At 33.5% G+C, this 72,089-nt stretch overlaps 2 protein-coding genes and 2 pseudogenes across 3 annotated transcripts; all 4 read right to left on the bottom strand.

Annotated features, from left to right (window-relative positions):
- Positions 1-6,033: 6,033 nt before the first annotated feature.
- Positions 6,034-9,790, bottom strand: LOC102621036 (probable LRR receptor-like serine/threonine-protein kinase At3g47570). Of its 2 annotated transcripts, XM_006485541.4 has the most exons (3): positions 7,027-9,790; positions 6,447-6,848; positions 6,034-6,338 (listed from the first exon to the last, which is right to left on the bottom strand). In XM_006485541.4, the coding sequence occupies exons 1-3, from the start codon at positions 9,725-9,727 to the stop codon at positions 6,334-6,336; spliced, it is 3,108 nt and encodes a 1,035-aa protein (XP_006485604.1). In that variant the 5' UTR covers positions 9,728-9,790; the 3' UTR covers positions 6,034-6,333. The 2 variants fall into 2 exon arrangements, with proteins under 2 accessions (XP_006485604.1, XP_015387977.1); XM_015532491.3 differs by having other exon boundaries at positions 6,034-6,848.
- A 3,877-nt stretch (positions 9,791-13,667) lies between these two features.
- On the bottom strand, positions 13,668-15,056 carry LOC127901820 (uncharacterized). Its single transcript, XM_052439820.1, has 2 exons — positions 14,326-15,056; positions 13,668-14,256 (listed from the first exon to the last, which is right to left on the bottom strand). The coding sequence occupies exons 1-2, from the start codon at positions 15,054-15,056 to the stop codon at positions 13,668-13,670; spliced, it is 1,320 nt and encodes a 439-aa protein (XP_052295780.1).
- Positions 15,057-17,423: 2,367 nt separating this feature from the next.
- Positions 17,424-38,717, bottom strand: LOC102610614 (probable LRR receptor-like serine/threonine-protein kinase At3g47570; annotated as a pseudogene).
- A 6,643-nt stretch (positions 38,718-45,360) lies between these two features.
- On the bottom strand, positions 45,361-49,287 carry LOC102621505 (putative receptor-like protein kinase At3g47110; annotated as a pseudogene).
- Positions 49,288-72,089: the final 22,802 nt, after the last annotated feature.

The raw sequence follows: 72,089 nt of genomic DNA, 5'->3' as shown, positions 1-72,089 counted from the left end.
TAGTGATGCTTGAACAACTTCTAATAAATGTCTTTTTTTTTGTTCAACAACGCCATTTTGTTGGGGTGTCCCCACACAAGTAGTTTGGTGGACAGTTCTTTGTGATTTTAGAAATTGTTGAATTTTTGTGCTCATATACTCGCCTCCACTATCAGTTTGTAGAACTCGAATTTGTATCTGAAATTGAGTCGTCACCATCTTATCGAATCTTTGAAATAAAGAGTTTACTTCGTCTTTTGATTTCATAAGAAAAAAAACCCCATGTCATTCTACTACAATCATCAATAAATGTAACAAACCAATGAGCTCCTCTAATTGTAGAAATTTTATATAGTCCCCATACATCAGAATATAGTACCATGAAAGCAACTGGATTCTTATTTAAGGACATTGGAAAAGTAATTCGATGGCTTTTTGAAAGTTCACAAACATCACATTTAAAGTTACAAACATCATATTTCAAAAACAAACTAGGAAATATTTTTTTTAAGTAACCAAATGACATATGCCCTAAACGTCTATGCCATAACCAAATTTCTGATTTTCTTTTTTTAATGGAACTGTCTGCTACTAATGCAGGGCTTAACTTTTCAGTGTCTGTTAATGTCATCTCCAGGTATCGAGGCATGACCCTTAGGGTATGTGAAGGGCTATGGATAAGCTTTATCTTAAATGATTTAGGCTATCCATCACAACAATTAATACAACTATACTGCGACAACAAAGTTGCACGAGATATTGCTCATAACCCAGTTAAGCACAATCGAACAAAACACGTTGAGGTAGATAGATTTTTTATCAAGGAAAAATTAGATGAAAAAGTCTTAAAATTGCTGAAAGTTCGGTCAGAAGATCAACTTGCAGATATTTTATCGAAGGCCATTTCTAGCAGACCATTTAGAAAATTCCTAAACAAGCTGGGTATGCATGACATTTATGCACCAACTTGAGGGGGAGTGTTGAGAATGTCAAATAAAATGGCATTGAACAGAAGTTTTTAAAGACACGATCCGCACCGAACAGTAACGACACATTTCCTTCCATAATACGCATATCTAATCTTTGAAAAAATGTAACCTCTGCATCTATAAATACGCTCAATGTATAACGTTTTACTTAAGAAATTAAAAAAAAAAACTTGTTTCTTCAATAAGTAGTGACTATATTTAAAGTATTTGCATTTGTGAACTTTGCATGTTTCATCTTCTACTTTATTGGTTAGCAACAGGCAAGTTTATTCCACAAAACCCTCAGCTAGGGTTGGCAAAATCCCAATTATTTGTTTACTTTGTCCTGGATTAGGAGTAAATTATTTTAAATTACAGTTTTATCCTTATGTAAAGAATTTATAGTTTTTATTAAAAAATAAATAAATAATATATTTGTAAAATAACCTATTTATTTTATTATTAATTTTAATTATATAAAATAATAATTATTAATATTTTTAATGATGTAAAATAAAAATTTTTATGAATTTTATTTTAATTTTTTAAAACTAAAAATTATTGGTAATATTTATCTGTATAAACAAAAGACAATTTAAAATGTTGGATTATATTATTACATTGTGCCATCGTCAAGGAAATTATTTTTCACAACTTTGATTTCTCCATCCTGTTAATTTTTTTTTTTTCAAATTTTATGTGCATACACAGCTTGTTCTAAATATTAACATATCAAGGCATAGGGCAACCATCAATTTTGATGCCTGGAGCTATAGGCCATTTTGCCAATAGGCAATACTTGGTGGAATCAAGTCCCCACCACTGTGGTCCAAAAATATCATTAGACTGCAACATAAAGTAAATCAATATAGCAATGAAAACAAAATTAAATATAGTTCATTAGTTCAATATAATTTCTAAGGCCAAAATATATTACATAGCACCTCAAGTCCAAGGTTTCAAAATAATATTATATAAGAACACATCTCTAAAGTTTCAAAATAGTGTGTTCATTTGACAAAACACAATCCAAATTTCCAAAGTAATAGAAGGACTGCATCTCACGAACCAGGACCAATCTTTCAAAGGATATACCCAATTTTCAGCTTATTGGGCAAGTTGAAGAACACACGTAGCATATCATGTTTGGTTGCCAAAATATCAATTGCATCTAATATTTGTTACTCACCTAAGCCTTCAATCTTACATATTTCACCATACAACTTAGCTTGTAAATCATATAATTCTTTGTCAGCAGTAGAAAGTACGCTAATCAACCCATCAAGCTTGGGTACCATGGCTGAAATGGACTCTGGCATTGCGCCCATATTTGAAGACATATTACAGTTTTACTTTGTCTTGAATTGAGAGTAAATTTTTTCAAATTACAGTTTTATCCTTATGTAAAGAATTTATAGATTTTTATTAAAAAATAAATAAAAAATATATTTGTACAATAACCTATTTCTAGTTGGTCAATATTTCTCAAGTCTTTAGAATGAAATTTAATTGCTTCAGGAATCTCCTACAATAATGCAAAAGGATTATATGTAAAAAATATGTCTAAGTTGCTCCTAAAATCATTTCCTATTACACTGTAAAATAAAAAGGTTAGAAATTTGCATCTTCAATTTTCTCTCTCACCATTCATCGCTAGTAGTAATTGTCTGTTTAACAAGATCCCATCCTAAGACAATTTCATTTCTCATCAAGTTTGTGCAAAGTTGCCAATCTTTTTTTAGGATGTCCCACTTGTTTTTCAATTGTTTTTGTTCATATTCTCTATTGGTCATTGAATAAAACTTAGAAATAAGATTTTTCCACCCAGTCTTATTAAACTGACCATTTGGTCAATTCGCAGCTAATGTTTCATTCACGCAAATCTTAATAAAAGCATCAGTGGTACCATCATCCCAATCAGCCTTTGATTTTTTTTTCTTTTCTTTTATAGCAGTTGCCATTATAGACAAAGGATATCTAATATTATTAAAAAAAATAATGCACAAATAAAACAAAGATTAAATGAATTTCAAATATAAAATAATAATTGACATGTATTGTTGAATAATAAAATAAAAAGAAAGATGAAACAATAGCAAGTGGTGCTGATAATTTTTAATGAATAATATAATAAAAAGAAAGATAAAACAACAGCAAGTGTTGCAATAATTTATATTGAATAATATAATAAAAGAAAGATGAGTGGCGGCAATAAACATATTTAATATTATAACAAAAAGATTGATCATGGGTTTTAAATACATTTGAAGTGCATGATCAATTAATTGTGTACAAAGAAATCATAACTAAAAGGAAAAAGGACATCAGCGAAATGGTCACCAACACCACCAACTTTTTAAAAAGGGAACTTTAGACCATTATACCCTTTAAAAATTGAATTTAAATTTTTAATAAATAGAAATATTATATAAATACTGTAATCTATGCAATAGACTAAGAATATTAAAATAATTTAATAATTTAAATAAATGTAAATATGAAAATTGTTATATTTATTTAATAATATATATATATTTATTTAGATATTTTAAATAAATATTTGCATTAAATATTTTACAATAAAAAAATCTCACATACTAATGTTATTATTATTTTACATAATATTCAAAATAATTTAAATTTTAATACACTTTTTTTAATATTATGATTCTATTTATTATAAAATTTAATTTTATATAATAAAATATATCCAACAGATTATAAAATATTAAAATATTTTTTAAGTATTGCAATTATTTTACAATGTATAGATTATTACATTTATTTTAATATTATATTTCTATTTATTATAAAACGTTAGAGTTGATTTTTTTGGATAATAGAGGTCAAGGCTATTATAGTTACAAAGGGGTCTTAATTTCATTTTTTGAAAACTTGGGGTATTGATGACCATTTCCTTAAACTTTGGGGGTGTGAATGTCCTTTTCCCTAACTAAAATCATATTACAGGTGAGGTGATATATAGGCATGTGGTGACCAAAAATATGACATTGTTCTATGATTTGTTTTCATGCAACGACTCACATGGAGAACGTTTATAGAAGGTAATGGTCAACTAATTATAAAATCCATTGCAAAACTACACCGACACATGAACTGATTGAAGTATTAACCAATTATTGTTTAGGAGTTCATTTGGAAACAAAGACCACATTAAAAAGAAACATGAAACAGTACCAAGTGGAGACAATAAACATATTGAATAATATAATAAAGACAAAGATGAAAAAGTAGTAGGAAGCATTACTTGGTACGCTCCTCACCAAAAGCGTTGGCTATGACAATGAGTTTTCTCTCAAGTGTTGGGTATATGTAGGGTGTTGCATAATTAAAGTGCCAACTATTTTATTAAAAAAAGAAAGAAAAAAAGTGAAGTGGTGGCAATACATTTATATGATAGCAATAATTTTTATTATGTAGGTTTTGTATATAATAAGGTATTATGCAATTAATGAAATATTTTAAGGGTATTTTTTATATTACATATTTTTTAAAAAAGCTCTCTAACATTTACTCCTAAAAACTCAAATTTTGAGCTTTTGCTAGTAGAGGTAAATTAGCTTATTTAATCCTAAAGAACCCCACTTAAAAAATAACTAAACATTAAAAAAAGGAAAAAAAATAAAAAAGTGCTTCTGGCTACTCGATAAACTATATCAGATAAGTGCTTAGTAAAGAGCTTGATTTATAGTTGGTTATTATCAGATGACATATCAGCTGAGCGAGATAAGACTAAAAGCTTATTTGTTAAATATCTAAAGTCTAAATTTTTTTTAAATTTCATATCTTTTTTTAAAATTTGTTTGTTTCTTTTTTTATAACTTATGTTTGATTTTTAGACATTTACATCTGAATAGAAAAAATAAACTTTTGCGACTTTTATCTGAATGAGAAAAGGTCTAAATGAGAAATAAATGTTATATTTCAGAAATATCTCTATAAAATATATTGATTTTTTGAAGTATAAAACATAATCTTTTATGTTTTGATTTACAAAAACATAAATATCAAATAACTATGTTTAAGATGTTTTTTATTTGTAAAACAAACAAGATGCTGCTTATATTCAAATATTAATATAAGAAAAATAAATACATTCAGGTATTTATATTTAGACCTATTCATTTTTCTGAAAAATTCAAACTCATAGCATAGCTCATACAGATTTCTATAAAAAAATATTGATTTTTTGAAGTATAAAACCTAATCTTTTATGTTTTAATTTATAAAAATATAAATATCAAATAACTATATTTAAGATGTTTCTTATTTATAAAAACAAATAAGATGCCGCTTATATTCAAATATTAATATAAGAAAAATAAATATATTCAGGTATTTATATTTAAACCTATTCATTTTTCTGAAAAAGAAAAATTCAGACTCATAGCACACAGCTCATACAGATTTCAAATAAAAGAACATACACTACCTAAATATACATAGCACAGCTACATAGTCAGTTTAATAAAGTTATTGATACACGTGATTGGTACGTGCTATCGCTTAAATCAGAAGCTTGGAACGACATGGGACAAACGCCGTTTTAATCACCTAGGATACTCACATGTCAAACACGTGATCAACTAGAGCTAAAAGGCCATTAAGGCAGTTATATGAGGTGGGAAAGTGAGCCTTGTCATTTGTCAATTTTTATTTTTTGGAGGAATTGTCGTTTGTCAACTTGACTTCAGCTCTTCGAGAGTTTTAAACTGATACTACCCTGTGTATTCTCTCTGATTTTGTTGTTTCTTTTTGTTCATTGTTCTAAACACATCGTTGTTTCAATTGTTTATATATTGTACTGATTCTTCGCTTGAACAAATCACCTTCATTCATCCCCAAATATAAAAAATGCGCAAGATATGTTTGCCCGAAACTTTAACGATCATCTGGGAAGCTCATATCGGCCACCTTTAAGTACCTTTTAAGTACCAAATATCAATTTTACATTTGACATTAGCGTACTTATTTTATATTTAGACCGAATCGAAAGACAGTGAAGAAAAATCGATCAGTCATATCAGATAAACATTCCGAAAGATGAGCTAATTATAACAGAATATTCGGAAAATAATTCATTTGAATATAATTCCAAACTAGTTGGAGATGAACAAGGAAACTAACTGACAATATTCATTCTTAAGCTAATTGATTGACCACACACAATTTGATTAAATGTACCTCAGGCATGCAGCCCCTAGAAAATATTCTTCTGATCACTCGACCGTCTTCCTTTATTTAAGATCAAATTCTGCTTTCTTCTGCTGATGAATGTAAGATCAAATTCTGCTTTCTTCTGCTGATGAATTTAAGATCCAATTCTGCTTTCTTCTGCTGATGAAATATTTATTTAACTGTACTGTTACCCTGCGATTAATAAAAATGTAAAATCATGAAAGAAAAAAGCAAAAAGAGAAAAAAAAAATTTACATCAAGTTGGTAAAAGCTAGAGGAGAAGCTGTATCATTTGATTACCTCTTTGCGTGGTGGACACAGTTCTATGTCCAAGAAGACTGTTCTTGACGGATTTTAATTCATGGACAACATTGGTCAAGTTCATTCGATCTTGCGGCAAGTCCATTGAACAAGCAACTCCAATTCTTACCATAGAAATGAGACATTGTATAATGTTGTTGATTTTTGCCTCCCTCTGCCTTTGGTTACTAGTAATAATCAAATCTTGATCATCATTTAGAAGTGTTGAATCCACAATATCAATCACGTGATTAGGCAAGGCCGTTCTCGCAAAGTTATGTAGATTCATATCACCCTCAAACGTAATGTCTGATGGTTTTTTCCTTATCACCAACTCTAGTAGCAATATCCCATAACTATAAATATCTCCATTTGTTGACACCTCACTTCCTAGGCCATACTCTACCAATCAAAAAGTTTATAAGAAATAGAATAAGATTTTATGGAAGAAATTAAGAGTACTTACAAATGTACCAATGTTCAATATTTTATTCAAAAAGGCGCTATAAAACCTTTATCGAAGGAGACCATTTTTCTATTAAATTAGATTTAAAACTGTAACAAATATAAAATATAATACCTGGAGCAATATAGCCAATAGATCCCTTGATGCCGATGGAACTCGTTTGGGTCTGAGTGTGGGGAAGGAATCTTGCTAATCCAAAGTCACCTAAACGCGCAGTCATGTCATCATCAAGAAGAACATTGCTGGGTTTAAGGTCACAATGAGCAAGTATAGGTTGACAATCATGGTGCAAATAGTTCAGTGCAGATGCTACATCAATGGCAATGTTCAGTCTCTGAAGCAAATTTAAGTTCCTTGGTGGCTCATCTGCTTCATCTTGACTAGTGACGGGATGCAACCACTCCTGTAGGCTTCCATTGTGCATTAACTCATATACAAGAGCCTTGAAGTCATTGCCTTGATAATCTACTCCCGAACATACAGTGAGAACCTTGACAAGATTTCGATGTCTGATATTCCTCAATGCCTTGCACTCACCTATGAAACTCCTGGAAGCTCCACATTGATGAAGATTAAAAACCTTCACTGCAATAGTTGTTTTACCCTCATCAAAAATTCCTTTATAAACAGACCCAAAGCTACCTGCTCCTATAAGATTTGCTGAAGAAAACCCATTCGTAGCGTTGTAAAGATTTTTGTATGACAAGTTTTGGAGTGAATTTATCAAACTGCTTGGATTTGGCTTCTCTTTTCTCTTCCTTACCCAAAAAAGAAGCAAAGCAGATAGAGCTAAAGCTAGTCCTACTAGCCCAGAAACAATGGCAATGACTAATTTCTGTGCAAGGGTCAATCTTCTTTCTTTAGATCTCTTTGAACCACATGTTGACAGCTGAAATTTTGGTATGCCACCACAGAGCTTACTATTTCCTAAAACCACAGCAGCACTTGCATTCTTAAAAATGCCTTCTGTTGGTACCATGCCCTCAAGGTTATTGTAAGATAGATTTAAAAACTGTAACAATTTAAGTCCTGCCAAAAATTTAGGAATTTCACCTGTAAGGTTGTTTTGGGACAAATCCAAGACTCTAAGACCTCTCAAAGAACTCAAAGACGAAGGAATAAAACTTTGGAATAAATTGCCTCCCATTTCTAACTGTTCCAATCTTATACAACTACCAAGAGTACTAGGAATCTCACCTTCTAACATGTTCCAAGTGACATCTAAGATTTCAAGATTTATAAGTTTTCCCACTTCAATAGGGAGGGAACCAGTAAGTTGGTTTCCAAACAAGTAAAGCCCAATCGATAAGGATGTGAGTCTCATCAATTGAGGGGGTATGGTACCACTAAGATTATTATAAGAAAGATCAATTACTAGTAAATTCTTGCACTGGCCTAAGCTAGAAGGGATGGTACCCTGAAGAAAATTACCACTTAAAAATAACTGTAATAGCTTTTTCAATTTTCCAATGGAAGGTGGAATATTTCCTGATAATCTGTTATTGCTTAAGCCGAATGACTTCAAATTTTGGAGTTCTCCTATGGCAGGGGGGATGGTACCTGATAATTGGTTGTCCCACATCTCTAGTCTTTGCAAGTTGACGTAATTTCCAATCCCAGCTGGAATGCTTCCAACAATTTTGTTGCCATCAAGGAGCAACATTTCAAGAGTTGTTGAGAAGTTGCAAATGCATGTAGGTAGTATTCCTCCAAAATTGTTGGCGTTTATAGTCATCCGCATTAACCTTGTTGCATTAATCAAAGAGCAGAGGAAGTTTAAATCACGCTGTCCCCCACTCCCAAGACTGTTGTTTGTAATTACGAAATACTGAAGCCTTTGTAGATTTCCCAAAGAAGGCACTTCCCCTGTTAGTTTATTTTCCGTGACATAAAATGCTTCTAGCTTCGTGGCATTGGATAGAGAGTGTGGAATGGATCCAGTAATTTGGTTTATAGCAACGCTGAAATATCGGAGATTTGGGAGAGTAAAACCAAAGTTCGGGGAAAGACCCCCTTGAATTTGGTTCATTCCCACATCAATATCTGTGATCGAAGAGATATTGAAGATTGAGGAAGGAATAGCACCAGACAACTTATTTGCACCAAGATAAAGAGACGCAAGATTATTCAGTTCGCTTAAAGAATGAGGAATACTCCCAGAGAAATTGTTATAGATTAAAGAAATTATAAGAATGGATGATAAGTTTCCCAAAGTAGAAGGTATACTTCCAGACAGATAGTTAGAATTTAAAGCAAGAATTTCAAGCTTTGACAAGGAGCTAATTTCTAATGGAATTTTTCCCATCAACTGGTTACCAGATAGATCGATTTGAATAAGGTTTGAGCAACTGGATATATTGGCAGGAATTTCCCCACCAATGGAGTTGTTATGAAGAAACAATACTTCCAGTCTTTGCAAACGACCAACTTCCGAAGGGATTTGATTGGTGAAGCTATTGTTTTCGAGATATAGCTTTTTTAGAAAGCTCAAATTTCCAATGTGGGGTGATATAGAGCCTGAAAGTTTAAGCGACCGTAAGTCCAAGATTGTGACTCTCTGCTGGTGCCTACGACTACATGTAACACCATGCCAACTGCAAAAGTGGATGGATGCATTCCATGAGCCTAAAGCACCAAGAGGGTCTTGAATGACCTTGGACTTGAAGTCCAGCAAGGCTAGCCGGTCTGTCTCATTCCGGGAAACTGTAGAAGCCCGTACACCGAGGAATCGATGAGGAACGAGGTGTAAGGTAAAGTAGAATACAAGGACGGCATACAGAGCAAAAAACGAGCGATTAGACATTCTCATGCCCATGGCAAATTTTTCTCTCTCAGTATAGCTGGTATTTTGGTGAAGTATGGGTTTGATCAAAGTTAATTTGAGGTTCAAGATTATATGTATATTCACTTAGCATGCCTCTGACATTTATATTATCTCTTTAGTCTCCTATCGTGAAGTTCGGGTCACGACCCTACCAGCATTTAATTAGTGGTCATAGACTTGAAATTATTTTCCATTTATTCTTGGTGGATCTTTGATAGTGATAGGAGTGATTTTATGAAATTTAATCTACACAAAAAATAGATAAATAAATAAATCGTCTGTCATCAGTGAGAAAAATTTTGGGAAATTTACAGTAATAACAAAAAATGTTTTGCTTTTTTTCATCTTAACCCCCCAAAAATATTTCTATCAACATTAGCCATAAAACAACCTTTGAGACCAAAATACCCCTCCCTCATCTCTCCCCCAACACTCCCTTTCACTCATCTCTCCCAAACCGATCCAACTCCCATCATCGGCGGCGACATCAACCCTCGTCGGCGGCGGCTCCATCTCTCACCGGCATCCGATCTACGATCTACAACCTTCAACAAAACCTAGGTTAGTCATTTTTCTTATTTTCATTAATTTAAAATGAGATTTTAGAATAATAATAGTTATAGCTTGAGAATAATAGTGGTGGTGGTGATGTTTGTGGTGGTTGGTGGTGATGATGTTTGTGGTGGTTGGTGGTGTTTGGGAGTATTGTTTTCGATTTTGGAGTGATTGCGCTTAATTTTGGGGGTGGGGAGGGAGGGGGGTAGGGCGCGCGCGCGCGGCCATGTGCGGCCCGCTGTCGCACCAGATTTGGTGCGACAGGGCGTGTCGCACAAAAAATTAGAGTGTATTTTTTTTTAACAAGTCAATTTTTTTTTCTGTAAATGTAATGTAATAATTTTATAAATATTACAGATACATGGCGAAATCAGAATCACCGGATATCGAAGTAGGCAAGATGTATTTTTGTTATGCCGATCACTTTCCTGGTCGAATTTCGAGCATGTGTATGTTATCTTCGGTCGTAAAAGCCATCGAGGAAAAATTAACAAAGCGGCAGTTTAGTATGTTCAAAAAGGATATATTTGGGCATTTCTTGGAGTGTCGAAGTTTTCCATTTAGTATGTTCAAGTGGCCCATGAAGAAGATAGTCGTGAGGATCAGTTATGGTTTCAAATTGGTAAGCATTTGATTCGCTTGTCAATTGTCGAATGGTGCTTGGTTACTGGACTTTCATTTGGTGTTGATACCAATCAAAAAAATGATGAAATGGAGTAGAGGCTACGGAATACGTATTTTGGTGGTGTGCATCATAAGATTAATGTGAAGCAATTCGATGCAGTATTTAAGGAGTTGAAATTCTAGGAAATGGACGATATGGACGCATTAAAGATTGCGCTGTTTTATTTTGCGGACAGAGTACTAAATGCAAGAAAAAATCACTGTCAAATCAATTTCGATTGGCTTGACCAAGTTGATGATATACAGTACTTCCGAAAGCGTCCATAGGGTCTATTGTCGTGGGAAATGATTTACGAGAGTCTTGACAATGCACTGTTCGAGAAAGATGAGAAATTTAAGAAGACTCGGTTGAAAAATCCAGATCATAATATTGGAAAATACAATCTTTACGGCTTTACGTCTGGGGTTCAGGTGCGTTTTTTTTTGTTTATTAATAAGTTTTATAGTATTAAATATTTGATAGTCGTTTTATTTGATTTTTCACTTTGGTTGTTGTAGGCTTGGATTTACGAAGCAATCGGAGGGTTGCCATCAACATGGGTCGTCAAAACGAAGAATAAGATTCCCAGCATTCTGCAATGGAAGCCCATGGCGTCTTCGAGAATCAACTTTGCGGAGGTTTATTCGTTCTTCAACGACGAATCTCGTCTTGTAAGTAATATGTATTACTTATTTTTTTAACTTTACTAAATTTAAGTTATGTATACTTACTTAAAATTTTCAATTGAATTTATGGCAGGGGGACGTTTTACAAACTCTTGAGCCAAATTCAAAGGAGAGTAGCAGAAAATATTGTCTCTCTGTGAAGGATTACTTGCCAAGTATTCCTGACTGGGTTCATAAGGTCGGTATACTCTAAGTACTAAAAAATTTTTTAATCGAAATTTTTGACTTTTCATTTATTAATTTTAAATGATACTTTATACAGTACCAACCCTCAATCAACGCGATGCCGTCGGTTACAAGGCAATCAGACGAGCATGACGATCATGACGACATACCAAACCCAATACCAGAGCAGCGTCATGACACTTCTGAGGATGAGGTGGCTGTTAATGACCACCAGCAGCAAACAGACAACTCTGATGACGCACGGGATTCTGAGGTTATAAATAATATACGATATTTTTTCTTTGTAAATTATTAATTTTTTTTTTGTTATTCTAAAGTTTTATGTTTTTCTTTTGTAATAGTCGAGGACAAAGCAGTTTAATGATTACATACAACGACGGCTGGATAAGATTGATCGTAACGTGTATGAAATAAAGTCATAATTAAAAGATTTTAAAGAAACCGTAGTTGGCTTCATCGACACATTTTCTAAACGTCCAAATAAGGATTCTCCCACTGCACGCTCGTATGCGGTGAGCAAATTTAAATTTAATAATTATGTTCGTTTAACTTTTAATTTGATAGTTGTTTAATATGTTCGTCTTGGCGAATGGACAGGCCCCAGATGACTATGAAGTGTATACTGACGTGGGCAATGAAAATTTGTCTACGCCCACGTCATTGTATAGTTTCTACGGGGATGTTAGTGGGGAGAGCGTGCAGGTGTTCACTGAGGTGCCTCCGGGCGTTAGTAAGTTCGGCCGCGCGTACATACCGTCGTATGTTTATAACAGTCCTTAAATGATTCCTCCGGTCAAGCGAGGACAGAACGTCCGGCCTTTACCTCGACCCCAAATCATGGACCATGCGATTGACATGAGTACGAGTGTGGATATAAATCCACTGAGAGGATTGGAGGACTCTAGTCTGTTTGCTGAGTTTGATCGATGGTTCACTGGTGATAACAGAGTCCGCCGGAGAGTCCAGCACCCGCGGTCATTCTTTCAAATAATTTTAGGTACAGCTTCGATGGGATGGCTAGGCGATGAGGTATTCGGTATTTTTGAAGTTATGTATACTGTTGTGGATTTGTTTCACCAAAATTTTTCTTTTAAATCGTAATATATCTGTTTCTTTACAGCATATTCACGAGTATCTCCACTTGATTAGCGAGAAACAACGGCAGTATCCAAATGCCTTACTCCAACGTGTCACACATACTGACACATTTTTTTGGGTAACGTGCCGACAAAACTTATAAATACTATTTAATTTGATTTTTAATTATTGCCTTTAAGTTTTGTTCATTTATGCATTTCTTGGTTATCTATGTACTATGTTTTCTCCTCTCAGTGACTATTTCATCCGCCCATGTTGTTAGCCGAGTTGTCATTGATTCAGCCACAATTTTTCTATCATAAAACCATTGCTGCATTATTTTCCTAAAATGATCAACAAGATGAGTAACAGGAAATTTTCGAGGTTCCCGCATGAAAGAATTAACACTCTTCGTGATGTTGGTGGTAAGTATGTTGTACCTCCTACCTTCAAACTGAGACCTTGCCCAATTACACGTACCCACATTATTTTCTAGGTAATCAGCCGCACCCGAGTGAATCATCCACAACCCTTCAAGTTGTCTCTTAAATTCCTCGTGGCCATATGCTTTTGCTGCATTAATAAAGGCAGGCTCAAATTGATCCCAAAGAGCTTTGGACATTCTAAACTGAGACTTAATGTTACCTTTGACGTGGTAAAAACAAACGCCATCAGTTGCATTATGAAATACTGTAAGAACGGCTCTCCTTATGGCAGTGCATCGATCAGAGATAATTACCAACTCAGGTCTATCGCCAATCACTCAGTGTAACTTCATCATAAACCATTCCCAAGCATCATTGTTTTCTGAATCCATGATCCCAATGGCTAACGGATACAATTGATTATTACCATCAAGACATGTTGCCACGAACATGCTTCCACGATATAGTCCCTTCAGATGAGTACCATCTACAGCAATGACAGGCCGAATGTACTGCATAAAACCCTTGATGGAAGATCCGAGTGCTACAAAATAGTATAAGAAATTACCATCTCCATCCTGCTCAAGGTGAGTGACTGTACCCTCATTCCCTGTAGTTAGTACGTGAGAGTATTTAGGGAGCAAGTTGTATGACTCTGCAGGGTTGCCTCGAACTATTTCAAAACCAACTTCTCTCACCCGATATGCCTGCCGGTATGTTAACTGAACACCGTATTCCTGTTGCATATATGCTCTTATGTCATTCGGAGTATAAATCCTCTTGTCTTGAATATATTTTTCTGCGATAATATGACCGACAACCCGGCTCCTTACTTGCTGACGTCCATCAACCAATACCTCATTATGACAAGTGTGTACATTGTCAATTCTCTTCACCACCCAAGGAACATTTTGCTCGTTCGAACATCTAGTTGCTCGAATATGTCATTTACATGATTCTGAACAACAGTGAGCCTCGAAACGCGTCGTAGTAGACCGTGCAATCTTGAAATCAAACTTATCTCTAAAGGCAACCTTGCGTAGTTGTAATATAAACTCATTTTTCTCAGCAAATAGCTTACCCACACTGATATCATCTGAATCACAACTGCTAACAAAGCTTGGAGCAACCATGTTCGAAGGCAAAGTTGGAGCAAGACTTGTAAGGGGGTCAATTCGCCTTCTCGATCGAACCATAGAAGGACTAGGTCTATTGCCTCTGTTATTCACAGGAGTATTGTCTTCACACTCATCGTCGTGCTGAAACGACAGAACATTCGAAGGATCGGCTCCTTCATCATCACCATCATTATTGAAATGAGTGCCCCTCGTATTATTTGAAGGTTCTGCACAAACATTATCCCCCTCTGTCTCATGATGAAAATCATCATTGTCCCAAAAATCATTGTTGTGGTACAGAGAATACCGTTGCTCCAACGACGTCGTTATTGGAAATACCGTTGCTCCAACATCCTCTAACGTAACGTCGTTATCATCAATGTTGTCATAATTTTCGTGGATTGGAGAGTAATATTGCTGCAGCGATATTGTCCTTGGCAACACCTCTTCATCATTATCGGGGCCAGACATATTTGCTCTAAACGAAATTTCTGTATCGACATGTGGCTCAATACCTTCGCTCGGAACTCGAGGTGATGTGGTCACGAATATAGGAATGCATCCAAAATTGGCTACGTCGGATGCCATATGCAACACAACCCTCACCATTTCATCATCAAATATATCCATGGGCAGTGCACATATACGATATAATGTGTTACTAGACCTCAAAGTTGTCTTCATTGTGATACTATATTCATTAGGGTTTATTTGTAACACATCGTATACTCTTGCCAATAACTGATCAAACAGACAATTTTTTCCAACTAAAAAAGCTCGATTTTTACCATTCACACACTCCATACGGCCATCCTCTAATGTCTCCCACCAACCATCGTAACACAATTCAAGTACAACTGAATCCATTAAGCCTGAAATTATAAAAAAAAAATTATTTAGATCCGGATCAAATTAATACAGTTTTAATGAATCTCCAAGCCTTGGTGCGACAGGCTTGAAAACAAGTATGCAACCCAAGAGGGGGGGTGAATTGGGATTCTAAAAAATTATTCAATTTATTAAAGAAAATCTTAATGCAATTATAAATCAAATTCAAAGCAATAACAATTAAGATGATCACAATATAAAAAGATAAAGGAAGAGGGATTCAAACTTTGAGATTTTTACGTGGTTCGGCCAACCTCGCCTACGTCCACTCCTCCAAGCTTTCCGGGCTTGAGGATTCCACTAAGCAAGCCTCCAAGGCTTCAAATGCTTACACTTGACTTCCAAGGTGTCAATGGACCTTTACAACAAGAGATTATCCCCAATCTCTTAACCCAAGTGTATCCCAACACTTACAATCACTCAAAATAAAAGATTACAAATTGTTTTGCCTCTCACAATATATAAGATTACACAATGATGCTTAATATGTGAATAGATGAAGCAAGAATGTGTTCTAAGCTCTATGAAGATTGTATTCTCGAATATTAGCTCAAATGGTCGTGTTGTGATCAATCTTCTTTGAATTTGAATGAGCTTATTTATATCTGGAGCTGAAAATCTAGCCGTTACAAACTGTCGGACAGAAAATGGTTCGCCGTTAACTCTAAACGGTTAACCGTTTAGGTTGGTCAAAGTTACCGTTGGGCCAGATTTCAAATAAACGGTTTGCCGTTTAGGATTGCCCTTTCGCCGTTAATGTCCAGAGACTTGCAAGATGAATATCAGCTATCCGTTTACACTAAACGGTTAGGGATTTGTAAGTAGTGACTTCTCTGGATGTTATCGGTTAACCGTTTACAATAAACGGTTTGCCGTTTGTCTTCAGTGACCTGCAAAACAATTAAGCCTTAACCGATTTTGTTAATCAGTGATTCTGGACGTTATCGGTTAACTGTTTAAAATAAACGGTTCACCGTTAGGTTCCAGTAGCCTTCCCATCTTGGGTGTTTTCCGTTAAATATAAACGACTAGAGCTTAGGCAATATGTTGCTCTCTGGTGCTAATCGGTTAACCGTTTAAAAGAAAACGGTTTACCGTTAATTTCCAGTAACCTTCCCATCTTTTGTGTTTTCCGTTTTTCATAAACGGTTAGAGGTTTAGGAAATGTGTTGCTCTCTGCCTTTAATCGGTTAACCGTTTTAAATAAACGGTTCACCGTTTATAACCAGAATTGCAATTTTAAACAAGTTTTTGCAGAGAATCTCTTTCTAATTTGAAAATCCATCTTTTATGAAGAGAGAAGGCAATGATTATAAAGGCTTTCGTTTATTAAGAAATAGCTCCAATATTTTTGTCAAAAACCATATAAAATTTGTTATCATCAAAATCAATATTATTAACATATTCATGTTAACAATCTCCCCCTTTTTGATGATGACAAATTTCATTCAATGTTTAGCTCCCCCTTAATATGTGCTCCCCCTCAATGTATGGCCAAATTGAGAAAAGTTCAATAAAAAGATTTTTGCTAAAAAAAAATTTTAAATCATCCCATTTTAAATCCATCTTAAAAACCATAGTTATCTCCCCCTTCATCATCAAAAAGAAAAGAGGAAATAAGAAATACGCAAATCCAGTAAAGAAGTTGCCCGGCTTTGGCGAGCGAAAATTTTGGCAGAGTTTCCCCTTAAAAATGATCAAAACCACTTATACAAAATGAGATAGAACACTTCCAAAAAATAGATTGACACCAACTTCTTTTTTCAACAAGCCAACAACTCCATGATCAAAACAAAATAACACTTCAATATCCACAAACATACCAACACTCCAATATCCACAAATAAACCAATTTTACAATATCCAACAATTAGTCAATCACAAAGCATCAATCATCTAATCATCAAGAACATCACACACATATGCATCAAAATCCATATACGAAGTATGAAAATGCTAACAACCAAAATGGAAAAATGTATGTGCGAAAACAGAACTCAGAAACTATGGAGGTGGAGAAGATGTGCTCCCCGGATCATAGCCGAAATAGTTGAGAATAGTGCGCTGTCCAGCGATAAGCTCAAGCTGCTAATCAAGGCTCTGCCGCTGGAAGATCTGAAAGTCAGAACGCAGCTGCTGGTGGTCACGGGAAATAGTGTCCAACCGATCAAGAATCAGCTGCTGGCGCTCCGAAATCCGCTGAACACCAGTGATCAGCTGCTGCACTGCGTCTAAAGCAGGGGGCTGAACTGGAGCTGAAGGCGGCATAGAGGCAGATGGCTGGTCGGGAACAGCAGAAGGCTCAGGAGCAGGAGGCAGCTCGGAAGAGGAGGGAATGCCAGTATCTATTGCATGCGCCTCAGGGTCAGAATCAGCAGGAAGCCGAGGTACAAAATGGCGACACGGAGGATGAGGAAGAGCTCATAATCTAAAGTCAGGAAGCTGATCGGGAGGATAGATATCATTGAGCATCCGATCGTCCTCTGCAGCAATCAAGGTATCCCGGTTTTTGGAGTTGCTTGTCTTTATCCACACTCCATTCTTCCTAGAGAATCCGATACTGGTCATGGCCTCGGGACCAATCCGTCGAGTCTCCATATGTCCAGTATCAAGAAGTGGCACCTCAAAGCGTCGCAGTATTTTAGTGATGATACTGCCATAAGGAAGCAAGCGGTGGTTGACCGCTGGAGTACTCAGCATATGTCGCACAATAATATACCCAAGGTTAATGGGACGGTCTGTAAGAAGGCTATCCAATAGGGCAACGTCCAACCTCGTAACCTCATCCGAGTGACCCTTCCTAGGAGTCACTATGTGCTGTAAAATAGAGTGAAGAATACGAACTTGGAGAGGTAAAAGTTGAGACCGAAACGGAAGCATACAAATCTCATCCGATAAGTCTCTACGACGACATATAAAGGAGAAGAAAACCTTTGAACAGTTTTTATACTTCGCGAAAACGGTTAACCGTTTATTTAAACGGTTAAAGGGTAACTCTCAGGGGCTGAAGAAAGAGAAACGGTGAAAGCCTAAGCGCTTAACGGCTAAGGAGTAACTGTTAGAAGACTCTCTGTTGAAAAACGGTTCACCGATTGTGGCAAACGGTGAAAGGGTAAACGGACAGACACATAATCACGTTTCTGGAATTAAACAGTGATCCGTTTATAGGAAACGGCTAACCGTTTATTTTATCTGTAATTTCGCACATTTGATTTAATTTTTGGCCAGCAAATAATATATTCCAAGATCATTTAATTGATCTGAAAATATTTTATGAGCCAATTTAATGCATGATTCATGGACATGTTTTCAACCAATCAATTCATATAATCAAGAGTTATCAATGCAAATTCATCATTTGTCTACCAAGCTCAAGCATTTCATAAATAGTAATCAATCAATCCAGTACACTCAATAGCATGAATAGAGATGTTAATGCAAAAATTTCATCATCCCAAGTTCATGCCGAATTTTTGAAAAATGTTCTTCGCAAAGCGGTTTTGTGAAAATATCGGCAAGTTGTTTTTCCGTGGAAATAAACTCTAATGCAATATCTCCCTTTTGAACATGATCTCTCAAGAAATGATGTCTTATTTCTATATGCTTGGTTCGAGAATGTTGAATGGGATTCTTTGAAAGGTTTATAGCACTAGTATTATCACACTTAATAAGAATTTGTTCAAGATTAATGCCATAATCTCTAAGTATTTGTTTCATCCAAAAGTGCTTGTGCACAACAACTTCCGGCAGCTATATATTTAGCCTCGGTAGTTGAAAGTGCGACAGAATTTTGTTTCTTGCTAAACCATAAAACAAGAGAGTGTCCTAGAATATAGCAAGTTCCACTAGTGCTCTTCCTATCCACTTTATAACCAGCAAAATCCGCATCCGAAAAACATGTTAAATCTATATGAGTTCCCCTAGGATACCAAAGGCTAATATCTATGGTTCCACTTAAATAACGGAAAATTCTTTTAACAGCGAGCAAATGAGATTCCTTGGGACAAGACTGAAATCTTGCACACAAACATACACTAAACATGATATCGGGTCTACTTGCAGTCAAATAAAGTAGGGATCCGATCATACCTCGATACATTTTGATATCCACTTCTTTACCTTTTTCATCTTTGTCCAGCTTGGTTGTTGTGCTCATTGGTGTATTCTTGGTCTTTGAATCATCAATGCCGAATCGTTTGAGTAGATCCTTTACGTACTTGGCTTGATTTATGAAAATTCCTTCCTCGTTTTGTTTGATTTGAAGTCCAAGGAAGTATTTCAACTCTCTCATCATACTCATCTCAAATTCTTTGCTCATACACAATGAAAATTCTTTACACAACAACTCATTAGTAGAACCAAAAATAATATCATCAACATAAATTTGAACAATAAGTATGTCTTGGTTCTTATGCTTAACAAATAGAGTAGTATCCGCTTTACCCATAGAGAAGTCATTTTCTAGCAAGAAATTTTTAAGTCTATCATACCATGCCCTAGGTGCTTGTTTTAATCCATACAAGGCTTTGAGCAACTTATACACATGATTTAGAAATTTTTTATTTTCAAAACCAGGAGGTTGTTTCACATAAACTTCCTCCAAAATATATCCATTTAAGAAAGCACTCTTGACATCCATTTGATATAAAATAAAATCCTTATGACATGCATATGCTAACAACATCCTAATGGATTCTAACCTTGCTACAAGTGCAAAGGTTTCATCAAAATCAATTCCTTCCTCTTGGTTGTAACCTTGAGCCACTAATCTAGCTTTGTTTCTTACAACCACACCAGATTCATCCATCTTATTTCTAAACACCCATTTAGTACCTATTATAGATTGATGCTCAGGTTTAGGAACTAATTCCCACACATTGTTTCTTTCAAATTGATTTAACTCCTCTTGTATTGCCATAATCTAAGATTCATCATTTTCTGCATCCTCAAAGGATTTTGGTTCAATTTGAGAGATGAATGCATTATGCTCACAAGTATTTCTAAGTGATGATCTAGTTGTAATACCTCGTGAGGGATCTCCTAAAATTACGTCTTTAGGGTGAGAAAAGACATACCTCCACTCCTTGGGGAGTGTTTGAGAAGTACCTTCATTTTGCTCCACATTTGGTTCTTCATGATGTTCCTCTTGAATTCCATGTGGTGCATCTTCTTGATTGTCATTTGATGCTTCTTCTTCTTGTTCTTCTTCTCCTGCATCATCATCAACAACGACTTTCTCCGTAGAGGAGGGGTTAGACTCATCAAATGTGACATGCATAGATTCCTCCACAACTAAAGTTCTTTTGTTATAGACTCTATAAGCTTTGCTTGAATTTGAATAACCAAGAAAAATACCAACATCAGATTTTGGATCAAATTTACCAAGATTATCTTTTGTGTTCAAAACAAAACATTTGCATCCAAAAACTTTAAAATAGCCAATATTGGGTTTTCTATCTTTCCAAAACTCATATGGAGTTTTATTAAAATTAGGTCTAATCAACACCCGATTTAAAACATAACAAGCGGTGTTGACGGCTTCGGCCCAAAAATATTTTGGTAATGCATTTTCGTTTAACATGGTCCTAGCCATTTCTTGAATAGATCTATTGTTTCTCTCAACAACTCCATTTTGTTGTGGGGTTCTAGGTGATGAAAATTGATGCTCAATGCCTAGATTATTACAAAAACTCTCAAATGCATGATTTTCAAATTCTCCTCCATGATCACTCCTAATGCATACAATACCATGCCCTTTTTCATTTTGTAATTTCTTACAAAGCACTTTAAAAGCATCAAGAGCATCATCCTTATTGGCTAAGAATAATACCCATGTATATCTAGAATAATCATCCACTATCACAAATGCATAATATTTGCCATTTAGACTTGCATATCTAGATGGCCTAAAAAGATCTATGTGAAGAAGTTCAAGTGGTTTTGAAGTAGAAATATGGTTTTTATTCTTGAAAGAAGTTTTAATTTGTTTTCCAAATTGACAAGCTTCACAAATCTTATCCTTTTGAAAACCAATTTTTGGAAGACCTTTAACTAAATCATCTTTCGAAATTTTTGAAATCAAATCCATACTTGCATGTCCTAACCTTCTATGCCATAACCAACAATCATCATGTAATGCCGAAAAACATTTATCAAGAGTAGATACACATTCTATGTCAATGATATAAACATTACCACATCTATTTCCAACAAATAAGGTTTTGCCATCACATGAGTTTTCAATAACACAACTAAGTTTATCAAAGATAACTTTATAACCTTTGTCACATAATTGACTAATGCTAATTAAGTTGTGTTTCAAGTTTTTAACCAAACATACATTCTCAATTAGAGTTGAAGAGACTTTACCAACATTTCCAATTCCAAGAATTTTTCCTTTTGAGTTGTCTCCAAAAGATACGTCTCCACCATTTTCAATTTTGGTGAAGCTTGAGAACCATGCATAGTTTCCGGTCATGTGCCTTGAACAACCGTTGTCCAAGTACTATTTATTTTTCTTCTTCTTCAAGCCCTACAAGAAAAAGTCTCAAGTTTTAGGTACCCAAAGCTTTTTGGGTCCTTGAGAGTTAGCAACGGTTCCTTTTGGAACCCAAATGCATTTGACACCATAATATGCATTCCTTTTCACGGGACATCTAAATTTCATGTGACCATTTTGATTACAATAATGACATGCAATCTTATGATCATTTGTGGAGGTAGCTTTAACAAAATAATTTTTATAATACTTTTGCTTCAAGTTAGGCTTATATCCAAGTCCTCCTTTATCAAAACACATTTTTGTGAGTTAAGCATATTATCCAACATCTTTTGCCCATTTGTAAATTTCAAAACAATTTCATTCAATTCATTATTCTTTTTCTTGAGCAATTCGTTCTCATTTTTCAACTCATCTATGTGTGATTTCAAATGCTCATGTAAGATGCTAGGTTTCTCATTTGATAATGCAATTTCATAATGCAATGTTTTGTTTCCTACTTCTAGGCATACAATTCTTGCATTTAGAGATTCATTTTATTTTTAAGCTTTGCCATTTCCTTTTTAAGACATACATTCTTTTTACCAATTTTCATCAACTCATTATGCAAATCTTGAAAAGCATCATATAATTCATCATAGGTAGGATCACTTACCTTATTGAGATCATCATCCCCTCCTATTGCCATGAGTGCTAGGTTTGATACTTCTTGCGATCCTTCTTCATCATTTGATTCTTCCTCACTATCATCCCAAGTTGCAACAATTGCTTTCTTCTTGAGTTTGTTGATAAGTGGGCACTCCGATCTTATATGTCCAGGCTTCTTGCATTCATAGCAAGTGATTGCCTCCTTATTCTCCCTATAGTTCTTGAAGTTTCTGAAATTTCTTCGCTCTCTAGTTTTCTTGAAGAATTTTCTGAACCTCCTTGCTAGCATGGCTAGCTCTTCATCATCTGGTTCACTCTCCCCATCACTCTCATATTTTGAAGCTTTGAGAGCAATGCTTTTCTTCTTCTCCTCATGTCCTTTTTCTGCAGCTAAATCCTCTTCATACGAAATAAGAGAACCAATTAAATCATCAAGAGGTAAAGTATTTAAATCTTTGGCTTCTTCAATAGCGGTTCTTTTAGGTCTCCATTCTTTTGGAAGTGGCCTAATGATTTTCTTAACTTTCTCACTATTTGAGAAGGTTTTCCCTAAGGCACCTAGGGTGTTCACTATGTCCGTGAATCTAGTGTACATAGAATACACATTTTCATTTTGTTCCATTTAGAACAACTCATATTGACGAGTGTATCTACTGATTTTAGACTCTTTCACTTGATTTGTCCCTTCATAGACAACTTCAAGTTTGTTCCATATCTCTTGTGCACTTTCACAACTAGATACTCTATGGAATTCTTTCTTATCAAGGGCACAAAACAAAGCATTCATAGCCTTGGAGTTTAGAGACATCTTTCTCTTTTCTAACTCACTCCACTGACTCGATGGTTTAGGAATATCATCTCCTACTTCATCTTTGAACGTAGGCATGAATGGACCATCACAAACAACTTCCCAAATTTCATAATCTAAGGCTTGCAAATAGCTTCTCATTCTAGTTTTCGAATAAGCATAGTCATTACCATCGAAAAATGGTGGTCTAGTTGTGGATTGCCCTTCTCTAAAGGTTGAGTCATTTAGGGTTGCCATGGATCTTTTACTCTAGACGATTAAGTCTTAACAAGAGAACGAGGCTCTGATACCAATTGAAAACAAGTATGCAACCCAAGAGGGGGGGTGAATTGGGATTCTAAAAAATTATTCAATTTATTAAAGAAAATCTTAATGCAATTATAAATCAAATTCAAAGCAATAACAATTAAGATGATCACAATATAAAAAGATAAGGGAAGAGGGATTCAAACACTGAGATTTTTACGTGGTTCGGCCAACCTCGCCTACGTCCACGCCTCCAAGCTTTCTGGGCTTGAGGATTCCACTAAGCAAGCCTCCAAGGCTTCAAATGCTTACACTTGACTTCCAAGGTGTCAATGGACCTTTACAACAAGAGATTATCCCCAATCTCTTAACCCAAGTGTATCCCAACACTTACAATCACTCAAAATAAAAGATTACAAACTGTTTTGCCTCTCACAATATATAAGATTACACAATGATGCTTAATATGTGAATAGATGAAGCAAGAATGTGTTCTAAGCTCTATGAAGATTGTATTCTCGAATATTAGCTCAAATGGTCGTGTTGTGATCAATCTTCTTTGAATTTGAATGAGCTTATTTATATCTGGAGCTGAAAATCTAGCCGTTACAAACTGTCGGACAGAAAACGGTTCGCCGTTAACTCTAAACGGTTAACCGTTTAGGTTGGTCAAAGTTACCGTTGGGCCAGATTTCAAATAAACGGTTTGCCGTTTAGGATTGCCCTTTCGCCGTTAATGTCCAGAGACTTGCAAGATGAATATCAGCTATCCGTTTACACTAAACGGTTAGGGATTTGTAAGTAGTGACTTCTCTGGATGTTATCGGTTAACCGTTTACAATAAACGGTTTGCCGTTTGTCTTCAGTGACCTGCAAAACAATTAAGCCTTAACCGGTTTTGTTAATCAGTGATTCTGGACGTTATCGGTTAACCGTTTAAAATAAACGGTTCACCGTTAGGTTCCAGTAGCCTTCCCATCTTGGGTGTTTTCCGTTAAATATAAACGGCTAGAGCTTAGGCAATATGTTGCTCTCTGGTGCTAATCGGTTAACCGTTTAAAAGAAAACGGTTTACCGTTAATTTCCAGTAACCTTTCCATCTTTTGTGTTTTCCGTTTTTCATAAACAGTTAGAGGTTTAGGAAATGTGTTGCTCTCTGCCTTTAATCGGTTAACCGTTTTAAATAAACGGTTCACCGTTTATAACCAGAATTGTAATTTTAAACAAGTTTTTGCAGAGAATCTCTTTCTAATTTGAAAATCCATCTTTTATGAAGAGAGAAGGCAATGATTATAAAGGCTTTCGTTTATTAAGAAATAGCTCCAATATTTTTGTCAAAAACCATATAAAATTTGTTATCATCAAAATCAATATTATTAACATATTCATGTTAACAAGGCTGCCTGTCACCCGAAGCTTGGTGCGACAGGCAGCCTGTCGCCAAATTCACCCACGACTAAGTTCAGCAAATTCAGAAAATAACTCATACCACTAAGTGATGCTGATTAGTGTTGGATTCGGATAGATTATGATCGGATTTCACTTTTACCGTTGTCTTTTGCCGTCGCCGTTGGTTGATGATTAAGCTGCGTTTGGTTTGACGATATGGGAGAAAGATTGTTGCTTTTGGTCTGTAAAGAAGGGTAATTTGGGGAGAAAGGCTTGTGTTTGGCTAATATTGATACAAAAAAGTTGAGAGGGTTAGTTGTGAAAATAACAAAATATTTATGGTTATTTTCGTAAATTTCCCAAAAATTTTTATGAATAAAAGATAATGTGTTAATAATAATTAAAAAAAAAGGTGGGTCAATTTGTACTCTAAAAATTACTCGGAGAATTTTTATTTTAATAAAATTATTTATCATAAAAATACCCATGTATTATTAACTACTATAAGTAAATATAACATAATTACTTTGAGTACTCCTTCAGTATGCAATTCTCCTTTGTTAAATCCTAAAACTTTTATTTTTAACATCTTACCAATGAAATAGGTTGGGCAAACATTTACATAGGATCAAATGAATATTGTGATAGATTTTGACTACAACACTTCTAATTTTATTATTAATATTTCAAGCAGCTCATTCACTCATGTCATGAATATATACCTCAAAGTTTCAATAACAGATAGATTCTTTACAAATTTATTTACTTTCTTTTCTAAGAAATCAGAGAATAAAGTAGCAGTCCTGTTAAAATATAATTGATGTTGAAGAGAGATTCTTTATCATGCAGTAGCGGTGTTTGTTGATTCATCAATCAAAGTTCTCCTAGAAATCTCCAACTTTTATTGAGCCAAGAGTTTTATCAATGGTGATTTATTTGCTTTGTTTTTCCAAGAATGCGTTTACAAGTGGATTGGGGGCATCTAAGTGTGCTCTTGTTATGTATTAATTTGATTGTATTGAAAATTATTTACAATCTACAAATAAGTAATGTGAATCAATGCAAAGTCATTGAAGCTTCCGAAATTCAATGAACAATTGAAAACGTCTACTTTTTCATGTTCTTTTGTTTTTTTTATCATTTTAGGTGAGTTGAGTATTTTGTCGGTCTTGCAGGGTAAGCGGAGACAATTGATTTACATGGTTTAATTTTTTTGGTATTTGAAAGAGTGTATAGAGTAAATATTAAATTTTTTTAATTTAATAATAAAGGGTCTAAAGTAATTGAGTGTTTAAAATAATTCTTAGAGTGCAAATAATCTTACTCTAAAAAAAAATTGATCTCATCATACATAGTTATTATTATAAATAGATGGGTGGAGTCATTTTAACTTTACTTTTAACACTTATTTTGAGCCCTGGATTTCAACAATTTGAAATTATCTTAAATAAGTTGATATGTTTTAAATTAAAATATTCAAATTGAAAATCAGAAAATATCACTTGATTTTATTGACTTACATGCCATAACCATTAAAATATTAATTCAGTTTTTTAATTCTAAGAATATATTGATATTATAATAATATTTTGGTGGACTCCACTAAAATTCGTTATTATTTTTTGAGAAAAGGACAACTATACCCTAAGGTTTGGGGAAATGGTTACAAAAAGCCCCAACTTTAAAAAAAGGGGTTTTTTTCTCATAATACACTTTGACTATAATAATTAAAAAATTGACGTTAAAGATTTTTAATTAACACAAATTTAATATAAATAATATAATCCACATAGTAGACTAATAATATTAAATTATTTTTGACATTTTAAATAATATTAAATTTTAAATTATTATATTTATTTTAATAATATATTTGTAATATTATAAAGATTTTAAATAAATCTTTGGGTTAAATAGATTTTACCATTAAAAAAATCTCCCTATCAACAATATTAAAATTAACTTTTACATAATATTCAAAATAATTTTTATTTTTATTTATTTATTTTAATATTATGTTTCTATCTATTATTAAAAATTATTTTAATATAATAAAATAGGTCTAATAGATTTAAAAATATTAAAATATTTTTAAATATTAAAATTATTTTGAAATGTATATATTATTATATTTTAATGCCATATTTCCATTTATTTTAAAATTTTGGAATTATTTTTTCGAGATTTATAGAGTCAAAAGACATTATGGTCAAAAAAAAGTTTTGGTGTCTCTTATTATGAACCAAGTGGCTTATAAGTAGTTTTATTTAGTTGGTCATCTGAATTGGAAAAATAAGAAAAGATCAAGAATTAGTTTAAACTTTACCTACTCCTATATCTTTAAAAAAAAAAATTATAACAGAAAAGTAAAAAAATGATAATTTTACCGAACATTAATGGCATTTGATCAATTTCCCTAAAAATTATAGTGAAGAAAGCAAACGTTCTCATATAATGTCTCATGACCAAACAAAATGGGCGATGAGAAAATGTACTGGTGGTAGTGGAAGACTAAACCCATTTCCACATATATACAAGTCATGACGTGACTAAAGAAATGTGAACACCGACTTATAAGTTTGGTATTTGATTGACTCTTGGCTGATAATTAAGTAGCGACTTTATTTAAAGTACTTGCATTTGTGAACCTTCCATGTTGTTTCTTCTTCTACTTTATATGTAAGCAACGTGCAAGTCTATTCCACAAAACCCTCAGCCTGACCAAATGTTTCCTACTAGCTTAACGAGTGGGTCACGGTCTGTGAAAAATAAACATTACTGTGAAATCTTTTATATCTTTCAAAACAGCTACAATAATGCTGAGAGAACAAATAATTACTTATGGGAAAATATCAACTATCATAACTTGAGGTTATTTTTTTTATATATTTGTATGTATGTAAATATGTATTGCTCACGATTCTTAGTTCTTACTAAATATATGTCTGTTACATAATAATTTTGATTCTTGCGTAACATAAATAAATATCACATGCTTTCTTTATTTTTTTTCTTTTCATAATATACTCAGAGCATATTCCATGTTGCAATCATATATACCTTTGTTCCATTAAAATGTTAATCAGCGCCTAAAATACCGACGTCCCCTTTTTTCTTCTGTTTTGTTTTTGGAATTGTGACAGATCAAGAGTGAGTAAAAAATATTACACAGGCTGCTTAACGGAGATCCAATTATTACCAGTTAATTTATTATAGCAAGAAAATCTAAGCAAATTAAAATTAACATGGATAAAAATTCATGTTCAAAAAATTTTCAGGAATGGAAGGGCTTGTTCTAAATCAGTTTTCTATGCGCATGCGTTATTTATTATAATGTTACAATCTACAGGGAGAATCCTAATATTTTATTAATTAAAATAATTATTTAAAATATTCCATATCTCTCGTAAAATAGTATGGCCATTTACAGTGGTGGACCTAGTCAATTCAATTAGTGGTGCTTAGTTGAAAAAAATTAATTCAATTTCGGGAAGAGTAATGATACAGCCACAAATTCTTATACAAATTTATTTTGTACAAACTGACGTGGCATTAATTTATTGATCGAATGAAAATATAAAATAAATAAAAATTATGTGGGCCAAGTGATATTTAATTCAACCAATCTTATCATGCCACATCAGTTTGTACAAAATAAGTTTGTACAAGAGTTTGTGGCTATATCATTACTCTTTCGGGAAACTTGATTTTTTTTTTTTGGGTTCACTTAACTCAAGTTTATTCTCTCTCTTCTTTTTTAATTAAAAAGTAGTAGTAATAAATTAAAATAAATCTACATAAATATTTAGATTTTTTTAATATTAAAAATTATAATAACGAATCAAGAAAATATGCATAAATATATTTAAAAAATTATGTGGTTGTCGAGATTTAAATCATGGTCTCAAAAATCATAAAATAAAACTCCTACCACTAAACTATAAACATCCTGTTGAATTTAAAAATAATCAAATTCTTTTTATTGTCTTTTTAAGAAAGGATTTGAGCTGTATTTAAAAATAATAATAATGGTTCAGAAGGGGCTAAAGCCACTCATTTAATGTTCTCTTGATCCACCTTGTGACTTTACTAAACTTCTCCTAATGTGATCATGCCAATCACATAATGATCGCATATCATCTCATCTGATTTAGCCACAGATCTACTATCACTTACACATACCAATTGTGCGCACCACTTCATTGTTATTTATGTAAAAGTGTTAGATTTTCATCGCTTAACATTTTCAATCAATAAGCATGTAATAGTGGCAGACCCATACAATCAAATTAGGAGAAGTTTAGTTCAAAAAAATTTAATTTAATTAGGAGTGTTTATTTTTTTAATATTCACAATGAGGTCCAACATTTAAAATAAAAAATTTGTTATTATTATTTTTTAAAATTTAAGAGAAAATAATAGAATTTGAGTTTTTGAGAACCAAATATCTAAAGAAACAAAATTATATGGCCATTAGAATTTGAGCCAAAATCTCCAAAACTACTTGAAAAAACACTCTTACCATTAAATTACAAATATTTTATTACATAAAAATGTGTCCAAAATATTTTTATTTAATCCTTTCATAAGAGACTTGGGTGTATTTAAAAGAAAAGGGGTCCCCTAATTGCATAATTTTACAGCTTTTTAAATAATAACTAATCATGTGTTTAATTAGTTTTATATATATGGCATAAGTTTTATTTAATATTAGTAAACATAACTAAATTAGAGAATAAAGTTGTCAATAAATTAATGGAACTCATAAAATGTTAGAAATGAATAGTATAATTATTTGACTCTCTTGTAACCCTCATCTTATAAGTCATAACCCATACTATTAATTAAAATTAAATATCAATATGGTTAAACACTTGTAGTATATCTTGAAATTTGTAATAAAATTATCAAAGTCAAAATCCCGTGCTGTTGAAAAAAAAATTGTTAATCTGTGATCTTTTATATCTTCTACTATTTTACCTCTAGATATTTTGTTAGTCAATGCTCAGTTTTATCATATCATGTGCGGAAAACAGTGGTCGACACAAAACAAAGTCAAGGTTAATTAGCAGAATCATTTTAATTGTAGAGGGTTTTGAAACATAAGTGGAAAAATGATTAATTTACTGAAACAATAATTGAATTGGATCATCATTTTCCCTATAAGTTACAGTGAAGAAAGTGAGTATCCCCTTTGGCCGGCATCACCAAATTCCACATTAATAGACAGAGTGAAGATTATTCAAATTAACGTATACGAAATGGGCGTAAAGAGCACGTACTGACTTAAATCATTTCCACATACAATGTTTCATGACGTGACTAAAAAAATGTGAACATGCATACAGCTATAATTTTGATTATGTTGTCTTGGTTGAACTTTGATATTGACAGGAGTGACTTCATTCGAAGTTTTTGTGGGACCCACAACTTAACCAATAAGTTAAGTACTTTATGTGGAAAATAAATAACAATATTCTGAAAACTTTTATACCTTTGACAATAGCTAGACAGCTCTATTTATACAAGACAACAAATAATTAATTAAAGAAAAACATCAACTACTATAAATTGAATCATTTCCATATTTGTATATTGTAATTATCATGGTTCTTGCATTTTTTAACTTGAGTAATATATGTTTACTTAGTTGGAATATTTAATTTATATTTCAATTGATATAATATTTTATCTGTCATTTATTAATTGAGTTTATACATACAATTAAAAAAATCAATTAATACTATTATTGGAGAATTTAAAGGATAAAATACAAATTTTATTAAAGAAAGCTCAAGAGCATTACAAGATCAATTCACACGCTCTCACGAATGACTCTTAGAAGTTTTGTTTTGCTTCTTATGTGTTCTTCTTCTTAGACTTGATGCATACAACACAAATGATAAAGGTACTTTTATAATACCTAAAACTTAATTATAACCAGACACATAAACTAAAAAAATTTAATGACAATCACTTTTTTATTCTCAATCACCACAATAATTATCAACCAAACTCATTTCACTTCACCTCTTTCACTAACCACACCAACCTTACCTAACACCTAATTTCTCTTAAATTAGAAAGTTCTATGAGATGGGCTAGGTTATGTGTTTTTTTAGGACATGGATCGAAAACAAGTTTACAATCCTACACCCCCCTTAAACTTGTTTCATAACACCCAATAAAGTTCTCAATCTAAAGAAATCTTTTTGCTTTAGTGGCTTGATAAGGATGTTGTTGCGTAAATTAGTAAGTGTATTAGTCGACACAAGTAGTATAATAAAGATTAGAGTATCGTGCCGTAAAGATTATATGTCTTATTAGCTGCCGAAATTATTCTAACCTTAATTTATTTGAACAATTGAATAGACGGATTTAGATTAAAAATTAAGATAAAAATAATAACTAAAAATTAAATAAAGATGAAAGCACTAATGAAACCTTTAATCTTTGCATACAACTAATTAATATGAATAAACCAACTTGACATTGTATTAATTTTATTTGCTTTTTATGTGCAGGATTCTTGTTGAACAAAATGAAGAGAATTAAAGAAATCACTTTGCTTTTGTAATTGCAATTCTAATTATTGTTATTTGTATTATTAAGAATTTGTAATTTAGTATTTGGACGACCGTGTATTTTAGGGTTAGCATATGGTTTGATTATTTGTGTTTTGTAAGATGTTAAATATGTGGTATTTTTATATTTTATTTTACTTCATTTTTATTTATTAATTATATTTTTGTAATAATAAATGAATGTAAACGAATCTAAATTCGTTATGGACTCGTTATAGGTTAAACGAATAATAAACGAATTCATATTCGTTTTGATTCGTTTATTAATTTTACTAAACGAATCAAATTGAATATTCGTTTAATAAACGAATCAAATTGAATATTCGTTTAATAAACGAATCAAATCCTAATGCTGAGATTTCAATTCGTTTAATCTTAACCCATTCGTTTACGATTCAATTTGAATTCAATTCGTTTATTCATTTTGCCACCCCTATTTGTAATAAGTTAGACAAGGAATTACTTTTGGAACAGATTGACGTTTTAGAGAGTAGAATAGAGAAGCAAAAGCTGATAATGGGTGTAATAAAAAAATATAAAAAGAACAATATTTTAGTAGTTTTTTTTGGGAGATTTTATAGGGTGCATAGTGAAAAACTAATATGTGAATTTGGTTTATTAAGAAAATGAGTTTAACAAGTAAAATTATGGGTTCAAAGGAGCTATTCTAGTGCGCAAGGTCATGCACCTTACTTCACACGTGGTGAGCTCCCATTGGGGGCTATAGGCACCACAACTGAGCTCCCCAATGAGAGCTTGCCAGGCGCGAAGTCGAGCACTTGAACATGCTTCATGGGTTCAAATAGCCTCATCTATTTTATATTATTAAATTACTCTTTATGTAATTTATCATTGCAGGCAATTGGACTTTTAATTTGCTCAAAGAAGAAAACCTGATTCTATCTCTCTTTTTTTTTTTTTTTTTTCTTTTCTAACCTCTTCTCATCCTCGATTTCAAAGGTGAATATTTATTCTAATAAACGTGGTGGCTGTTATTCTTTAAAAAAAAGAGACAAATAAATAAATAATTAGGTGGCTGTTTGTCTTAAAAAACAAATAACAAGAATTGGGACTCCATGTCCTAAAGCAAATTCAGCGACTTAAACACTTTTGAATAATTTAGCGCAAACAAAGTTTAAGCCATGACTATGAATGTAATCACAAATGTTATTATTTATCGGTGCTGTACGGTGTTGACTTCTGAAGAAAGAGAGCTTTAACCAAAGAAGCTAATTTCAGTGTAATCTGGAATTTTGATGAGTATGCTGAGTAAAAAGTTTATTCTTCAAATTTAAGAGTGTACTGAGTAAATGAACGTGCAAAAATATTATTTGGAGTGTAAATAGCCTCAGCCTTAAATAAGTTCCAGGCTACATTAGGTTCATAATTTTGAATTGCACTAATTATTAGGATTAAATTATTATATTGATTAGGCAGGATTATTACATGTAAAATTTTCTTCCATATATGTTTGCACAGTATTAGACTGGAGGATGAAACTGGAGACTTGAGTTTTATAATTAACTCGATCTTGTAACCACCGTGCATTTCTTATTAGAGAATGTTGATTTTGTAACGAGATTGATGAACAGATACTATTGATTTCTTTTAGTTATAGAATAAGAATTATCTGACGCTGGTTGATGTTACGGCACAACATAAACATGACACTGGTAATTGGCTACATAAAATACCTACTTTCTACTGACCCTTCCACATTTTTAATATCTGAAATTCTCCTATTAATCTCATCATCTTGCATAATTTTTTTCTGTACATATATAGATTAGACAAGTCCATTTGAGACAGTGAAGTATATAACACTAGAATACACAAATTTCTTAACAGTTTCCTGAAATTTAGATACATTCATTAGTGCGATTTTTTCCAATGCAGCGCCAAAAGAATTCCAGGAACTAAAGCTTGGAAAGCCTTTGAAGGAGCTCTAAGCGCAAATTTAATGCAGATGAAATCGATCAGGGAGAACGTTAAAATCAGTGTTTGATTAATTGTGTAAAACAACAAGTTCAACAGTAACACCAGAATCCAACAGCCCTCATGTGAAGAAGACCTTACTTGGCACATGGTTCAGATTTACATGATGACCTCAAAGGAACAACAAGTCAAATGTATTTCTGTCACTTATATAATACAATCATTTAGGGCCATTTGATAAATTCAAGCATAGACATCAGATCTTAATTTGTTACAGCTGTGTAGTTGTAATGAGATTTCTTGGCCAAAAAGTTAGATAACTTGTATTTAAACATTAATAATGATGAATGAAATAGCATGCTGTGAAGAAGCATTTCATATTTCTTTAGTTAGCAACTTTATATCTCTCTGTTTTCAACTTGGTACCTGTCAGCATATGTAAAGAAACAAAAAAGTAGATAGCAGACCATGGTGTACTTGCTGTGCACTCAAGTAGCAGATACACTCTCAGCTGGTGACTTGGAGATTTCGGTTATTATCTGCATTTGCTACTCTTAAGTTAGTTTGCATTAGCTACTATTAAGTTAGTTAGCTGATTCCAGCAGCTTCAATGATTAGTTTGTTATTAGCAAATTGATTCTAGGAGCCTCCATGATCAGTCTATTGTAAATCAAAGACTACTATATAAAAAAATTTGTACCCATTCACAATTAACATACAAAGAATATTCAGCTAAAGAATTTCCAGAATATTCTCTTTAATTTTCTCTCTTGCTTTCTATTACTTTCTTGTTTGCCAAACACTCTCATAACAAATTCGAATAGTACCAGAGCAAGTTTTTTAGCTTTCCAAAACACATCATACCTTAAACATTTTAAACTTCTCGGTTCCTATCGAACTTTACATCATTAGGAAGACCCACCAGCTCAAAACATGCATTTTAAGTTATATGGATACTCTGCTAGTACTAATATCTTGTCTCATTTCAACAAGATTGGTTCCCAGCTGTCCATCATTTGACATGTCGCAGGGGCTGTCAACCTCTATACACAAGTAAACCATTTTCATTTTAGTAAAAAGTCTGGGATCCTACTTAAACTATGTTATTTGTTCTTGTTTATAGGAAAGTAGGAATGTAGAGCATTTGATTTGTATCGGCCACCTTTTAAGTGCCGTGCTGCTAATACTTAAGCTAGATTTTTGGCATTAGCAATATGTCTTTTGTATTTTGACCAATATCGTACCTCAAGCAATTTGGATACTGCTAGAAATTAATACAGTGAAGAAAATTTAACCATATCTTGGCACAAAGAACAGAATATTTTTAAATAAGTTTAATTTTGTTTACCTCTCTTGAAATGAAAATCTTCAAAATATTCTCCAAACTACTGTAAAAACCAACTTATCCCCCATTTTTATATAGAAAGGAAAAAGTTTTCATTAACCTAGTCCTATTTTTACCTTATAGTTTGAATAAAAATAGAGTAAGTTGAAATTTACAATAATTCAGGAGATATTTTGAAGATTGCCATTTTCTAAAAGGATAATTTAAAATTTACCCCTAAATAATAGGCCGTATTCATTTCAATTTGACTCCAAACTAGTTGGAGTTTGCAACATGATCCTTTTTCCACCCATTTGGCTTTAACCATTAGCACTTCAAAAGATAACTTAAGGAAGCTAGATAATCGTTGTCATTCTTACAACTCAAATACCGCAAACTACATTACAAAAATTCTAAATTTTTTTCTTTGAAATGGATTCAATACAAACAGCTCGAATATACAAAATTAAACACTAATTGGTAAAATGTCGTTGCCTCCGGCAGCCCCTAGAAAACATAGTCTTCCTATCACGTTTTAACTCTCTTTCCCTGTGATAAATAAAAGTGTTTAATCATAAAAAAGGAAAGTAATAATATACAAGATAATTTTACATCACTTGGTAAAAGAAATAAAGGATAACTGGTATCATTCAATTACCACTTTGCACGGTGGACATAGTTCTACGCCGAGAAGAATGTTCTTGATTGATTGTAATTCGTGGACAACATTGGTCATGTTCGTTCGATCTTGAGGCAACTCCATTGAACAAGCAACTCCGATTCTTACCATGGAAATGAGACATTCTATGATGCTGTTGATTCTTGCTTGCTTCTGCCTTTGATTACCGGTAAGAATCAAATCTTCATCATCAGGTAGAAGTGACGAATCCACAATATCCATTACATCATCAGGCAATGCTTTTCTCCCAAAGTTATGTAGATTAATATCACCTTCAAACATTATGTCTATAGGTTTTTTCCCTATCACCAATTCTAATAGCAATATCCCATAACTATAAACATCTCCATTTGTTGACACCTCACATCCTACGCCATATTCTGCAATTAAAAAAGGGTTACAAGAAATAGTACAAGATTTTATAGTAGAAATTAAGAGTATTTGCAAATGCAAAAATATTGAAATTTTTTTTTGAAAGTTACAGTAAAATCTTCACTGGATGAGAGCACTTTTTTTATAATTATTATTATTTAGAGGCCAGATGCTATGTTAAATGTAAAAGATAATACCTGGAGCAATATAGCCAAGAGATCCTTTGACACTGAAGGAGCTTGTTTGCGTATGATCAGGTGAAAGGATTCTTGCTAATCCAAAGTCACCTACACGTGCAGTCATGTAATCATCAAGAAGAACATTGCTGGGTTTGAGGTCACAATGAGCAGTCACAGGTTGACAATCGTGGTGTAAATAGTTCAATGCATATGCTATATCAATGGCGATGTTCAGTCTCTGAAGCAAATTTAAATTCCTCGGTGCCTCGTCTATTTCATCTTCTCCAGTGAAGGGATGCAACCACTCCTCTAAACTTCCATAATGCATGAACTCATACACGGAAGCCTTGAAGTCATTGCCTCTATAATCTGCTCCTAAACATGCAGTGAGAACCTTTACAAGATTTCGATGTCTAATGCTCTTCAACGCCTTGCACTCAGCTATGAAACTCCTGGAAGCTCCATGATGTTGAAGATTGAAGACCTTCACTGCAATAGTTGTTCTACCCTCATCAATAATTCCTTTATAAACAGACCCAAAGCTACCTACACCAACAAGGTTTGCTGAGGAGAATCCACTGGTAGCATTGTAAAGATCTTGGTACGACAAGTATAGAAGTGAATAGATCGAACTGCTAGGATTTTCTTTCTCTTTTATCTTCCTTACCAAACAAAGAACCAAACCAAATAGAGCTAATGCAAGTCCTAAAAGCCTAAAAACAATGGCAATGACTAATGTCGGGACAAAGGTCAATCTCCTTCTTTTAGATTTCTTTGAAACACAAGTCGGCAGTTTAAATTCAGATATGCCACCACAGAGCTTACTGTTCCCTAAAATCCGAGTAGCACTTGCATTCTTAAAGACTCCTTCTGTTGTTACCATCCCCTCAAGGTCATTGTAAGATAGATTTAAATTATTCAAGGATAATCCAGCCAAAAATTTAGGAATTTCACCTGAAAGATTGTTTTGAGACAAATCCAAAACTCTAAGACCTCTTAAAGATCCTAAAGATGAAGAAATAGGACCTTGGAATAAGTTGCCTCCCATCCCTAATTGTTCCAGTCTTATGCAGTTACCAAAAGTACTAGGAATCTCACCTTCTAACCTATTCTCATAAACATATAAAAATTCCAAAATTTTCAATTTTCCAACTTCAATGGGTAGGGAACCAGTGAGTTTGTTTCTGGACCAATCAAGAGAAATTGATAAGGATGAGAGACTGAAGAATTGGGGAGGTATGGTGCCACTAAGATTGTTATTAGAAAGGTTAATTTCTATCAAGCTCTCACATTGCCCTAGGCTTGAAGGGATGCTAACCTCAAGAAAATTATCATTCAAAAATAGGTTCAGTAACATTTTCAAATTTCCAATGGAAGGTGGAATATTTCCTGATAATTTGTTTCTATTTAAACCCAATATCTTTAAATTTTGGAGCTCTCCTATAGCAGGGGGAATGGTACCTGATAATTGGTTGTTCCACATATCCAGTCTCTGCAAGTTGACAAAATTTCCAATCCCAGCTGGAATGCTTCCATATATTTTGTTGTTGTTGAGGAACAACGTTTTAATAGTTTTTGACAAGTTACTAATGCATCCAGGTAGTAACCCTCCGAAATTGTTACTGTTTATATGCATCCATGTTAGCCTCGTTGCATTGGTCAATGAGCAAAGGAAGCTTAAATCATCGTTTCCCCCACTCCCAAGACTGTTGGATGTAATTGTGAAATGCTGAAGCCTTTGTAGCTTTTCCAAAGAAGGAACTTCCCCAGTTAGTTTATTTTCGACGACTTGAAATGATTCCAATTTCGAGGCATTAGATATTGATGGTGGAATAACTCCAGTAATTTGGTTAAAAGCAATGCCAAAATTTTAGATATTTGGGAGAGTAGAACCAAAGTCTAGGGGAATAATGCCTTGAATTTGGTTCAATCCCACATCAAAAGTTACGATGGAAGAGATATTAAAGATTGAGGAAGGAATAATACCGGACAAGTTATTGGCTGCCAATGACAGGAACACAAGATTCTCGAACCACCCAAAAGAATTAGGAATAGTCCCATCCAAATTATTATAGGCCAAAGAAATTGTATGAATGGACGATAAGTTTCCCAACGAAGAAGGTATACTTCCTGTCAGATGGTTTGAACCTAAGTTGAGAATTTCCGTCTTCGACAAGGAGCTAAATCGTGATAGAATTTTCCCCACCAACTGATTATTTTGTGGATGGATGGGAATAAGAGTTGAGCATCGGGATATATTGGTAGGAATTTCCCCACAAATTGAGTTATTGTTAAGAGCAAGTACTTTCAATCTTCGCAAACCACCAATTTCTGAAGGGATTTCATGGGTGAAGCTGTTCACCTGGAGATATAGTTGTTTGAGAAAGCTCAAATTCCCAATGAAATGTGATACGGAGCCTGCAAGTTTCAGGGACCGTAAGTCCAAGAGTGTGACTCTCTGGTGCCTACGACTACATGTAACACCATACCATTTGCAAAAGTGGATGGATTCATTCCATGTGCCTAAAACACCAACAGGGTCATAAGTGCTCTTGGATTTGAATTCAAGTAAGGCTACTCGGTCTGTCTCATTCCCAGTCCCGGCAACAAGAGAAGCCCTTACCCAAAGGAATTCATCGGAAACGATGGGCAAGCTAAATACGAGGACAGCAGCATACAGAGCAGAAAAAGAGCAGAGGCAAGGCCATCTTATGCCCATATTGAACGGCAAATTTTTCTCTTTCAGTAGCTGGTTTGCTGGAATGTGTTTGTCAGAATTTGATGTTCAAGAATCGAGAATATATATATATTTGCTTAGCAGGGACTGCCATCTTATATTATCACGTACCTCTCCTATCATGAAGTGCCGGCCATTAGACCCTTCGCACATCCTTAGGTAATTTGGGAAATTTACAAAAATGGTCATAAAATTTTAGCCTTTTTTTTAATTTTAACTCCCTAAAATTTTTTCTATCATAACTAGCCAAAAACCCTATTTTTGGACTACATTACCCTCATCACTTTCATCAAATTTACAAAGGCATGCCACTTTTCCCTTTTCAATTCCAGCACTACTAAACCTTAGCTCAATAACTTAACAAACTCCATCACTCTCAATAAATTAATAAATTCCATCAAACAAGCATTGCATAATTGAAGATATGATTATCAATTGGAGAGCTTCTTAAGGTTAGTTTATACTCTTACCATAACCTAAACTTTTAATCTATTGATTTTATCATTTGAATTCGAAATTAAAGTGGGTTTTTGTTGCAAACGTTGTTATTTTTCATTAATAAAACAATGTGACTTATTAAAGTAGTTAGTTTGAGTTAAGAAATGAAGATAAATCATTGAAACTCCTAAAAAATCAAGTAAAATAGAAGCCCAGAACAAGTGAGACAGGCGTCTGTCTCACTTAAAACCAGCGGGTTTATGTGAGACAGGCATCTGTCCCATTTGCCTGTCTCACCAAAATATGTGCGACAGGCAGTGGGACAGGCGCATGTCGCACATAAACCCACTGGTTTTATGTGAGACAGGCGCCTATCCCACTGCCTGTCTCACTTGTTCCCACTGGTTTTATATGAGATAGGCATCTGTCCCACTGCATGTCTTACTAAATTTCAGCTATTTTCCGAAAGTCATAACTTGCGCTACATGTGTTCGTTTTAGGCGTATAATATATCGTTTCGAAGCTTACGATGAGACGAATCAAATCCAAAATCATATACTTCATTTCATACATATAAATGTACTACATATTCACTTTACTATGTTTTATAGCGTGTAATCTTATATCTTTTGTTTTTTTTGTAATTTTTAGGTTTAATGGATTCTGTTGTACTTCAATTATGTTACGACGGTTGGTGGGAGACGTTAGCAGATGGCCATACGGAGTACGTGAATGCAAAAAATACAGCATTTTTAGTATAGAAAGATTGTACATTTGAGCAATTTCTGGCAAGGGTGTATGACGTTTTACAGATAAATCCTAATGAATATAGTTATTCCACCCCCTAGAGATTTGAAAAAAAAAGTCAATATAAATTAATTGAAAAAAAGTCAATATAAATTAATTCATCAAGTATTGCCATATCTTATTGCATGTATAAAACAGTTCTGTGTGTTTGTTACGCAGATTCAAAGACCAAAGAAATAGAAATATCTATAAATTCATGGCTCTATGGATTAAGCTGAAAATTAGGCTTAAAAAAATAGTCGAATCAACTTGACGTGAAATTGACTGCAGATTTAGCTTGAAAATTTGCTTGAAAAAAAAAATAGAGGAATCAACATGACTACGGATTAGGCCTTAAATTTGGCTTTGAGAGACAGAGGAGTCAGCATGACATAAAATTGAAACTTAAGCAAAGGTCAGGCTGAAATGAAACGAAACTGGCTTCAAGCACGATTGTAAATTTCATTCTTTATTCAAAATCTCTTCTAGTAAGCAAACTTCATTCTTTATTTAAAATATCCCCATGTAATTCACAGTTTGAGATGTTGATATACAGTCGGCTTATAATCAACTTAGGAACACTCATAATACAAGTTTTCTCAATGAACAAAGCTACAATATTAAGTTTATTCAAATATTATTAGTAAAGAAGCGATCAATCTTGATCACTTTGCAACATTTGAACTCGTTCTGCAGATTCTTTTGTACAGACAGATACAAATTTGCCTCTTCTAAAGGGCATAGATTATCGATAGATAGAAAATGGAAAGAGAAAAAAGAAAAAAAACAGCAAAAGAGAAAAAAAAATCACTCTTCAGCGGACCAAAGGCTGTGACTTTACTTGTCACCAAGCACCCTTTTCTTAAATTTCAGTCTTGTTGGCGTACTATCCACAGGGTGAAGCTCAACCACCTTTCCTCTCCGAAAATTTAGCTTTTGGCCTAGAGACTGCTCATCTTTCAAAGTACTTGTTCCATCCTTTCTACGCCTATTCTTGCACTCCATTTCCAAATCTGATATTTGGTTTTCGGCATCAGTTTCACTAACTACAGAAGAGGTTTTACTATGTGCAGACATTGATGCCAATGAAGATGAATATGAATGAGTAATATGGATTCCAGGTTGAGTAGCACTCAAGCTATTATTCTTAGGAGATGGAGGCCAGGATAAGTGTGATTGAGTGGAAGGAGTTCTGTTTTCAGTACATGTAGAGTTTTTCTTTTCAGGGAATAGGGGTAGTTCAGCCAGATGCGTGCGGATGGGCTTGTCGCACGCGAAACGAGCGCGGCAGGCGCATCCCACGCTCGCTAGGCCGCGCTTGTCGCATGTGAGATGCGCGCGTTTCGCGTGCGACAGGCGAGGCCTCACGCACGCGTTTCACGTGCGACAGGCCAGGCCTCGTGTGAGCGTTTCGCGTACACCACAGCCTTCCCTTCCCTTTCCCTTTCCCTTCTCTTTCACTTCCCTTCCATTTCTCTTCCTTTCCCTTTCCCACATGCATCTCACCCACCATTAAACACCAACAACAGCCCAAATACTCAATCCATCACCAATGCAACCAACACAACACAACAACAACAACAACAACAACAACAAAACACAATAATGTTGGGTTTTCAATAACTCACCTAGGGTTTCCAATTTTTGTCTTTGATTTAGGAGATTTTCGAAGATTTTCAAGGTGATTTAGCTTGTTTCAACCACCGACAACTTCCTCCACTGCCAATCTACGCCGCCGACGATGTATACGGAATTTCGGTGATGAGATTTTGGTGAGAGGGGGAGGAGTTAGGCTTGAGAGAAACGTGAGAATGATGAGGGTAATTTCATCCTCAATTTTAGGATTTGGCTAATGTTGATAGAAAAAATGTTGGGGGGTTAAAGTTGAAAAAAGCCTAAATTTTGTGGTTATTGTTGTAAATTTTCCAAGTAATTTGGTATTTTCATGTGATCATTGACTTATTTTTTTTTTCATTTTTAAATAAAGTGCCGGCCGTGAATAATTTTATTCACAGTTGGGTCTTTATGAAATTTCTATGTTTCTTTTTCTTCTTTTAAATAGAAAACAGCCAAGTCGATTCCGCTTGGATGATATGTAAACAGTCAAATATTGAGCAAAAAATAAAATAAATAGAAAAACAACTCCATAAGTCTTTTAATACAAAACGAGAGATATGAGTGACATTTTTGTGTGAAGGATGGGATAATTCTACCATACAATTTGTGTATATGCTCCCTACTTCAAAAAATAATAATAATTTTTAAAAAACTGCACATTAATTTTTAAAGTAAAAAAAAATTAACAATTAATAATTATATCCTTTTCTTTACATGATTTTTTTTTTTTGGCCATTTTTAACATAAGAATGAGGTTATAGTTTAATGACTTCAAATAACTTTATTCTTAATATAATTTAACTGACAACTTTATTCTTATAATATAAAATGATTTGTCTAATCATATACTTCTGTGCCATAAATTTAAACAATTAATGAAGATTTTAAGTGGTTAATTATCAAATTTCTTCTTTACTTAAAATAGTAAAAAATTATATGTGGTTTTCATAATTAGTTTTTTTGAAGTGGGGGAGAGTTTACACAATTTGAGAGGTAATTGCGTAAATTAGTTCCTCGGTCATCAATAAAATAAAAACAATAAAAATCCCTTTCAGAAGGGCCTCAAGGAAAGAGTTATCTAACACATCAGTGACATAAATTCTAATTGGCTACACAGGCACCTCCCTTTTGCTAACCCTTTCACACTTTTTAACACTAGAATACACAAATTTCTTGTCAGATTCGTGAAATTTATTTAGATTATTTAGTGCTATTTTTTTCCACCAAAAGAATTCCAAAAACTGAAAGTTGGATTATTGTTGATTTCCAGTTGAAGTAACATCAAAGCTGCGAAACAGCTTTATGTACAAAATTGATGTAAATGAACTCGCGCAAGGATAACGTTAGAATTAGTGTTCGATGAATTGACTCAAAGAACCAGTTCAACAGCAGCACCGGCATTCAACATTCCACCTGTGAAGGTGACTTAGCAAGTTTATTTGATGAAAAAGTTACAGCTCTTAAGTTTTACTGAGATTATTTGATGAAAAAATTGGACACACCTTGTATATAAACATTAATAGTGAAGAATGAAATATTATGCTGTGAAAAAGCGTTTCATACTTCTTTAGTTAGTATTCTTCATGGCTCTCTGTTTTTAACTTGAGCAAGTTTTCACTTTTCAGCTTTCCAAAACAATGGAACCTGCCGAAAAGACGCCTGGAAATGATTATGCTAATATTCAAGCAAGAAACATAGCATCACTCAGAAATCAAATTAAAGCACAAACTCACAAGCTTCCAGCTCTGTCAATGACGCACAGCAAACCTTAAGCACTTTCGATAGTTCTGCTTGGTACTAAATGGAGAAGAATGTTGGAGAAAAATCAGTTTTTTAAATTTTTATAAAAATTTTTAGGACCGATCTCATATAATATATAGGAATTCGTAATCTAAAAAATCATACTTAGACAATCCGATATGGCTTTTTCGCTGAGTTAATCTAGACTCCCAAATCATGATCTGTCACCACCATGCCTGTTAGATCACAATCCGTCACCAATAATCTTTCAGGTTATGACTCAGGTTTGATCTGCACTTGACGTGTGGGCACCTTTATCACCACTAAAAGCAACTAGCACGAGAAAATTTTTTCTTTCAAAATTAGAGAGAAAATTTTTTTTTCTCTGATTTGTATAATGTGGCTTCTCGCTTCTTTTGGAAGAAAATAAGCCGTTTTATATCTCTATCTAGTGGAAACCCTAGGCTCCATATTTTTATATTTTTTAATTCTATTAAATCAAATTTGATTTAAATTAAAAAATAATAAAACCAAAAGTAACGATACTTCTTCTTGTCATAGAGGCCCACCTTGTAAAATAATATAGGACCCCTTAAACACAAGCACATTATATGAAGTCTCCCACTAAATAATATATTTGGGCTTTTAATCCAACTAGCTAGTTATCTTGCTTATTAATCCAGTGGTGGCGCAGTTAATTAAATGATCTAACTCGGGGATCATATGGGTACATACAATAGTGGCTACAATAATTAGGGCTATAATTAAAATAGTCCAATTATTTAATTTCAAATCTACTCCACTAAAATATTGTAATTGACCTCCATAATTGTATGTTATCCAGGATAGTGTTCTCAAATAATAATTCGTTGCATGCCACATTGATTTATTTACTGCACAATCCTTTGTACCACATCATTAATTAAATTGATATTTCAATTGTCCAATCAATTTAATTACATCTTGTTCCTTGATATTTATTGGTTTTCTCTAATGATCATTTTCAACATACTAAATATGTTGACACACTCTGGCCAGAGAATTCTATGATCAAGTGCCGAAAACCCATCAAGAGATGTGTTGTACAAATTTTATATTGTTAATTTATAACTCTAATACTCATAATTGCTCCCACCAAGATACCGGGTAATCTTGACTACAAGAGTGTGTCGTGCTCATTGGTAACTCAAATGGAATAATAATTACAATCATGAAATTATAACTAACTCAAGATTAAGATTACAATAAAATCAATGCCTATGAGATTTAATAAGTCTGACAGTTATTACAAAGTTAATTAAATATCATATGTGATCATGTTCAATGTAGTCGCACTACATAAATAAATTCGTTCATGATTAAAACAAATCATTCAATGAATTTATTACAGTCTATAGCTAAATAAAGTACCCAACTTTATTTATCAACCGCAAACTTAATTTAATTAATCATAAGATAACTTGTATTTATGTTTTCTGAGAATCCACATGAATTACATAAATACATATAATATTATTAAATGAGAATTACTCAAAATATTAATGAAATTAAGATACTTGAATAAAATACCTCATTTATTTTATTAATCAGAAAAATTATTTATTACAATTAAATAAACACATATATTTTTAAAGAGCATATTTTCCCAACAAATAAAGTAACAGAGTGTTATCTACGACAAAAGAGATCCCACCAATTATTTTGATTACACCTTTGTTTAAAATGTTTTTCTCAATTTCTATTAAAACATATTTCAGAGTTGGTGATGGAAGGGCGCCCCTTAGTACTTGTAGTCTTCATACAGTGTGCTCTCTGATTTGTTGCTTCTTTTGCTGATTCATCTGATTTATTGTTTCTCGTAATTGAGCGAATCGTTTGTGTAAAATTGTTTATACATGCTGATTCTTCCCATGAACAAATGAGCTTCCTTCATCACCAAATATATCAATTTTAATTCTGGCCCACGTTATGACAAATCCAAGATAAGTTAGCGGAAACTTTAACTATCTTCTTGGAAGCTCATATATATATCGGCCACTCTAAGTGCCATCAAGCTCGTACTTCTTTTAATTTTGGACCGTATGATCGAACCTCAAGCAATATGGGTATTGCTAGTACAGTTAGAAAGACAGTGAAGTTGATCGAGTCATTATATCAACATTAATCCCAGGTGCTTATAACAAAATATTCCTAAATAATAGCCCATATTCATTTCAATACAGCTCCAACTAGACATGATCCTTTTTCTACCCTTGAGCTTTACCATTTTTTTATACTATAAAAGATAACACATGCAAGCTGGATGATCATAGTCATTCTTAAACAAATCAAATACAACAAACATCAGTATAAAAATCCGAAATCTTTTATTTGAGACAGGTTGAATACGTAAAACTCAAATCCGGCAATGCCTAGAAAATACTCTCTTCCGATCACGTGACCATCTTCTTTCTCCAAGATCGATCAAATTTTATTTCTTCTCCTTGATGAAGTTTTTAACTGTCTTGCCCAGAGATTAGTAAAAAAGTAAAAACATAAAAATAAAGCACTAGCATAACACAAAAATCTACCTCACCGGTAAAACCTGAAGGATGGTCTGTATCATTTGATTACCTTTTTGCTTGTTGGACACAGTTTTGGGTCCAAGAAGGATGCTCTTGATTGATTGTAATTCGTGGACAACAATGGTCATGTTCATTCGATCTTGCGGCGATTCCATTGAACAAGCAACTCCGATTCTTACCACAGAAATGAGACATTCCATGATGTTGTTGATTCTTGCTTGCCTCTGCCTCTGATTGCTGGTAATAGTCAAATCTTCATCATCAGCTAGAAGTGTTGAATCCACAATATCCATCACATGATCAGGTAAGACAGTTCTCGCAAAGTTATGTAGATTCATGTTTCCCTCAAACATGATATCTGATGGCCTTTTTCTTGTCATCAATTCTAATAGTAGTATCCCATAACTATAAACATCTCCATTTATTGACACTTCACTTCCTAGGCCATACTCTGCTATTCGAAAAGATTACATGAAAGAATATAAGGTTTTACAAAATAAATTAAGGCAAATGTAAAAATGTTAGAAAAGTTTGTTTGTAAAGTTACAGCACATGCATCATTGGAGGAAACCAATTTTTGTGTTACTTTAGAGGTCATAGAATGATAAATAGAAAAGATAATACCTGGTGCAATATAACCAATAGTTCCTTTGACACCGATGGAGCTTGTTTGCAAATGAGCGGGTGGAAGGAGTTTTGCTAAACCAAAATCAGCTACATGTGCAGTCATCTCATGATCAAGAAGAACGTTGCTGGGCTTTAGGTCACAATGTGCAGTTGCAGGTTGACAATCATGGTGCAAATATTTTAATGCACAAGCTACATCAATGGCGATGTTTATTCTTTGAAGAAAATTTAAACGCTTTGGTGCCTCGACAGTTTTATCTGCTCCACTAACAGGATGCAACCACTCCTCTAGGCTTCCATTATGCATGAACTCATACACAAGGGCCTTGGAAGTCATCACCTTTATAATCTACTCCTGAGCATACAGTAAGTATCTTGACAAGATTCCTATGCCTAATGTTCCTCAATGCGCTACATTCAGCTATGAAACTCTTGGAAGCTCCATGATGAAGAAGATTAAGAACTTTCACAGCAATAATTGTTTTACCTTCATCAAGAATTCCTTTATAAACAGACCCAAAGCTGCCCATGCCAATCTGATTTGCTGAGGAGAACCCATCAGTAGCATTGTAAAGGTTTTGGTACGATAAATGTCGTAGTGAATTTATCGAACTATTTGGCTTTTTTTTATCTTTTCTTTTCCTTACCCAACAAAGAAACAGAAAAGATACAGACAAAAGAATTCCTACAAGCACAGAAATAATAGCTGCTGCTAATTTCACTGCAATGGTCAATCTTTTATGTTTAGATTTCTCTGAACCACATATTGGCAATTGAAATTCAGGTATGCCACCACATAGTTTACTATTTCCAAAAACTGAAATAGCACTAGCATTCTTAAAAACTCCTTCAGTTGGTATCACACCCTCAAGGTCATTATAAGACAGATTCAAATTCTGCACCAATTGTAATTCTACCAAAAATTTAGGAATTTCACCTGAAATATTGTTTTGAGACAATTCCAAGACTCTAAGACCCCGTAAAGAACTCAAAGATAAAGGAATAGGACCTTGGAATAAGTTGCCTCCCAGTTTGAATTGTTCCAATTTTATACAACTACCAAGAGTACTAGGTATCTCACCTTCCAACATATTCCTAGAAATAAATAATATTTCTAAATTTATCAGTTTTCCAACTTCAGTAGGAAGGGAACCAACCAGTTGGTTTCTGGACAAATCAAGACCAACTGATAAGGATGTGAGATCCATCAATTGGGGAGGTATGGTGCCACTAAGATTGTTATAAGAAAGATTAATTGTTGTCAAACTCTGACACTGGCCTAAGCTCGAAGGGATGCTACCCTGAAGAAAATTCTCAAACAAATATAATTGTAACAACTTTTTCAAATTTCCGATAGAGGGTGGAATGTTTCCTGATAATCTGTTTGCATTTAAAGCCAATGTCACTAGATTTTGGAGCTCTCCTATAGCAGGGGAGATGGTACCTGATAATTGGTTGTCCCACATGTGCAGAGTCTGCAAGTTGATAAACTTTCCGATCCCAGCTGGAATGCTTCCAAATATTTTATTGCTGTTAAGGATCAACGTTTCAAGAGTTATTGATAAGTTGCAAATGCATCCAGGTAGTAACCCTCCAAAATTGTTATTATTTATATCCAAATGCTTTAGACTAGTTGCATTAGTCAAAGAACAGAGGAAGTTTAAATCATGGTGTCCCCCACTTCCAAGACTGTTGGTTGCAATTCTGAACACAGTAAGCCTTTGTAGCTTTTCCAAAGAAGGCACTTCCCCAGTTAGGTTATTGCTCGTGACTTGAAATACTTCCAACTTCGAGGCATTGAACATAGAAGATGGAATAACTCCAGTAATTTGGTTGAAACCAAGGCTTAAAAATAGGAGATTTGGGAGAGTAAAACCAAAGTCCAAGGGAATACCCCCTTGAACTCTGTTCACTCCTACATCGAAAGCTACGAGTGAGGAGATATTGAAGATTGAGGAAGGTAGAGTACCAGACAACCTATTTTCAGCCAATGACAGCTCCTCAAGATTCTTCAACGAGCCAACAGAATCTGGAATACTCCCATCCAATTTATTATCACCCAGGAACAGTTTCTGAATGCATGATAAGTTTCCCAAAGAAGAAGGTATACTTCCTGTTAGATTGTTTGAATCTAAATGGAGAACTTCAATCTTTGGCAAGGAGCTAAGTTCTGAAGGAATTTTCCCCACCAAAAGATTATGAGATAGGTAGATTTCAACAAGATTTGAGCAACGGGACATATTGGAAGGAATTCCCCCACCAATTGAGTTGTTGTGAAGAGCTAGTACTTGTAATCTTCGCAAACAACCAATTTCTGAAGGAATTTCATGGGTGAAGCCATTGTTTTGGAGTTTTAGAACTTTGAGAAAGCTCAAATTTCCAATGTGAGGTGATATTGAGCCTGCAAGGTTAAGGGACTTCAAGTTCAAGATTATGACTCTCTGTTGGTGCCTACGACTACACGTCACACCATGCCATTTGCAAAAGTGGATGGATTCATTCCACGAGGCTAAAACATCAAGAGGGTCATGAGTGATCTTGGACTTGAATTCAAGCAAGGCTACTCGGTCTGTTTCATTCCCAAGGAATTCAGGGACATGAAATCCATTGCAGAATAGAAGGACAGAATGCAAAAGAAGAAAAGAAAAACACACTCTTATGCACATGTTGGGTGGAAAAAAGTTTTGAATAGGTAAAAGCCTTTTATCTCTCAATAGGAGTTGGTTTTGAGGTCTGTACTCCGAAGGCAGTCCGGCCACTGCCATATATATTATCACTGATTACGCTTCTAAGTTCTAACAGTGCAATCGGTAGGAATTTAAAATAATAATTTAATAATCACGCGTGTTAATGAATTTTATTATATTGCATGAGTCAAAAAATGTGGGAGTGAGACTAACTTTAATTTGTTATTCTAATTGCAAATAAATAATAATGTTATAATCACGTTAGCGCACCCGATTATCCGAACTATTTTAATTAATACTATGGTTACGTGTGAATAGATACAAGTCAGCCAACACTTGTGTAAAAAGAAAAAGTGGGAGTGGGACTATTTGACTTTGATTTATCACTCTTATTGTGAATAAATAATAATGTAATTAATCACGTTAGTGCGCCCAAATATCTGAAGTCTTTTCAATTAATCTTATTTTACATGTGAAAAGATGCAACTTAGCCAACGTTTATGTTATAAAAAAGTGGGAGTGGGACTATATAACTTTAATTTGTTATTCGTATTGTGAATAAATAACAATGTAACAATCATGTTAGTGCGAGCGCCCAATTATCTGGACAATTTTTAATTATTGTTATGGTTACACGTGAAAACTGAAAAGATGCAAGTTAGCCAATATTCCAAGAATGAAATGTTATTCGAGTTCCCCTTAAAGCAGACTTTTCCTTTGAAGGATATGCCCACCAAGGTCCAAAATTTTATCGCCGTGAAGCTGTTTTTATCTCAGTGTTGATTAATCTTAAAATTTAGGGGTGGCAGCAATATCCGCAGGATCTTGGACCCAGAGACTCCTGCTAATTCAAAGCTGTAAAGCTTGAAAATGAAATCAGGTCTATTTGGGGAATGAGCTCGACGCCCAAAAAATTTTTGGGTTTGGGTTCGGAAATTTTATGGGTCACTGAACTCAACCCTAAATAAATTTTAAAAATTAAAAATTATTAATTTAAGATTTTTCATTATTTCAAAAGTGAAAATATTAAATATATAATCAAATTAATTTAATTTTATAAAATTACTAAAATATAAATTCCTAATTTCGCTCATCTTTTATTTTGATTCTTGGAACATGTGAATGTAATTTGAATGGCATACATGAATAGAAATATTTTTTAACATGCTTCCATCGTTTTTAATTAATTTCTTTTAGTCATGATTTCCAAGTTAAGAATCAATCAATAGAATTTATGCCTTTATACAAATTATTTTATACAATTTGACAAAACGTGATAGTATAATTAGATAACTAAAATTTTATTAAAAAAGTTTTAGGCCAAATCAAGATACCACCTTAGCAATAAAATTTTATACTTAATCCCAACAATCAAGCCATTGAATGGACATTTTTTAATGATCCTGCATATGTTGAACGTCCCTCGTCTTTTTGAGTTCTGTATATCGAATCTTGATCTTACTTTATAAATTTAATTATGATATTTAAAATAAATTAATAAACCAAAAGAGTGTGTGTGTGTGTGTGTGTAAATTGTTTAATAAATGGGGATCGAATTCCTGTTTTAATTCCCGTCCCATTTGGAGATTTTCGCTTCGGAGATTTTCGGAGATATACCCGAACTTTTCCCAAATAAAATTTTTGGGTATTTGGGCAAGTTTGGGGATTGCTTTTAGTTTGGTTTGAGTTCGGGGATCATGATCCGCGCCCTGAACCCGCCCCATTATCATCCCTATTAAAAACAGTGAGTTGTATGATACTATGGTCACAATAGTTCTTTTCTTCTTTTTTATATTACATGTATGTGTTAAAATATACAAGTACATAAATATGGGTGTTGATTTTCTAATTTGTCAACATGTACATGTTTTTTAACAATCATCAAGTATTACCAAAAGGATTAAGATTCTCTCCTAATTTGAGCTCTCTTGAACTTTCAAAATTATTTATCATGTGTCTTTTGGCAGCAATAAATAGATAAGATATAACCATTTTTAACTATTTTATTTATTAACTATTAATCATCACACTTGTAGTACAAGATCATAAAATGAAAGAATCCCAACCTTACCAAAAACCCTTTCAAAAGTATGTGTAACAAGTATTGACATGCAAGCATAATAATTACGGAGTACATGTAAAAATGCAATGATGACATGCAATGATGACTTTTGAAATGCAATAGACATAATGATAACTACCACCAACCCCACCAAACAACTACTATCCTACTTCATTTATTTTTCTCCCACCAGACAACTGCTATCCTCCTTAATTTATTTTCCTCCTAACAGACAACTACTATCCTCCTTCATTTATTTTCCTCCCAGCAGACAACTATTACATTCCTTCATTTATTTTCCTTTGACTTTCTCTTATAATTGTTACGATAGCTTGTATATTTATATTATTGTAAAATAGACGATAATTGATGAATAAAACTTATTTTTCTTGCCTTTAGCTTTTTAATATGGTATCAAAGTAGATGCTCTAAATTGTATTTCCTCACTTCTTTCATTTTTTATTCTTCATGGTTGATTCCACTAGTAATACATCAAATATGGATACTTCAATTCCTAATCCTTTCTCAATGTCACCTCCACTCAATGGAGATAATTATAACACTTGGTATAGGGCACTATGTATGGCATTGAGGGCAAAAAATAAATTGGGTTTTGTTGTTAGGACAATTCCAGCTCCTCCTTCCACTTTTTCAAATCATGAACAGTCGGTTTGAGCCAATGACATGGTTACTTCATGGCATATTCGTTCAATGGTTCTAGAACTTGCATCAAGCATCATCTATTTAGACACAACACAAGCAATTTGGATGGACTTGGAGGAACATTTTTCCCAACCCAATAGCACAAATATATATGAGGTAAAAAAAGACAATTTCATGTTGTAAACAAAGAGATCTTTCCATCACTACTTATTATACTCATTTAAAGATTTTATGGGATGAATTGGCATCATATATAACCATTCCAAGTTGTTCATGTAGAGCTGCTAAGACAGTGAAACATTTATTACAACAAGATCGTGGAATGCAATTTTTGTAAGATCTCAATTATAGCTACTTAGCCATTCGGAGTCAAATTTTGTTAAATGAGCCATTACAAAAAATGAATAAAATTTATTCATTATTATTGCAAGAAGAGAGACAACGACTAATCTCTGTTTCGACATCTACCTCAAATAAAGGGTATGCACTAGTTGTGTCTCAGGGCAATAATCGTCAAAATTTTAAACTACATCACTCCTTTCCAACTCCTGGGAAACCTGGAAATTGGTAAGCATCCTCTCATAGAGGCGGACAAAAAAATCGTCCAAAGGTTCGCTGCACTCACTGTAGTAAAGAAGGTCATTCTATAGAAAAATGTTACCAATTTCATGGTTATCCAGAGCATATTAACAATGTTTCCTCACAAACTCCTCGCTCTCAACCACGTAGTTGTGTTGTGTCATCTAAGCAACCAGCCACTTCCACTTCTAAATTTAAAGAACCAACCAGTGCATCTTCTGTGGTAATAACACAATAGTAATATGATCAAATCCTTACAATACTACAACGAGGTAGAAATGATTCCCTCATTAATTTTATAAGTATTGCTCTTAGTTCTTCTCTTGATGATACTTGGATAATTGATAGTGGAGCCACAAACCATATGTGTTCCTCACCTCAACTCCTTCAGTCTTTATTACCAAACACTTCTCTCTCAAGTGTTCAAATGGCTGATGTCTCCACTGCACAAATAACTAAAATTGGTGCAACTTCTATTAATTCTTCTCTCCATCTTGATAATAGTTTTCATATACCATTTTTTAAGTTCAATTTAATGTCGGTATCACAGATCACAAAAGCCATTAATTGCTTAGTGACATTTTTCCTTGAAAATTGTGTATTTTAGGACCTCACCACGAAGAAAACGATTGGAGTGGGTAAATGTTGGAATGACCTTTATCACTTGCAACATTCAACAAACCTTTATGCAAATGTGAAGCCTTCATTTGATATTTGGCATTGGCGTTTGGGTCATCCTGTTGCAAACCACTCAAGTTCTATTTCTGCTTTAACTCCTGAATTAATCCATTATGATATTTGGGGAAGTTTTTTTTATTGCTAATAACTCTTGAGCTCATTATTTTTTTAACCGTTGTTGATGATTTCAGTCGTTGTACTTGGGTTTTCGTGATGAAATATAAGTCTGAAACTCAAAATGTGTTAAAATCATTATTTTCTTTGGTATCTACTCAGTATGATACTAGAATAAGAAAATTACAAATTGATGGTGCTCTTGTTATTTCCTTTAATGAATTACACTTTATTTTTCTCATTAAAGGAGTTTGAACTAATAATGGAACCGTATTTCTCTCTAAAGATTTACTAGATTTCTTCAAAATTCATGGAGTCATTCACCAACGAAGTAGTGGAGCAAAAACATCGCCATCTACTTGATGTTACTCGAACGTTATGATTCAAAAGTAATCTTCCTTTAAACGTTTGAGGGGAATGTGTTCTTACTGCTGCTTATTTAATTAACAAAATTCTTTCTCTTGTTCTAAATGTTAAAACTGCACATGCAATGGTACTTGGTAATCCTCTGTCATACTCTCATCTTAAAGTTTTTGGATGTCTTTGCTTTGCTCATAATCTTTCACCTCAAAGACATAAATTTAATGCTCGTTCAAAACCAAGGATATTTATAGGGTATCCTTTTGGACAAAAAGGGTATAAATTTTATGATTTGGCTGTAAGAACCATTTATACTTGTAGGGATGTTTTGTTTTATGAACATGTTTTTCCTTTTCGTGGTTCTTTTTTAAACCATCTACACATCCAATTATATCATTGGCAATCTCTGAGTTTCCAAATGATAAGGATACCCTACCTTATGTAGAATATTCTTCATCTTCTTCACCCATTGATAATGATAATGATGTCCAACCTCATCTAGAGACTTTTTCATCTTTGTTGCATGGTCGGCCAACCAGTAATCGCCATCCACCAGGATATTAAAATGATTACATTTGCAACATTACCATTCCAACAGATTGTTCGTCTTCAACGCCTTCTCATGGTACAAGTACATCTTATCATTTAGCTAATGTCATTTCTTATAATCGTTTATCTGACAAACATAAAGTTTTTCTTACATCTGTTGACTCAAAAGTAGAGCCTACAATCTTTTATCAAGCTTTTAAAGTTCCAGAATGGAGGGCAGCCATGTCTGCAGAAATATTGGCTCTTGAGAGGAATAATACTCGGACTATCACTACCTTACCATATGGTAAACAACCTATCAGATGCAAATGGGTTTATATGATTAAATATCGATCAGATGGAACCATTAAGAGATCTAAAGCACGTCTGGTTGCTAAAGGATTCACACAAATAGAGGGAATTGATTATAATGAAACATTTGCCCAATGGCAAAAATGACCACTGTTCGTTATTTGTTTGCCATAGCAGCTATCAAAGCTTGGTCTATGCACCAACTTGATGTCAACAATGCTTTTCTTCATGGTGAACTTGATGATGAGGTTTACATGCAAATACCACCTAGATATTGTGAACTGAGGGAGAAAGGAAAATATGTATGTCGTCTTAATAAATCATTATATGGGCTTGAACAAGCAAGTCACAATTAGTTTGCCAAATTAAGACATTTTTTAATCTCCCAAGGGTACACTTAGTCAAAGGCGGAATACACCATTTTGTTTTCTAAGCAAATAATAAATTATTCTCTTTTTGTCTTAATTTATATTGATGACATTCCGGTGGCAAGTGATGATTCAACTGAAATTGAAGTTTTGAAGAAAATGCTTGATAATTAATTTAGTATCAAAGATCTTGGGCCACCTAAGTATTTTCTCGGGATTGAAGTTGCTCGATCATCAAAGAGAATTTTTCTCTGTCAATGAAAATATTGTCTTGACATCTTGGAAGACATGAGAATGTTAGGTTATCGTACTTCTACAACACCAATGGAGCAAAATTGCCAAATCCATCAGTTTACCGTCGTCTCATAGGTCGTCTGCTCTATTTAACCATTACACGACCAGACATCCTTTTTGTTGTTAATCTTTTAAGTCAATTTATGCAGGCACCACAACAGCCTCACTTTGAAGCCTGCTTACATGTTTTATGTTATTTAAAGGGAAGTGCCAGAAAAGACATCCTGATGGCAACTTCAAGTCCCCTTTAGCCGATTGCCTATGCAGACTCTGATTGGGCAAGTTGTCCTGATACTCGTTGATCTACAAGTGGCTTGTGCACTTTTCTTGGATCTACTCTTATCTCTTGGAAGACCAAGAAACAAAGTGTTGTCTCTCGTTCTACAGTTGAAGCAGAGTATAGATCTATGGCCCAAGCTACTTGTGAATTACAATGGTTGTAATTCCAGTTTGCTGATTTTGGTCTCAATTTTCCTTCACCAGCTCTCTTACACTGTGATAATAAAGCGACACTCCATATTGCAACAAATCATGTTTTTCATGATCGAACCAAACATATTGAATTAGATTGTCATTTTATCCGAGAAAAAATTCAGGTTGGGTTAATCAAAACTGCTCATGTGTCCACTGTTGTGCAAAATTTAATGTACTCGCAAGCGCACGAATCTATTGTAGTATAGATCAATGGTGACGAGTGTCGATCCCACGAGGAGGTGGATTTTAATTGTGTAGAATTAATTTTGTAAATGGGTGATTGGATTTGTGGTGGAAATGATTTGGAATATACTAAAACTTAAATTAAAATGGCGAGAATAAATTCTAAAATTGGTATTGAAATGGCGAGAATAAATTGAAGAGAATTCTATTGAAATGACGTACTTGGGTATCTGGATCCGTATCAACATGCATCATGGGCTAAATAATCCTTATTAATGCCAATTAAATCATGAGGGGGGAATCCACACCTCATGAACCACGCTCTAATCAATATGGTGCTAAGGGCTTATCTTGCCAAATAATAATAACCTTGTACTAGGGGGCCGGTGAAACCAAGGCGGTACTAGACAAGATTAGTATTATTTGTCGACGAGAAGTCAAAACATCCACAAAAATTAGAGGGGAAGAGAAAATAAATTTACCAAATAAAGCCCATGACACATGTTGAGACTTCACCTTCAACCCAAGCTTGAAAGAAAATTAGCCACTCATAATTGAACTAGGGGCAAAATGGGAATTTATTAAAATACGAAGAAAATACAAGATGGAGAAGGAATTACAGAAAATGGATTCAGAGATATCAAATTAGGGGGGGAGGCCCCCTTTTTATAGATACATTGAGTAAATTGTGGCCATCGGATTAAAAACAGTTTGGACGCTCAGGATTTCGCCACGTCATCAGTCAACAGTACGCGTGAACAGTATGCGGTTTGACCATGCGGATGAACAGTAACACGGTTTGACCCGGGTGAACAGTGACGCGGTTTGGTTGAAAATAATCCTGTGTAATGCATATACCATACGCGAGATTTTTGGTCCACTGATATACTGCCACGTCATCAATCAACAATGCATAAGAATTTTAGTCCAACAGGATCGTGACACCTCATCAGTCAATGCCACATCATCGGTCAATGCCACGTCATCGATCCGTCTATGTGAACAGTGTCGTGAACAGTAACGTAGACAGTACCGTATATGTGAATAGTACCGTACATGTGAACAGTGCCATTTTTCCTTTTATGCTCCTCCTAAGGTTTTCGACCGTCCTGAGTTCAAAAGTGATGTCTGTTTTGCCATTTGATCTCTCGTTTATTGTGAAATAACTATTATGCCCCTAAAATACATAAAATACTTAATTAAAATAAAACACACATAATTAAATTACAAGAAGCTAAAACACATAAAAGTAAAGGTTGTTAGTAAGACTTGAAATATAAAATGATGGTTTTCTCCTTTATAAATATGTATTTTCTAACACTCAACATCCACCGTTAAACAAATTGCCGACATTTTTACTAAGCCTCTAGCTTCTCAACAATTTGACTGTCTTCTTGGCAAGTTGGGCATGATGGACATCCATGCTCCAACATGATGGGGAGTATTGGCAGGCAAGCATAATAATTATGGAGCACATGCAAAAATGCAATGATGACTTTTGACAAGCAATGTTGACTTTTAAAATGCAATAGACATAATGATAACTACCACTAACTAGGGTGGCCAAAAAAGCACGGGCTGGCCCAAGCTCAGTCCAGCCCGGCCTAGGTCCACGGGCTTCGACCCAGCCCTTACACATGAGGGCCTGGATAAGGGCTCAAGGAAAAAAGCTCGGGCTAGGCCTAGGCCCACTACTTTCTTTTTTGTTGTTTTACATTTGCAATGATGTAAAAGTCTGTTAACAATATTGTAAACTTGTTGCAGGCTTTAAAACAATCCCATATTCTAGGAATATTTCCGAATATTTATATAGAGACACACGATTAGACTTAATTGGCAAGGCTGTGAAGTCTATCAACACTTTGATTATATTGCATTTATTATTTTTCAGTCAAAAGGTAAGCCAATTAACCGGTCAAAATTTTACAACGAAAAGGTGTCCATTTTAAATTCTGTACATGATCGTTGCATCGAGCTGTTGACAAAGCGACGATGATCAAAGTATGTATCCTATTCAAGGATATTCATGTTGAAACAAAATAGGCGTAAAGAAATTAAATCATTAATTTTCCATGCACATAAATGTGAACATCTCTTGGTGATGATAAACTTCTAATGAATAGTGTGTGACATTTATAAAGATAAATATGGTGATTACTTTTAATGAAAAACGACAAAAATTTGTGACACTACTCCATCAAATTATAGTAATCATGCATGTAACATTCATATTTTAGACATATATGTTTGTGTGTGTGTGGGTGTAAATGAGATGTTCCTGTATAATATTTCTTCTGATTGTCACACTCTTTTAATTGCTGAAAATTCTCCAATTAATCTCACCAATCTTGTATGATTTCTCAGTTCATATAGATTAGACAAGTCTAATTGAAACATTGAACTATATAACACTGCAAGACACCAATTTCTTCTAAGTTTTGAAATCTAGTATATATTTTTGTTAGTGATTTTTTTTCCGAATGCAGCACCAAAAGAATTCTAAAAACTGGAAACATGGATTATTGAGGATTTCCAGCAACATAAAGGCTTTGAAGCTTTTAACACAAATTTATTGGAAATCAATTAGTTCTAGGAAAATGTTAGAATAAGTGTTCGATCAATTATCTCAGAGAAAGAGTTCAACAACAACACCAGGATCCAACAGTCTACATGTGAAGATGACTTGGCACATGATTCAGATCTACATGATGAGCTCAAGGAAACATTAACACAAATGGATTTTTGTCACCTATGTAGTACAACAATTAAGGGCCGATAGATCTTAAAGCATACCCATAAGATCTTTGTTACAACTATGAAGTTGTACTGAGATTACTTTATGAAAAAATTAGACACCTTGTATATGAACATTAATAGTAACGAATGAAATAGTATGCTAAAAAACATATATTTCATACTTCTTAAGTTATAAATCTATGAATCTCTATGTTCCTAACTTGAAAATGGTAATATTCAAGCAGCAAATGCAGCATCAATCACAAATCAAAGCACAAACTCGCAAGCTTTCAGATCTATCAATATATTAACACATCAAACCTTAAGCACTTTCAACTTGTCGGTTCCTATGACATTTTAGATCATTTGGGAGACCCAGCTACTCAAAACTTGTATTTTTAATTATATGGATATGCTCTACTAATATCTTATCTCATTTCTAGAGGGTAGGTTCTCAAGCAACACTCGAACAGTAGACATGTTGCCCAAGTCTTCATCCTTGATAGTTAAGCATGGGAATGTTTTATAGAAAAGAATCTGGGATGTTGCTAAAACGATGTTATTTGTTCTACTTTATAGGAATGTATAGTATTTGATTTGAATCGGCCGCCTTTTAAGTGACATCAAGCTCATATTTAAACTAGAGTTTTGACAGTAGCAATACTTATTTTATATTTTGACCGAGATCTTAGACCAAGCAATATGGATCCTGCTACAAAGGACAGTGAAGAAAATTGAGCCATATCCTGGGCACAAATAACAGAATGTTTGTAAATAATAGCCCATATCCATTTTAATTCAACTCCAAACTAGTTGGGGTTGGCAACATATTCCTTTTTCCAACCTTTAGTTTTACCGTTTATACAAGGAAGCTAGAAGATTGTTGTCTTTCTTACAAATTAAATACAGCCACTCCAATAAAAATGATGAATTTTTTTCCCCTTTTGAAATAGATTCAACACACATAACTTGAATACATAAAATTATCCATTAATCGATAAAATATGGTTGGCTCTAGCAGCCCCCGAAAAACAATCCATTGTTGTCTTCCGATCTCGTTTTTAACTGTCTTGCCCTGTGATTAGTAAAAGTGGAAAAACATAAAATATAAAGTAATAAGATGCAATACAAATGTACATTACTTGGTAAAAGCTAAAGGATAACTTTTATCAATTGACTACCTTTCTGCTTAGTGGACATAGTTCAAGGAGCAAGAAGAATGTTCTTGACTGATTGTAATCCATGGACAACATTGGCCATATTCATTCGATTTTGCTACTACTTTATTGAACAAGTAACTCATATTCTTACCATAGAAATAAGACATTCTATAATATTATTGATGCTTGCTTGTCTCTACCTTTGGTTATCAATACCAACAAAATCTTCGTCATCATTTAAGTGTTGAATCCACAATATCCATCACATAATCAGGCAAGGCCATTCTCGCAAAGTTGTGTAGATTTATATTAATTTCAAACATGATGTTTGATAGTTTTTTTTCTTTATCACCAATTTTAACAGCAATATCCTATAATTATAAATATCTCTATTTGTAGACACCTCACTTCCTAAACCATACTCTGCCATTCAAAAAAGATTGCTTGAAATAGTACAAGGTTTTATAGAAGAAATCAAGAGTGTTTGCAAATGTAAAATGTTAGAAAATTATGTTTAAAAAGTTACAACAACACATGCTTTATTGGAGGATACCATTTTTTGTATTACTATACGGGTCATTAAAAGATGACACCTGGTATAATATAGCCAATAGATCCTTTAATGCCAATGGAACTTATTTGCAAATTAGCAGGTGGAAGGAATTTTGCTAAACCAAAACTATCTACACATACAGTCATTTCATCATCAAGAAGAATACTACTAGGTGTCAGGTCACAATGAGCAGTTGAAAGTTGACAATCATGGTGCAAATAGTTTTATGCACATATTACAATAATGGCGATGCTTAGTCTCCAAATCAAATTTAAACTCCTCAGTGCCTTGTTTCATCGTCTCTAGAGGCAAGATACAATCACTCATCTAGACTTCTTTATGCATGAGCTCATATACAAATGCCTTGAAATCATTACCTTGATAATCCATTCCTGAACAAGCTATGAGAACCTTGACAAGATTCAGATGCCTGATGCTCTTTAACACAGTGCACTCAGTTATAAAACTCTTGGAAGCTCCATTATGAAGAAGATTAAATACCTTCATTGCAAAAGTTGTTCTACAATCATCTAGAATTCAATAGAACTTTGCAATAAGTTGTCCTACAACCCTAATTGTTCTAATCTTGCACAACTACTAGGATTATTAGGAATCTCACATTTTAACATGTTCCCAAGAACACATAATTTTTCTAAATCTTTTAATTTTCTAACTTGAATGGGAAGAAAACCTGTCAGTTGGTTTCTAGACAAGTCAAGAAGGATTGATAAGGATGAGAGACCAATAAATTGGGGAAGTATTGTCATGACCCAACCCAGACCTAGTAAGATATTGTCTGCTTTGGGCCTTAACAAGGCCCGTATAATTTTGTTCCTCGGGCGCCCATACACCCCAAAACTTGTCTTGCTAATTAAGGTGTGGATCAACCCTTATAAACCCAGCATCTCTCCCGTGCTTTGTCGATGTGGGATTCGCGCCTAGGGTGTTACATACACCTCCCTTAGAGACTCAGGGTCCTCGCTGAGGTTTGCCCCACTATTGCTCAAGAGGACATGCAGAGCCGTTTTGATACCATCTGTCATGACCCAACCCAGACCTGACATGATATTGTCTGCTTTGGACCTTAACAAGACCCGCACGGTTTTGTTCTTGGGGCGCCCATATATCACAAAACGCGTCTTGCCAATTAAGGTGTAGATCACCCCTTATAAACCCAACATCTCTCTCGTACTTTGTTGATGTGGGATTCGCCAAGGGTGTTACAAGTATAGTACCACTAAGATTGTTGTTAGAAAGATCAATTGTAGTGCTTGAAGGGATGTTATCGTAAAGAAAATTGTCCAAAAAAAAAAATATAGTTCTAATAACTTTTTCAACTTCCCAATAGTGGGTGGAATATTTATTTGCATTTAAGGCAATATCTCTAAATTTTGGAGCTCTCCTACGATGGGGGAGGGTACCTGATAATTGTTTGCTCCACATCTCTAAATCAAGCAAATTCACAGACTTGCAATCTCAGTTGGGATGCTTCCAAATATTTTATTGTTGTCAAGGAGCAAGATTTCAATAGTTGCTGAGAAGTTACTAATGCATCTAAGTAGTATCCCTCCAAAATTGTTACATTTATTCCAAACCATATTAACCTTGTTGCATTTGTAAAAGAGTAGAAGAAATTTAAATCATAATGTCCTCCATTCCCAAGATTGTTAGAGATTTTTAATCTTTTATGGAGCACTAACCAAATCCTTCTCATTGGATTTGGATCCCATACTTAACTGAGCTTTTGCCAAAGTTTTATAGGATCTTATGATATGAATTAATTATTTTTAGTGGCTAAGATTTTTTTTCTCATTAAATGCATTTTATTAACAGGCCTCAACTGCCTACGATTAACTGAAAGACAATTTGTTTGAAAGAAATTTTATTAACTCCAACCGCCTAATATTTTTTTTCATCTCACTTTCTTCTAAACCATCTTTTTCTTTCTCTCTTTTTCCTTTCTCACTCATTTTCTTTGACAAATTCACAATAACTCTATTCCAAGCTCAAAGTTTCAACAACAATGGTGGATATAACAAAATAAAAACAATATGCGGATATATAGATAAATTTTTTGTTTAAGTTATTGGAACTGATTCATGAGGATATTAAATTTCATATATATGCAAGGAATCTGATCTAGATTCTTCAGAGTCAATTTTTATAGTGAAATCTTGATTTAGGTTTATATTTTCTCGTCTTTTTCTCTAAATTTCTTTTTTGTTATTAGGAGAATTTTAACTTACATTTTCTCCAAATAAATCAAGGTTTTGTAATGGTCATATGCTCATGAGATTGAAAGAAGAAGAAAGAAATTAGCTGCGCAGAGCAGGGGATCCCTAAATTACCCTTTCGAAAATATTTTCTGTATTTTGAAATAAGAAATATTTCATTAAAGCTATGAATAGCAAAAATACAAACTTAGAAAAACAATTCAGAATTATGAACCAACTAAGATCCAATTAAAGGGCTCAAATTAACACAAAGTTGCAGGATCAATGTACAACAATATGACTCCCGTGTCTCTCACGTGCGGGGACCTATCAGATAAAACTCAAAATTTTCGGTGGACCTGATTGTTTAAAGCCCAGAACTTCGATGCCCAAAACCATATTTGCAGAAATTTCAGCTCCTCGATTTGTCAGCGCTTACTGATCCGGTGCTTCAGTATGCTTCATACATAATCTTCTTTCGCCAAGTATTCAAATATTTAATGGGAAATTTGTTTATTTATGCACTCTGGCTCACAGGAAAGGATGGATTAAGATGTAATTGTTGGGAACACAAAAATGGTTAGGGCTAATAGGCCAAAGAATTTGGTTGACTTGAACAAACGAGCTGCCTTAATCACCAAATATCAAATTTAATGTTAGCCCACATTATAACAACTGCAAGATACGTTGCCTTATACTTTAAACATCCACATTTAATTACCATCAAACTCATAATTTAACTAGAGTTAATTTTAATTTGACATTAGCAATATTTCTTTTACATTTTGACCGAGTTGAACCTCAGGCAATATGGATACTATCTAGACAGAAAGAAGAAAAAATTCAGTCATATCAGATCAATGTAACTGAATATTTGTTTCAATACAATTCCAAACTCGGAGAGAACACCGGTAAGCTAATTGATCATAGTCATTCTTAAACAAATCAAATACTATAAACTTCAATACAAAACTCTGAAAATTATTTATTTGAAACAGATCGAATGTACATGTATAAATCGACTACACATAATTTGATTAAATGTTGTGCCTCTACCATGTAGAAACGCAGGCCCCAGAAAATAGTCTCTTCTGATCAATTGACTATTTTCCTTATCTAAGATCAGTTGATTAGATCTTGCTTTCTTCTGCTTGATGAAGTATTTAATTAATTGTACTATTGCCCTGTGATTAGTAAAAGTGTAAAAGAAGAAGAAGAAGAATTTAATTCATCGACATGAATGTTCTTGATTGATTTTAATTCATCGACAACAGTGGTCGTGTTCATTCGATCTTGCGGTGACTCCATTAAACAAGTGAATCCAATTCTTACCATAGAAATAAGACATTCAATGATGTTGTTGATTCTTGCTTGCTTCTGCCTCTGACTGCCAGTAACAGCCAAATCTTCATCAACATTTAGGATTGTTGAATCCATGATCAGGCAAGGCCATTCTCAATAAGTTATATAGATTCATATCACCCTCAAGCATGATGTATGATGATTTTTTTTTTAATCACCAATTCTTGCAACAATATCTCATAACTATAAATATCTCCATTTGTTGACACCTCACTTCCAAGATCATTCTCCATGAAACAAAAAGTTTTGTATGAAATAGTATAATATTTTATTGAAAAACAAAATTAGAGTACTACAAACATAAACTGTTGAAATTTTATTTGAAATGTTATAGTACAAATTTCGTTAGAGAAGACCATTTTTTGTAATGCTTTAGAAGTCAAACTAAGATAAATATAAAAGATAATATCTGGAGCAATATAGCCAATAGAACTTTTGACACGATAAAGCTTGTTTGTGTATGGGCGGGTGGAAGGAACCTTGCTAACCCAAAGTCACCTACATGTGCAGTCATTTCATCATCAAGAAGAACATTGCTAGGTTTCAATTTACAATGTGCTATCGGAGGTTGACAATCATGGTGTAAATATTTTAATGCATAGGCTACATCAATGGCGATACTAAGTCTGTGAAGCAAATTGAAACTCCTTGGTGCCTCATTTATTTTATCTTCTTTAGTGACGAGATACAACCAGTCCTCTAGGCTTCCATTATGTATGAGCTCATATACTTGGACCTTGAAGTCATTATCGTGATAATCTACTCCTGAACATGCAGTGAGAACCTTTACAAGATTTCGATGTCTGATGCTCTTTAATGCATTACACACAATTATGAAACCCTTGGAAGCTCTATGGTGAAAATTAAAAACCTTCACTACAACAATCGTTCTACCCTCGTCAAGAATTCCTTTATAAACAGACCCAAAGCTACCTACACTAATCTGATTTGCTAAGGTGAACTCATCTGTAGCATTGTAAAGATTTTGATACGATAGGTTTGGGAGTGAATAGATTGAACTACTTGGAATTCTTTTGTTTTTCTTTTCTATACCCAACAAAGAAACAGAAAACATAGAGCCAAAGAAAGTCCCACGAGCACATAAACGATGGCTATTACTAATTTCACTACAAAAGTTAATCTCTTCTATTTAGATTTCTTTGAATCACATGTTGACAACTGGAATTCAAGTATGCCACCACAGAGCTTATTGTTTTCCAAAACTGAAGTAGCACTTACATTCTTAAAGACTTCTTCAGTTGGTATCATGCCCTCAAGGTCATTGAATGATAGATTTAGATTCTACATCAATTCTAATCGAACCAAAAATTTAGGAATTTTGGCTGAAAGGTTATTTTGAGATAAATCCAAGACTCTAAGACCTCTTAAGGAACTCAAAGATGAAGGAACATAACCATGGAAGAAGTTACCTTGCATCTCCAATTGTTCCAATCTTATACAACTACCAAGAGTACTAGGAATCTCACCTTGTAACATGTTTCTAAATATATTTAACAACTCTAGATTTTTAAGATTTCCAACTTCAGTAGGAAAGGAACCACTCAGTTGTTTTCTAGACAAATCAAGACCAATTGATAAGGATATGAGACCCATCAATTGGGAAGGTATAATCAAAGCTTAATTTGCAACAGTTTGGTTACTGAGAAAGTTGACAGAAAAATTATGGGTTGAGAAAGAAATTTGATGAACTTAAGATATTCCTTATTGCATTGAATCTGATTTTTACAAGCCTATTTGTATTGATATCTAGAACTTACTATACCCATAAAATACATGTACAAGGATTAAGCTAAATCAAACAAACTAATAACAAATTGAAATTACAGCTCTGCTAATGCTAACTACATGTAACAAACTTGCTGACTCAGAGCCACATCATCAGAGTTTGTTATTTAACCAACTTAACTAACATGCTGACCTAATGATGAGCTAATGTTGATATGATGCTGATATGTTGAGCTAATTGTCATGGGATGAGTTTTATTTTGCAGCAACCTGTGCGCCACTTAGGCAACTTCTAGCACACAAGTCGCTAAGTAAGTCTTTCTGAACTTCTCAACTAGCTAAGGAAGAATGCTTTGCGGAAAATGCTAGAGAGAATAGAGCAATATGGCCAAAATATATTTTATTACACAAAGAATAAATTACAAGAGAGCTAGAGAGCTAATGTGTGTGCTTGAGTGTTTGAGTGTGTGGTGTGGTTGGTTGGCAAATGAGGGGGCTCACCCCTATTTATAGACTTGGGTGCAAGGTTCTTAAAGTTTCCATGCAACTTGCACAAATATCTCCTAGGGGGCTAAGTGAAAAGTTCTAGAAAGTTCTAGCTATTTACAAATTGTAGAGAAGTCTAGATCTTGGGCCTTGGTGGGTGATTTGCTAAGCGCACTACAGTTGGCTAGTTGTGTTGGCGGCCCATTTCTAGGCGTAGCCCACTTCTAAGTACATCTCGCCTTTAGTACTAAGCACATCCTGCTTCTAAGTGCACTCCACGTCTAGGGGGACTTTTGCTAAGCGGACCCGTGTACGCGGAATTACCCTCCGATTGCGGGAGATTTGAGCGGCATGTGACATGATGCTAACATTTATTCTTAACATCCCCTTCAAGCTTAAGGTCTGGGAAGGACATTAATACCCGTTGAGACAAACCATTCTATAAAGGAAGCTACTTGGGAACAAAAGGCAGAGATTGAGGAGAAATACCTTCAGTTTTTTGAGAAATAAGGTGAGGTTCTAATTTCAAAGGCGAAATTTCTCTCAAGTCGGGGAGAAATTATAATACCCGTTGCATTTATTTTATTATTATTATTATTATTATATCTATTTTATAGAATATAGTACTAATAATAATGATATTTAAGAGTGTTTTAATTTATTTTTTTATCTTATTTACAATTTCTTAGATACCTTTTTAAAAAAGAAAAAATAAATCCTTGATGGGTAAGGTATTAAAAGGCTTTGCTTATTAACATTCGTCACTTGTTATTTTATTTCTCAGAACCCTAGAGGTTGATAAAGAAAAGAATGCAGCAACAAACACAAGGGTAAACTCACATTTTTTAATAAAAAGAGGCGAAGATTTTCATTGTGTTTCTATTTTTCCATTAAAGAAATTCTGGAGTTTTGATTTTGTTTTAAAGGTAGGTAAGAATTTATAGTCAATTTATAATCCTTTGAACTTTTGGTTTTATTTGTGATTTTATGTGATTAATTGAATGATTTTTTTTGTTTTATATTGATAAAATTATGAAACATGATTATGTACTGATTCATGTGGTTAACAGTGGAAGTAGTGTTATTTTTTGTTATCTTGAAGACTATGAATAATATAGAATTATTATTATGTGATTGGTGTTTTCATTAAGACTCATCTATAAAGCTCTATAGCTTATTAAATTAGACATCTTTATCTTTCTATCCATATATTTATTGTTCAAAAACTCATTGTATATTAGTTATAATGATTTTTTGAAGTGGGAACAATGGTGCTAAAAAATTATGCTCTCTAGAATTACAAGGGATGATACTGAAGCGAGTTTGGGTCTTTTTTTATGTGTAAATGCCTTATAAATTTTAATTTTGATTCCCTATTGTCTCATCTAATCATCAAAAGTTGAATTACTATTTTGAACATGTATAACTAAAGTTATGAATTTTTGAATCAACAGTCCTCTGTTTATATCACCACTGGATTGATATTTTTGTGGGAAATTGGTTTTTAGAGATCTTTATGAACTCTGATTTATCTTGTGATATTTTATATTGAATGCCAACATGTTTACAGTAGCTCTTTGTAATATTTGTTAGGAATTTAGATCTATTAGAAATAGATATAGGTAATTAAAAATAAAAAATTAACAACTTAATTTTTTTCCGGAAGTACTGTTCACAGTTACTGTACACGACTACTATTCACCGCGACTGTTCACTGTTACTGTTCATGAATACTGTTCATCCGCATCAAAAATATTAATTTTCAAAAGAATAATAAAATGCAGAAAATATAATGACACGAAGATTTTTACGTGGTTCGGATTAACCAATCTTACATCCACGAGGCCACGCCTAGATGAAAAGCAATTCACTAAGTTGAGATGTTACAACCTATGGATTTACCAAACTTAAGACTCTCATTTACAGTTTATCACCATACAGTTTACTCAACCTTAGACTGAATATGCTTCTCTTGAATAATCGTTACCCCTCTTGATCAACGATCCTCAAGGCACTTCGCAAAGTGATCAATAGCAATTTTTCAATTCTTCAACGTCTAGTGATCCAAGATCCACATAGACTCTCCGCAGAGATGAACAAAAGATAAGAAAACAAATCAACACAACATAATGCGCCAAATCCGGATTCTCTAGGGAGGAAGCCGAATTTTGCTTCTTTGCTTTATGCTCTGTGTTGTGCAATCTTCAATTGTGAAATACCTCTCTTTATATAGGCACTAGAGTTTCACCAAAATAGCAAGTCTTAAAAGACTTGGATTCTTTCCAAATAAGAGTTTCTTTCCTCTTATAATTCCCATGAATCTGAATAGGAATAAATTTGATCTTCTTGCCTTGCTTGTCTCCTAAGAAATATCTAGAGCATTTAATGAACTTCTTGTTTGAACCAACTTCTTACTCTAAATAGATCTCATGCGCCAATTATAAAAACCCACTATTAATTGACTTGCTAAATTAGACATCGAATTAAATTAGGAAACAAATATTCCTAATAAATTGGAATCTCACTAAATTAGGGAATTAATAAATTAATCTCTATTACAAGATATGCAATAAATGAATTTCCAATGTAACTAGACTTGCTATAAAATGCCAACTCTATAAATATTGGACTTAACAATATTTATGATTTTCCGACATATTTATAGCTTTTTAGAAATCATCTCTTATAAGATGGTCAAGTGTAGTTTAGTGAATTGATGTATTTAAGTAAGAGTTAATGGTTTAGAGATTTTTAAATTTTCCTATCAAGGTCAAAATTGAATAAGTTATCGATAAGAATTTTCTCTCGATAATTATAGGCTAAAAGTGACCACGTGTGATTGGGTTATTGTTGGTTGCTTCAGATTGAAACAAGTGAACTCATCCATAATGTTTATAATAGTTATATATGTAAAAATCTATGAAAAGAATATGTTGTTCATGGATTGGCTTTTTATGGTTTTGAAGTTATTTTACTCTTATAATTTATGATTATAAATTATGTTTTGATGAAAAGCTTATTTAAAATATTTTCTTAATTTTTTAAAAAATTACTTTAAATTATTTGTCTTTTCATAAGGTGTTTTCCTTAAAAATATTTGTAACATTTTGTCAATTCAATGTCTTATCAGAGTATTTTATCGAAATATTACTGAATAATTGATATTAAAAGATTGAAAACTATATTTAAGGTTTTGACTCATTGTTCGTTGTCACTAAAATTGATTTGATTAAACAACTAGTTGTATTGTGCGCATCTATTGACAGTTATTGCCAGGTAAAGTATCTTGATTGAACTATTGTCTAGGTCGCTAGGATTACAGGTGATATACTAAACTACTGGCCGGATCACCAAACATACAAGTGACATTATGTGGCATGAGCAAGTGAACAAAAGAAAGGTTTTATTGATAAATGATTTTTTAAACAATTGTTTATTGAAAATGGTTATTATGTTTTGACTTAACCGATTATGAGTTTCACTGTACATATGTGTTAGATTATCAAATGATTATTGGTTTCTAATTTATGGTACATCATAATAATTATTATGTATTTTATCATTATTAGTAACCTTATGCATGAGTTTGCTTACCGAGTTGACAACTCACCCCTCATCTCCAACATTTTACAAATTGATTTTAGAGGCGTGGGTTTTTTGGTTTAAAGAAGAGGATTTGTGAGTTAAAAACTTTGGTGTTTTTCTAGATGAACAGATTTATGCTACTTTTTTTTTTTTTGAAACTGATTAATCATCAGATTACTGCATTACACAGATATTTACAACAACTGCTTATTGTAGCAGAGATATTACACTGATATTTACAATCAGATATACATGATTGGGACTTACATTATTACAATGAATTCTATGAAGTACATGCCCAAGACAAATAACCCCTCACAGGAGAGGATGTCCATACTCCACTTGCATTTCGCAAGGGAGAAGGATGTTTAAATATAAAGAACATTTAGCCCCCACAATGCTTTTGTGGGGGCTAGAACCAATGCCCTCACAATGCTTGTGAGGGCAGCAGCCCACCACTTCGGCCTTGGCCGAAGTGGCAGATTTATGCTACTTTGATTATTGCTTAGAGCTAAACTTTGTTTTAGATTATTATTGTATTATTTATTATTTTAGAGAATAGAGACTATGTTAAGACAATAAATAATATTGATTTTCTTTTATAAATAGTAATAAAATTAATGTTATAAGATTTCATTTCAAATTCCTCTTGAGAATCTTGGGTGACTTTCATGTTAAATTCGTACTCCAAAAAATAATCAAAACACTCTACTACTATGTTACTCACCTACTTATTTTAAAAATCAACTTTTACTCTATATACTATTTAAAATATTAAAAAAGTTCTTACTGAAACCTTCAAAGTTCGAATAATTTAGATTCTAAGAATTACTAAGAACACTTGATCACTCACAACACAACTTCTAAAATTTTAAAATTAAAATTTTACTGTTTAAAACTTATTAAATCTAAAAATAATCTTGAATTTTTTTTAAGACCCATTTATTATTCTTCTTTTCCCTTTTTTTTCTTATTTCACATCAAAGGCTAGAGGCTTAAAATACATATCCATTTTATGAATGGTTAGCCCTTTTTCTTTTATTAAATCCAAATTCTTGTGATTTTCCATTCTTAATATGTATTGTTTACACAATTCATCATTGAGATATCATTTACATAAATATAATTTTCCATGATCTGACTTCTAAGATGTTAATAAAATACATTTGGTGAAAATAATATTAGAGTGAGGATCTGTGCACTCATGACAAAAATTTGCAACAATGTCTTTGGATCTTTCAAAATCCCTAAATGAAGATTGATTAAAAAAGAAGACGACAACAATGATGAAGATTGAGGGGTTTATAATACGTGGGAGTGCTAAGCATATTTGCTTCAAGTTAAATTATTCTATCCTTAATTGTAATTTTATAAAAAGACATTTTTCAAGTCAGTCCCATTTTTTATTAAATAAAGAGTATTAAAAATAAGGGATATTATCATTTTCCTACTAAAATTTTTCTGACATATCAAGTCAGTACCATGCTTTGGTAAAAACTGCATTTTATCACCAAATATTTAATCTGTTATCATTTTACCACCATTCCGTTAACACAGTTGAAAATTTGCTGATGTCACAAGGACTTTTAAGACATTTTCGGCTAAAGTCAAAACGCTGCATTTGCAATTGGAAAATAAACATTTGGAAAAAGACATTCTTACAAAGAATTGCACAAAAGATTGTACAAAACTATGAGTTTTGAAAAAGGATAATTACAAAATTTTGATAAAATCGCTAAATTTAATCATATACCTCCTCATTTGGATTTATTTGGATTTTGGGTTGATTAATCTGGGTTGAGTTGATTAATCCGTAAAATGGTATCAGAGCCAAGTTTTGGTTTAAAATATAAAAATGGACGAAACAGTTGTTTATAATATAGGATATAATTTTATGATAAATAGTAATACAATTAAAAATAATATAATAAAACATAAACAATATTATTATTCAGAGGTTAATATATTGAATGATAAACAATTAATACAATTTTATTTAGCCAGAGCTCATGAATTTAAAATTGGAGAACTCATCATAATAAAAAATAAAAATTTAAATATTAATCCTATTCCTCTATTTGGGATTAGGAGAGAAGTATATAGAAATAATTATTCATGGACACAATGGAATATTAACTCTATTGAAGATTATGTAGCTGATCTTATAATTGATTATAATGGATTTTTAAATGTCAAACAACGAGATGAATACAATTGGAATAATAAAAGAATCAGAAGAAAATATTATCCTTTTAGCAACATGCTGATAGGATACAAAGATTTAATTATGTATAAACTTTGCTATATACATAAAGGATTAACAGAAAACAATACCCCTAAGGATATAAGAAATATTACATGTCATAAATACTTATTAGAATATAATGAGATATTATGCAGATGGTACTATGAATAAATTACCAAAACCATTGTTAATTT

The sequence above is a fragment of the Citrus sinensis genome, chromosome 4 (assembly GCF_022201045.2).
Source record: "Citrus sinensis cultivar Valencia sweet orange chromosome 4, DVS_A1.0, whole genome shotgun sequence".
Classification (NCBI taxonomy): Eukaryota; Viridiplantae; Streptophyta; class Magnoliopsida; order Sapindales; family Rutaceae; genus Citrus; species Citrus sinensis.
Note: the sequence above shows the minus strand (reverse complement) of the source record. Positions and strands in the feature narration are given on the sequence as shown.

Coding starts and splice junctions, on each gene's coding strand:
- LOC102621036 (XM_015532491.3), bottom strand. CDS start 9,727: ATGGGCATGAGAATGTCTAATCGCTCGTTTTTTGCTCTGTATGCCGTC. Junction 6,849..7,026: donor TATTGGCTATATTGCTCCAG/GTATTATATTTT, acceptor TTTGATTGGTAG/AGTATGGCCTAGGAAGTGAG.
- LOC127901820 (XM_052439820.1), bottom strand. CDS start 15,056: ATGGTGAGGGTTGTGTTGCATATGGCATCCGACGTAGCCAATTTTGGA. Junction 14,257..14,325: donor TTTGATTTCAAGATTGCACG/GTCTACTACGAC, acceptor TCGAGCAACTAG/ATGTTCGAACGAGCAAAATG.